Source organism: Homalodisca vitripennis, chromosome 4 (assembly GCF_021130785.1).
Source record: "Homalodisca vitripennis isolate AUS2020 chromosome 4, UT_GWSS_2.1, whole genome shotgun sequence".
Classification (NCBI taxonomy): Eukaryota; Metazoa; Arthropoda; class Insecta; order Hemiptera; family Cicadellidae; genus Homalodisca; species Homalodisca vitripennis.
Genome location: NC_060210.1, coordinates 106,273,396 through 106,345,484, shown reverse-complemented (window position 1 = coordinate 106,345,484; position 72,089 = coordinate 106,273,396). Strand labels below are relative to the sequence as shown.

The window sequence follows — 72,089 nt, the reverse complement described above, 5'->3', positions numbered from 1 at the left end:
TCATGAAGTTATTCAAAAAGTAAAAGGGGGTTTTCAAGAGCCAGGCGATTAAGTTCTTATTAAATGCCTGGATGCTATACTTGTTAATTACATTACTCTTATTGCAAACTCTGACATCACCGTATGACTCATCAAAGTTTTGCTCAACCTTCAATACATAGACAGACAGATTATTTTTAAGTCTTGTGTTACCTTACAACAGTCTCTGCAAAGAGCTCATTCTCAAAGACATACAACATTTGCCGAATAAGCTATTTGGTGAACAAGCTCGTTTATAGCACTCATGGTGTCCCTACCTTTTCGAAAGCTAAACTGAAAATTGGACAAAACACAATTATATCGTTATATCTTTTCATAGTAACATATTTATAGTTACAATCCTAGCTTAAAATCGTCACAGATTCAACACTGATAAATATTTTCTCAAACCTTCTGACATTTGTTGTTAAATCGAGCAAATGTTGATATGCCAAGAAAAGTATGTTTTATTACTATTTATTATTGTTGTTGTTGTTGTTGTTGTTCTTGTTATTGTTCTAGTAGTAGTAGTAGTTGTTGTTATGCGCATTATCTATTCAATATTGATTATTGTTGGTTGTTTAGTTACGTATGTAAGTATATACATGTACATGTTGTATTCATTTATTATCTATATATCATGGGTATATCCATCTATATATTATTATTTTATATTTATATATTATTATTATCTATTATTATTATTATTTGGTTATATATATGTGTATGTAAGTATGGATACTGGAGCATTTATTATTTATTATCTGATATTGTTTTAGGCATGTAAACAGTATTGTAATACTATATAGTATTGTTGTGCACCACACTTTGTAAGCACTGTAAAAATGGCAATGCCGTTAAACAAATAAATAAAATAAAAGATCTCACTAACTGGGCTTTTCGGAGCATTAGTCGTTTATCATCAAAATATTGTATTAAAAATAAACTACTTCCCCAACATTTTTTCAAGATAGTAATAAACTGAAACCAGAACGAGATTATTGACATTAGGACAAACAGAGTAATAGAGATTATTGTATTTAAATGAAAAGTTCTTGTTTCCAGGCATGTTAACCTAAATACAGGGGATTCTTCTAGATTAGATTTGAACAAAATAAAATAGATCATTGGAGACGGCTTAGAAACAATGCACTCTCTCTTAGTAAAGTTGGTATCTTAGCTTTCCTATCCACTCAGTAAACAATAACATTATCTGGAATGACGTAAAGTGATACAAGATCATATGAGTTATATATGATTCAGAAGAGCTATATTTAGTACAGAACAAGAATGCTACAGCTATATCTGGACGAAAATATTTTGAAGGAACCAGAATTTCTCAGGACATTTTCCATCGTTCAGTTATACAATACAATCAATAACACTATGTTTCGAGATCTGTAATCTAATCACTTCTTCAGGTAAATGACTAAACTAATGCAATACAACTTAGGTTAAAGTAAACAAAACATACTTGACCGTAAGATATAGGTAAATATTTAAATTAATCTGGAAAACCAACCGTGTAGTCAAACAATCAGTAAAAAATTAGGCCGCTTTGGTTGCCAATTCTGAAAAAGGAGCTAGCAATAAAACCTAAAGCACAAAAAAGATTACAAAGTTCATCTAGCATTAACCAATAATAAAAACGTACCACTCTCGTCCCTCCTTTTTGCCGCCCTCTTGTTTCTGCCATTTACTATTGGCCTCTTATTAGTTCTGTTGGATTGGCCAGTGAGTGCGGACCTATTGTGACCTGTATTCTGTAATTCAGTTTTAATAATTAGTGTTTATTTTTTATTAAATGGATATTTTAGAGTTAGCGTGCATGGAATAGACACTCAGCATGGCTGTTGTGGTTCTTAACGTATGCGTTGCGTACACAACGCTCTGGTATGTTTTGTTTATTTTAACCTTAGTTTAGTCATTTACCTGAAGAAGAAATCAGATTCTATATTTTGAATCGTCATGTTACTGATTGTATTATATCACTGAGCAATGGCAAATGTCCGGAAAGATCATGTTTACTTCACAATCCTTTCCAACATCTAAAACAAACTTCAAACAAAGAAAGTATTTGATCTCTAAGTCACATACACTCTGGTTATGGACAGTAGTCTGTGAATATTTATTCATTTTATAGGTTCCTTCCAATTATTCTAACCACACTTTATCTTGTATAGCATACCTATGAACGAATGCATTAAATACTATCTGGCCAATCTTCTAATAATATCGCTATTAATACCATATTTAGCTACATGTGCATAGAGATAGTTGTAGATGCTATGTAACACTTTTAACCTCGTCACTTCAACAAGTGTCTCGCTAAATCCTTTGACAGTCTTATCTACAATCTCTTCTCTTTGTGAACAAAGCTTTTTCTTTTTTTACTGGAGTCTTTATTAGTACACTTACACTGACCGCTATGAAGGTATTTTCTGAAGTTGATGCTCTTTAGGCTGGTACTTTACCTAGAAGATCCGATAATATGGTTTAACGACAGAGGTAATTTAGAAAGTTCGCAACCTGATATATAAAAGAAAAGAGTTTAACCGCTGTATGTACACTTTTTAAAAGCAACGAACTTTCCAGAAATGTTTGACCTTGTATGATTTTTCTGATGGAGCCTTGACCAATGAACTGGTCAGCTGATAGTAGTAAAACTGGTTCATAACAAAAGTATTCTGAATGGTATTTTACTATCACTTAGCTTGTCTCTGTGTTGGTGTACTCGTGTATACCAATCTTAAAAAGTCCTTGTAAAAGGATTCGGTGATCTTGTATGCTTATTCTGGATGGCTGAAAGAAGCTCAGTTACCGTGGAATTACTTTTATAGTAGAGCCTATTGGCTAGATATTTCTACAGTTGTTTTAATCAGGTTATAACTGATTGACCTCGTTTCGTTCATAAATTAAAGAATGGTTTCGTTTGACATACTGAAGTCTTCTTGTTATACCTAGTATCATACACATATATCTATGCCACCTAGATTCAACAAACTAAAACAGCTGTTCTCTGCTATTACTATTTTCAGTTTGTTTTCTTTTAAATCCACAGCTGGTTCAGTTCAGAATCAGCAGGCAGAAATCAGCCACTAGGGACTAAGAGATAAAGTGAGGTTAGTACTCTTATAGAGTCCGTGCTATATAACAGAGTTAGTGCAGTGTGGTGGAGACTGGGTGACGAGAGAATTGATTCATATCCCCAGCGTAAGTACACACGCATATTTTAAACCGGCAAACTGTATATTCGTATTCCTTTCGTTGTTTCTGTAGACAGAACATTTGTCAGGTGTCTTCCACTATCAAGTTGTTACTCTTAATTCTCCTTTTAATTTTTAAATTTTAATTACAGTTTGTAGATCGGCTGAATAAATCATTTGAATACTTGCCTAAATTGCTCAATTCGGAACATAAAACTATAAGTTAATATTGATTTTAAAATAAGAAAACACGGCAGTGAATTTTTAAACGTAATTAATTGTTTTATTTTATTTCATAGTCTAGTGATTTTAATTTAGATCTACTACCTTGAAATATAAGTTGGTTAAATCATTCAGCACAAATTTATAACTTCAATTTTATAATTGAATAGTTTTAAAATATTTAATATTGGAATTCTTTTAAAAGTACATTTAAATGTTTTTTCCTCAGCATAAACTGTATTATTAGATGATTTATTTAGTCAAGTAAACTGTCATTTGGTACATGGTTGAATTTTAATTTCTAGTAATATCTGTGGGAATCTAGCTCTGGGCACTGTTGTTACCTAACATTTTAATTTTGCTTACTCTAGAACAGGCATCATTTGGATAAAGGATTCAAAGGTCATAGCCTATGACTCCAGAATCCAGAGTAATGTTAAATTTACTATTGTTTGATTCTATGTTATTATACTAAATAAGCTAGTTTTGCAATATATTAAGTAATTAAAATTATGGCTTCAGTTCATTTACACCTTAGGTTTGAAGTTTGTTTTTGAGGATAGAAGGATTGTGTAGGAAACAGGATTTTTTCCAGATATTTGCCATTGTTTAGTGATATGATAAATCAGTAACACTACAACACTACGTTTCAAGAGCTGCAAGAAGAGATCAGATTTCAGTTATTGTTGTGAATGTTATTGGTGACATGTATGGCAAATATCCGGATAAATCCTGGGTATTTATTTACAATAGCGTGACCATGAAAAATGGACTTTTTTTCATGGGTTGGGTATTTATAGCCAAGTATTATTATCACAGGTGCATATAAACTGGGGGGAAATTATATTATTGTATTATATTCATGCCTTTCAGGCATTATTGCGTTAAGGATGGAAAATAACCGACAAAATTTTGTCGAACAACACTTGGAGGGTTAAGGATCAGGGGCATCACGTGATCTGGGATTCGACTTTTGCAAGCTCGAGTTAATTTTTTTTTCTAAAAGAGCAAGCAGTGCGCAGCGGGCAGGCATCGTTGACAGGATTAATGTACTAGTCAGCATCATTTCAGTAAAATTGCCAGAGGTACTGTCAAAAACAGAGTTTTCAGAGGATTTAAAAAAATCTTAACTCCTTTGATTTTCGTTGCCGACGAATTTTTTTCTTCACTATTGTTTTCAGGAAAAATTGTACTTTTCAGTAAAAAAAAAATGAACATACCTTTCCATGGTCACGTTATTGTAAATTGATACCAAATCCTGTTTCCTATACACGTCAAGTGAAATGAAAAAATATATAACATTTTAGTTAATTGAAAAAAATCTGATTAAAAATTTTGTGATCAGGATGATAAATAAATAAATAAAATCTTACAATTTCTACCAGTGTTTACAAACGTAATGTATTGTATAATAAATTATATTTTGATCAATAAATAAAAAAAGCCGGTATTAACTTAATTTTAACATGGGGTCTAAGCCTAATTGTTCTCTGAAAGTGGGGAGAGGGATTTTGTTACCCTGGGTTACTGTATTTTCGGTAATGAATTTTTAAACCAATGATAATAATAGCTATATAAATTTACTACTTTAAACTATTTTTGTATACGTTTCAGAACAATTGAAATTTGAATCAGATAATTGTAAAAAATGTTATAATACGTGTAACCTGTAAGTTCAAAGACCCTGACTAGAATGTCATCAGCCATATTTACTGGGATGATAAATAACCCTCCTCACTTCTGCTAATGTTAATAAGTTTATTTTATTTTTATTTTCTATAAAATATTTATTAAAATTACATCTCTTATTTTATATGATACAATTATTATCTAATGAAATTATAAAATAAACTAGATGTTTCTAGTGCTGTGCACATAATACAAGGCATTTTATGTTATAAATGCTCAAGACTAAATTATATCTTAAAAGGATTATTTTTTGGTCTTTGTATGAATTATAAATTTGTAATATAGTGAATCAACGTACGCTATGGAGATGTTACTTATATAGTTATTTCCATGTATTTTTATTGGTACATAAATGTATTGTTTTAATCAATAAATGGTTGTAGAAGAAATATATTGTATACTCAATTTCTATGCAGTCAAACAAAAAATCGTAATAGAAACATTAAAAAATGTATTATGTGGAACATTTTAACAGGTTTATGGCTTCTTATAAGGGTTTTTAGAAAAAAACTAGGCAAATTCTAGATTTAAGTAAAAATGATATTAATTTTTATGTAAAACACTGCCAAATGTCTAAAACTAAAACTTGGCTGGTTGTTTAAGACCTGCGTCCAGTAAGAGGCTGGAGAGCATACGTGTAATATGTCTTTATGTGTATTAATACAATTTAAAAAATGAGACCTACCATGATTAAAATACAAAAAATGATTTTGTACTATAGTTAGCTCTGAAATTGGTACACAACTTGAACTGTTTACGTTTAAAAAATTGAAATCCCGATTCCTCACTTCTCCTTCAATTGCAAACATATGTTGACAAACATATCCTGTTTTTCTATTATACATCCTTTTATCACTTAGGTCAAGAATCTGAGGAAACTTGTCAATGATCTAAGTCCTTAAAGGACTTTTGCAATGTTTTCGTAGTAAAATTTCTGGGTGGGTAATGAGCCAGTCCAAGTCAAATCAACCATGGTCTGGACCATGCCCTCTCAGGTGTTGATGATTTTTTCGTATGGAGTTGAACTTACTAAAACAATTTTACATTTGTTTACTTTTTGGTTTTTGTGTGAACCGAAATTTTAAAAAAATCCACAGAAAGGCTGTTTTTGGTTGTCTTAGTATATTCTAAACATTTTAGCAAAACATTATTGAAGCTAAAGAGCTCTATATGTGGTATTCTTTTTCCATTTGAAATGCTCCATAATTTGATATATTTAATGACTTTATACTTTATACATTTTGAGTTTTTTACCTTCCAAAATCAATATTATTTTTGAAAAAAAATTATGGTATTTACACTACAACTGACTAGTTACATACTAAAATTTAGAATGGGATGAAAATTGGTTCTTATTAAAAAAAAATTGCTACTTGAGTACAAACTTTTTAGGTATGACTTGCCATTGCTATGTACATACATTACTGTAGGTAATATGCTGTGTTGCATTTGAATTTATGCTTGTATGCAACAAAATTCTTAAGTTGAAGCTAGTTCTTTGCAACATCTCATTCCAAGAGTGCTTGCCACTGTCTTGGCGGTAATATTAAGCTGGTTTGAAAAGGCCAAATGATCAATAAATCCATCCAAAACAATAATTTATCCTCTGAGAATATTAGTAAAACTGATTTCGAGTTATGTATAATTAGGTTATGAAGAGGTTAAAAATGCTTGCTTTTGCTTGCTCGCTTTGTCAATCAAAAGAAATTTTAGGAAAAATAACTTAGAAAAATATACATTTTTGCTAAATGAAATTATGTATGTAATTGTTATTAGTGTAAAGAGTTCAGTAATTTTAATTTTATAGTTTTCCATAACAGTAACAATATATTGCAATAAAAGCTTAGGGTTAGTACTTTTATTTTTAAAATATAGTGTTAAGATAGCCAAAAATGTTTTCCTACGTAAATTTAAAAGTATTAACCAAATTAGATGCTATACACTAACTTGCTAAAGGAGATAATCACCTAACTAATTGCAAAACAAGTACCTTACTTAATATAGCAATGGCAACTCACACCTAATCAGTGTGTAATCCAGTAGTAAATATTTTTTTAATAAGAACCCATTCTGGAATTTTATATATATGTAGTCATTATATCTTAGTGTAACTAACATAGATTGTTTTCTAAATATATATATGGGATATATTTTGTGGTATGCAAAATAGTTTCTGGGACGATTATAAACATTCAAAATGTAAGGAGCATAGGTATGTGGCATATCAAATTAAAGAACATTTCAAATAGAAAAGAATACCATAAATGCCATTGAACTATTTAGCTTTAAAACCTTTTTGTGACTTAATTTAAGAAATACTTAGACGTGACCAAAAAGGCCTTGTTTTTGGATTTTTAAAAGCTTCTCACTCATTATCCAGAATGCAGAAAAATGTAAAGGTTGCATTTTAGCTAGTCTTGGTCAATGTCTAAAATCATTTATTCATTAGTTGATTTGAAATGTAATAATCCTAATATTAATGACACGGGCCATTTCCTGGTAGGACCCCATGTTACATACATCATTTGGAGGGATAGTGGGCACTATATAAATCATATTACCTTGGAAGAAGGGAGTTTAGCTCTGTTCCAGCCTTTACTAGCCAAATTTAGCAGGAGGTAGTTCTTCCTTATTAAAATATTCATTCTCAAAAGGGATATCGAGATAATGTATGGACAGATATACAGTCACGATTTTTCAAATGTCCTAAACTAGTTTATAAAGTAGAATTATTAACATTTATAAAGTTGCCAAATTAGTATATTACAAAAGTATTGTGAGTATTAGAAAGTAAAGTAACAAATAAATATTATGCTTAAATTTAATTTTTTGAAGTAAACGTTTTCCATGAAGTAAGTATTGATATGCGAATGGATGGTAGGTGATCTATAATTTATAACTGATTTATTACTTCGTTGAGTCTCATATTGGTAATGTTATTTTGTCCTTATTAAAAGCTTAATTGAGTGTTGACGCTCCAAATATTAAAAATAATGGTTGATGTTGTATTACTATATATTATACATTTCAAACATATAACGAACATTTTTATAACATAATTAGCTTCGTAAAACTTGTTTTGATGCACTAAATCATATTTCACACACCTCACCATGAATTAAGCTTAATGAACGACCACTTCAAGATCGTGTTTGGTTTTTGATCTAATACAGAGAGCTGTGTTGTCAGCATATTGAATGAATGAAGAATTCAACATGTTGACATGAATGAGGAAAAGTACTGGCCCCAGTATTGATCTCTGAGGGACATCATAGGGTATTTTCACTGTGCCTGACAGTGCATTCTCAATCTACACGCATTGCTCTCTATCTGTAAGGTAGGATGAGAGCCAATCATGCAGCAAACCCCGAATACCACAACTGGTGTAACAATGTCGCATGATGCACACACTCAGATGCTTTAGAAAGGTTGAGAAATATGATTAGCACATGTTCTCTCCTTTCCAGGACATCGAAAACATTGTGAATGAGATCTGATATAGTTTATTTGTTTTTCCTGAACCCCAAACTGTTCAGGACATAGAATTTTGAAATGATCAAGACTTTTTAAAAATTGTGCGATGAAAGTATTTTCAATTTTACTGAAAATGGGAAGAATAGAAAATCGGATGTTAGTTGCGTGAGATGCAAGGATAGTTTTTTTTAATTGCTGCAACTTTGACAGTCTCAATACAGACCGGAAGACTCCTTGTCCAAACAAAGGATTAATTAATTTTGTGATTGGTGTCAAAATATGTTTAAAGCACTTTTTGATTAGCCACACAGATATGCAAAGTCCATAAGAATGTTAATGTCATAGGACTTTTTGGTTTAAGATCTTGTATGATATGGTCCATCTCCATCTCACTAACAGGAAGAAGGACCATTGATGAGATCGGTCTTGTGGTGGATTGATAACCGCTCAACATTGTCTTGATTAATCATCTGTGCATGAAGTCTCCCAACCAAGTTTTGGTTAAATGCTTTTCAAATATTTTTCAACTTTTTCTTTAAAACTTTCTTTGAATTTTACAATTTTTCTGATTGTTCCGGTTTTATTGTCAACATTTCCAACCTCTTTTGAGAACTCTTCTTTATTTCTTCATGGTTTTCAGCTTCTTTATTATTACTGTTAGTGTTACTCCTTGGAGAAATCTGTTTGATTATGACCATTGTTAATTATGTAGCATATAATTTTCTTTACCATCATTAGCATTTGATGGAGTGTTATTAATTCAGGAAATGATTAAGATCTTTTTAAAACTTAGTTCTTGGACCTTCAATTTGTCTTGTCAGCCTTCACAATTATTTAAAACTATTTGTTATGTCCAAATAAATTTAAAAGTATATCAATTTTAAATATAATTTTCCTCTGAAATGAGTTTTTAAGTTTAGAATTTTTTTCTTTTCAATGTTAACATTTATTTTATTTGTAATAGGTTTGGCTTTTCTAGCTTATTTTCTAAAATGTCAAGTACATTTACTACATTTTTTTACATCAATTACATAAAGAATTGTAGGAATTTGAAGTAGTATTTAGGCTATCTTTTTGTCAGACTCACAAAAACGTATTAAGAAACATGACTGGAGAGAGTAGTATGTTTTTTTTACATAAAAATAGTTAATTTCCTTAACTGATATTTTATTTAAAAACATGTACTTTTAATAAAAAAATATTTCATCAAAAATTAATTTTCTGTAATCATAAATCATTTCAAAATAGTTGTTCTCTAAAGTCATAATTTATATTGAATAATAAAAACGTTTTTAGGTTTATCTGTTTTTATTAGGGCCTGTATAAAAAACTGTGTTATATTCCTACTTTATATGTCTGTAATTACTCATGGAGTGATAAAATTGTTTATCTAATTGATATCTTAAAGGATGTCACCTTAAAGAGCTATAATTCTGACAAAAAAATAGGATTAATCATATTAAATGTTATCTAGGTTTTATAAAGTTTATGCTCTAAATGTGAAGAAGGATGCCATACAGCTTGGGTTTCACTTTAGCAGACTTCTAAGAAGGATTAGGCAGTGATCGTAACATAATTCCTACCTTTTGTAAATAGTATTTTTATCTTCTTTGTATCATGTGTGATGATTTTAATTTTATATCTCATGTTCTCCTTCACATGTACCTGATTACTTGCTATTATTCATCATAGTCGATCATAGTAATTTTTAATTACTACAGGTACACTGTAGTTGATATTATTTTGGAAATCTTTGAACTGTGTTATTTTTGTCTTAAAGAGTCATTTTGCTTAGTGTAATTTTCTACAAGTATGAAAAAATATTTTACTACTTAAAAAAATATAAATTTCCTTCATAAAAATACACCAACCGAATTTTGTTTAACCCTTTGACTGATACGCAACGATATATCGTTGTGAGTGAATTTACCGAAAAGTGATACACAACGATATATCGTTGTTGATGTTTCGGGTGAAAATTGATATGCAATGATATATCGTTGTTGCATCATAAATTTATTATAGTAAGTTTATAACTTATTATTAATAACTATAATATACTATAACTAACTTAATAACTTATTATTATAATATTTATAATAATAAGTTAAATACAACACAAGGCCAACTGAAGAGGGCTGAAAGTTCATGAAAGTGATAGGAGATCTTTCTTCGGAATGGCTTGCAAGTAAGCAAATCCTGCAAAATCTCCGGGGTGGTGGTGATGGTCCATCAATTGGTTTCGGACTCAGGAATTACCTGAGAAGAAGGAAAAACTGTGGCGAACCTGTTCAGGTGACAATCATCCTGAAGGAAAGAAGCGGAGGTCTCGGACAGTGTGTGTAAGGTGTGGTCTTGGTGTACATGCTGAATGCCTCGGCAAGCATGTTTGCCACTGAAATTATAAAAACTAAAAAACTGTAAATATTGTAAATAATAACTTTTTTATTAGTGTTGTGTTTTGACAATAAAGTGTATTTTTAAGACAGGATTCACAAACAAATTTGATTAATATAGAACATTCAATGTGTTTGACTCCAGATTTCCAAACAGATTGCCTCAAATTCTTGTAAGTAAATTTTTATTATTTTACCAATAAGTCATGCATTTTTTAACTTATATGCTTCAAATTTTCTGGATTTGTTGACAATAATACGTACTTTTAGAATAAATTACTGTCAATAAGAAATTTCAAAAAATTATTTTAGTTTACTACTGACAAAGTAAGAAAAAAAAACGTTTTTTATAAATAAAAAAAAAAAAAAAAAAAATATTTTTAAGTAATTTTTTTTGGCTTTTTTATATTTTTTCCTAATAGGCCATTTAAATGTCTAAAGAACAAAACTACTTTCAAGTTTCTATTATATTACATAATAAAGCTACAAATTATCTAGTAAAACACTACAAAAAAGCTAATTTTAGCCTATCAATTAAGGGGATAACCCTGTTAAAAATCATATCAATTTTGGAAAAAAAAAATAAAAAATTGTTGATCAGTCAAAGGGTTAAAGGCTTTCATGTAACACTAACTTAGCGAACTTAGATAGAAGAAAAATGAAAAATGTGTATTCATTCCTAAAACGTGTTGACAAGATGCCTTTAATCCGGCAGGTAACTTGACACTACACAAGTAGCCTGCGGAGGCAACATTAGTGGTCGGAGGCATGATTAGTGGTCTTGTTCTTTTTTGTCCCGTCCATATGTAGGCTCTGGCTGTGGCAACCTTCACTTCTGTGTAGTTACTAACTCATGTAGATTGCTCTTAGAGTCTCCATCTTTAAATGGGATTCAAGCCAAAGAATCATGGCATCGGAACTTTCAAGTAGTGTTGTTTCCCGGGCTGATTTGTTTTTGTACAACTCATTTGACGGGGCACTCAGGTAAGGACGTTCTGTGTATATACCCTAGTGTATATACTATGTATATATACTATAGTGTATATACTATAGTGTAAACCCCATTCTTTTTCTTCCGTACACAGAACTATACATAAATAAATAACTGTACCTCGGTTCAGCGTAAACTAAACAACCTGATCTGCCAGTCTCCTTGAGACAGCGCGTCCAGACGACGCCATTACCGCTAGAAGAAGGCAGGCTAGTCCGTTTTGTAGGCAGTGTGTGGTGAGGGGGTGGGCAGATAGTCTGCTGCTTGAGCAGGTTGACCAACCAGCTGGATTTTCTGGCAACTTGATTTTATTTTAACAGGCAGTGCTGTCTACTCGATGTAGGTTATATACGTCAACTTACCTGTTTATCTACTGGCTTCTTGTCAACGCGGCTTTGGTGAGAAAGAATATTCATCCATGTACTATATAAAAAATCAACACAACTGTGATAGAAACATTATAATAATTAACCCTTTATAACGATAACGATTATTAACGATTTTTTCGATCTCTACATTTTTTCTATTATACCCAATGTAACTTGGTATAAAAATGTAATGACTTGAAAGGCATGTTGGTTGTCACGTTACTCAAAGGCTTAACCTCGTAGTTTTAGTGCTATTTATGCAGTCCGAATTATCATCAAGGTAATCTATTTCCGACAGATCTGAGGCAATATCAAATATATACAACTAATGCCGTGTTCTTCGGGTTTCCCTTTCAAACCTTACATTTTTTTTGTATTCCTGAAGCGCCTCATTTCGAGCTTCTGACTCTTTTAACTGTTGGATTACCCATTTCTCAGAATCGTTTTGAAAAAGTATTGTGCTCCTAGCTAGAATGAATTACATTACCTATTTGGCCACATTTTTCTCATCAATTTTATAGCATCAACCAAGCATATATTTGTCGTTGAGCTTTTAAACAATCATGTGTCTAAGATTCTGGAATGTCTGATCTAACCAGACTATTATGTGTCAAGGGCGTTATGTCATGTATATTACGTATGTTACAATGACGTAGACTTTCTCACAATATTTTAATTATTCTCTTTTATCTCAAATCTCTTAAAACATTCTAATACTTTTACTTAAATTCAAGATGAAGTAATGTACATAACTACAGTATCATCAAATAACCCAATGGGCTTCGCTGGTTTTAGTACTTATCAAGGTGCTAATATAATTCACTTAAATCTTTAATCTCTAGTCCTATATTATTATATTATACCAATATCTCAAGGCTTTGTATGGAAGGCTTAGTTTTTGAGTTTGTTTCCATAATACTGGCCTCCCATTGGGTTCATTTTGTTATTTCTCCAACTACGAATTATTTAAACCTCCTTTTGTCCCTAATTCTCTTTTATATTGAACATCCTTTACATAAGATGTCATTGTTTGTCGTTGAGGCAGATTTAGGAGTTTCTCAATGGTAATTCGTCTCTAGCAGGTTTGTCGTATGCACCATGGTGTACTTACTAGTGCGTAGTAAAGCAATTCGTCGTCGATTTGTTTTAGCCTCGTTTTGGATTTTGTTTGGTGGCTCGTCTTGATTTGGAATGTGAAAAATAAGAGAGAGCATGCCAATATTTGGCATTTTCACACGTATTCTCTCTAGATTTCCGAATAGAATTAGAATGTTTTGAAATTCTGTATCAGTTAGTAGGCGGCGGAATTATCATTTAGTCTAATTCTGTCTCAAGATGGCAGTATTGAAGCTAGTAATGTTCAGGATCACATTTCCCGTGGAATTCGATAAGACAATTCAATAACACTATTTAGAATTTATATATATATATATATATATATATATATATATATATATATATATTCTTATTTAAGAAGAGAATTAACTGGAGAAACGGGTTAACTTTCGATCTTATTTTCAGAACAGTTAAGACATGACTACTGTCATAATTTAAAGTGCAGTAGATTTTCGTGAAAGTAGTAAGTAAATTTGTCCTAAAAGAAAGCAATCATTATTTGCATTAGTTTTGGTGGGGGTTGAAATAAGAAGGTTATCAGGGTAATAATTATAAACGATGCATCTTTAATAGGTACTATTTTTTAGGTCAAGTAGCTGCCAGACGCTGTAATATCGTTATACCTTCGTCCGCCTACGAGACAAAGAGATTGATTGAAACTCGCTATTTTCAGTCAAGTAATGGCTCTTTATCTCATTGACCGGCGCTGATAAAATTTTTATTTACGTCTCTGACGATTGGTTTTAGGTGTATAAAGGTACAAAACAACCTGCGGACATGTATTGTTTAACAATCTGGACTCTTACCCGTAACCTCCTATTGCGATCTTTATCAAACCTATTGCAACGATAAAAATCTTTTTCTTTGGAGAAACTCCTTTATGAATTTCACGAAAAACTTAAGTTATATTCAGTACAATGCTATTTGGTCCTTGGTTCTCAAAACAGTTACATTTCTTGGTGCATTACCAATGTTCATTATCAGTAAATTTGTCACGTCTCAGTACATATAATTGACTCAGCATCACTACGGCAACGGGTCGAAAACTTTGCCGAGTCAGGACCGGAGCGACCGGCTTTGTGTATTCAAGGTTGAGGTATTACATAACCTCACATCTACAAGTGGGCATTTTTGTGTTTGTGTTCCACTCTACGGACGCGTATACTGAGTGATCTACGATCTCGTAACTTGCTACTGTGCACAAACGTAAAGATGCTTGTGTAAGGTTGGTTAGAAGAAGTGTTTCAGCACTGATAATTTTATCTGTGTTGTAGTGTCTTACGTAAGTACATTTTATTGAACTTTACGGCGGTGTATAAGTACAAGCATATAAGTATTCTTCTCGTTAATATAAAAATGTATTGATTGTTTAGAGTACTATAATGCAGTTAATATCCCCATTTTATTATGTAGACATCGAAACTCAATTTTTATACAACTTACTTGGGGAAATCAATTAAATGGTTTTCAAATGTAAAAGAACAAAAGTTACGTCGGGGTGTACAGGTTTGTAGAGATCGAGGTTCTGGCGGTAATTATGTGGGCAGGACGTGGCCGAGAGAAGTCGAGTCAGTGACCCCTCTTATCTTCGTTCTGGCCTCACTTAAAATATTTGCAAAAGAAGCTCGTACTAAATGAAACAACCTCGATTTTGGATTTCTTTCTGTTCCATTAATACGTTTTATTTTTACGATTTTTTATGGTACTGTTAAATTTTATCTTTTTTGCTTTATTTATTTATTTAACCCGTACTTTGCCTTTGCTTAACTAGCTATTGATTTAAATATATAATAAACGTTTGATTTACAATAATTGCTATTGAGTTTAATGTAATTTAACAGTGACCAATATAAGCTCCATCTACAGCTATTGAGTTTATTTGTCACATACAGGGTTTCGTGGATTATACTGCCATGGGCACATAAAAAAAATTATATCCAACATAGGAAAAATTGAGGTACATGTTAAATTTGAATTTATACAAAAATAGGTTTAAATTTTGAAAAATTTGGAATCATAAATTGGGTAGATCTTACTTGAGTTTAAATCCAGTTTTACTTTGTATGTTCCATTGACACTTATTCATCTTCTAATCATCCTTGTCGGCTTAGTGTAGATTTAATACTGGTAGTAGTAATCCTTGCAGATCTGAGAGTTCTGGTTGTCATCCAATATTCAAGTTTTCATCATCTAGTAAATGTCTTTTCTGTTCTTGGATTCAAAAATCGAGCTTCACCAATTTAATACAAATAATAAAAGTAGACTATTACTGTATTTAATAACTCAAATGTTTATTAACTTTGATGAGAAATGCTTCTTCTCAGTCTCCTATTAAGCCATCCTTCAAAAGAATAAAAATTCCATTATTGTAAAGTCACCAGCTGATCTAAATTCACTTTATAACTCCAGGTGTTGTAAACTTACTTTGCAAAACAATCTCCTTGATATTAAGATTTAATGTATTCTGTGGTATTTGGTCTAAAGAAATTATTTTTTTAAATCTGATGATTCAATTTTACATTAGTTTTGTATTTCTATCTTATATGTATAATAATTTGTTTTATGTTAATTTTAACTCTAAAATAGGTCGCTAGTTTTTCTTAATTTTTAAAATCTATTGATTTATACAGGGTGTCCAGCAACCATTCGAACAAACTTTGCCACATTGTTCAGCAGGCCAAAACTAACAAATAATGCAATATAACAGGTGCCCTATTTCGCTTCGTTTAGCGTTCTGTCTGTCTGTATGTGTTTTTTGGGGGAAAAATTACTACTCAAAAACCACTTAAGATACAGAATTCAAACTTAAACAGTTATGTTAACCTAGTGTTGGTCCTTTTCAATGAAAAAAATAAAAACAAATATCTCATTGTATTTCAAAATGGCGGCCGTTCAAAATTTTCAAATTGTATTAGCTTTGAAACGGCTACTTTGACAACAAATTCACTAATATAACTTTTTTTAGCGTATTTTATTACCAATTCAACAATTTTTGTTTCAAAAACATTGAATAACAAATAACTGAGTTAAAGCACAAACGTAAAAACAGGTTAAATCCATGCATTGCAAGTACATACAACAATGTAGTGGATTTTTACAAATAAACTTTTTAAGGTTCTTTATTAAAATAGTGAACATATTTATAACCTGAAATTTAATATAATGTTAAATTTAATAAATTTAATTGAATGTTCTGTTCTTATTTGTAATTCCTGTTAGTTTTTCCTGTTAATTAAAATTTCTTTTATTACTTTGTTTCTTGTACGATATGAACCGTTATACTTTTGAAGAGTATGCTGATATTCACTTTGTGTACGGACTTACTGGAGGCAATGCCAGATTAGCTAGCAGATTGTACAGAGAGTGCTTTCCAGATAGGCTGCACCCAGTTCATAGCGTCTTCAGTGCCGTTCATATTCGTCTTAGGGAAACTGGACATTTGAAAAATAATTGTTGTAGAACGGGTAAAATCCGCACGGACTGTTGATTTTGAAGAAGAGGTTTTTATTATTCGTAGAAGAAGAAAACCCTCCACCAGCGTTCGCGCTATTGCTCATAATTTGGATGTATGCAAAAAGTTCTGTGTGGAAAGTGTTAAATGAAGAACGTTTGTGCCCTTAGAGACATCAGAAAGTACAAGCCTTAGAACCTGCAGATTTTCCTCTCAGGGTAGACTGCTCTCGTTCGTTCCTTCACAAATTAGTTGATGAACCCGATTTTTTAAGGTATGTTCTCTTTACTGACGAAGCGTCATTTACTCGAGATGGCATATTTAATAGCCGAAACAGCCATTTATGGGCTGAAGAGAACCCTCATGAAATTGTGCAACGTAAGTTTCAGCACGAATTTTCTGTCAATAACTGGGCTGGAATAGTAGACGGATATTTGATTGGGCCACACATGTTCAGTCCAAACAGACTGAACGGATCTACTTATGAAGTTTTTTTTGAGGGAAATCTTACCTGAGCTGTTGGAACATGTTCCTATTGAAACTAGACAAAGAATGTGATTCCAACACGATGGAGCACAGGCCCACTTTTCCTGATTGCTAGACAACATTTGAATGAAGTGTATGGAGATCGTTGGATTGGACGTGGAAGGTCCCGTCCCTTGGCCTCCACGGTCACCTGACCTCACACCCATTGATTTTTACTTGTGGGGGACACATGAAGCAATTAGTGTATACCACTCCCATGCAGAATGAAATGGATCTAGTAGCTAGAGTTGTTGAGGCTGCTGCAGTTATTCAAGACAGTAATCCTTTTGAAGGGGTGAGAGAATCGTGCTTACGACGCTTCAGAATCTGCAAAACGAGTTACAAGGACGCCACTTTGAGCAACGATTATGAAAGTTTTACAGTAACGTAATCATTGATTTCTTAATAAAAAATATCATGTTCAATAAAATTTTTTCAAACACATTGAATTAATTACGCTGTTACACACAATTGCCATGTAAGAAAAACCCTATACCCAACCATAACGTAGCCCTATTAACATTTTTTTTTAAGATTTAAAAACCAGGATTCACAATTGTTTAAGAACTTTTTTTAAATTTACCTTATAAAAAAATTAAAAAATAAGTATTAAATTTCAGGTTATAATATTGTTCACTATTTTAATAAAGAACCTTAAAAAGTTTATTCGTAAAAATCCACTACATTGTTGTATGTACTTGCAATGCATGGATTTAACCTGTTTTTACGTTTGGTGCTGTAAACTCAGTTATTGTTATTCAATGTTTTTGAAACAAAAAACTGTTGAATTGGTAATAAAATAAGCTAAAAAAAAAAAGTTATATTAGTGAATTTGTTGTCAAAGTAGCCGTTTCAAAGCTAATACAATTTGAAAATTTTGAACGGCCGCCATTTTGAAATACAATGAGATATTTGTTTTATTTTTTTCATTGAAAAGGACCAACACTAGGTTAACATAACTGTTAAGTTTGAATTCTGTATCTTAAGTGGTTTTTGAGTAGTAACTTTTTCCCCAAAAAAAACACATACAGACAGACGGACGCTAAACGAAGTGAAATAGGGCACCTGTTATATTGCATTATTTGTTAGTTTTGGCCTGCTGAACAATGTGGCAAAGTTTGTTCGAATGGTTGCTGGACACCCTGTATATGTTTACCTGTATATTGTAAGTTATCAAAATTGCATGGGTGTATGTTCTTCTTCTTGTATGGATTCCTGTGTGTGTGTGTGTGTACTTATGTGGTATAAACTCCTAAGTTATTTATTAATCTTTTATAAACAAACATAGAATAATATGAACTATTAACTTTTCAAAACAAAACTGTAACAGTACTTTCAGTGAAAATTTAAGGAACATTAGTTTGGACTCGGCAAGAAAATCATAAGATAGAGGTAAATATATCTGTGTAAAGAATCGAAATACGAATAAAGGTCAAAGAAATGCAAGACAAGCATATTTTGTTTTGTCCTTTGTGGGAGGACAACTAACTAATATCAATAGTTACCCTGGCTGGATACGATCCCTCGCTTATCTCTCGTAGTGAGGGTAATAAACCGGCCTGATGTTCCCTTGAGGTAACATTACTGTTGTCAGGGCAAACCGCCTTGTTGACTCTCCGTTTGATGTTCTGTGTCGTCCTTCTTCCCAGTTGGTAGTCTACAGTCAGTCGCCTCATCGCTCATTTGTTTCCTTCTGTGGGTCGTCGTCACCAGTGAACAAGAGTCCACATAAAACACAGCTTGCGCTTCAAAAATACTCATCGTGGTGTATTCAAACAATTTCGTCTGGGCATAAAATTGAGTCAAACTGGAAGACAAAAGTTCCGTACTTGCAACATGAAAGTTATCGATGTTATTTTGTGTGGAAATGTCATAAAAACAGTAACAGTAAGTGAAAATTTAATTTGGCGATAAAATGTTGCCAATCAACTTAGTCTAGGGAACTCGTTTAGTAATTACAGTATTTCTTTTTCCGTGACCGCAGACGACGATTCGTCCGCCCGCGACCAGTGCCGTAAAACCGGTGTCGTCCAGTGCCCTGGTCCTTGTTATGTAACTGTATATCAGTTGGCACGTGTTGTGCGTAGCATATTACTTAATTCGAATAATCAATTATCAATCGAAACAGTGTATCTATGTCTTCGATCTAACGTTACCTTGGCCACATGTTGACTCGACTTACGAGGTAAGTGACTTTTTTTAAAGGAAAATTTCCATTTATTTTTAAAAGACAAACTCATGTCTGTTTTCCAAATATGCATTTTTGATTGAAGTGCAACCACAGTCCAAGTTCATTATTGTCTGTGATAAGCTGATTAACTAAACATTCAAATCATTTGCATATTTGATACTCTCGATCTTGTGGAAGCTGTTTTCGATAAATTGGAGAATTGTGATATATTGGTTAGCATATTTGTTCAAGGGTATAGCACTATAATTATGAGGATCATTAACTGATTGCCTTTGCAATATTAATCGTGACGTGGCTTTTCCTGAAATATAGCTTATACCACAGATGTCACATAACCTCAAAGAGTGCTTTGTGTGCAGATTTCAAATGTCATCAGATAAAGTGAATCCATAGTACTAATTCTTGGCCAAGCATCGATCGGTTCGTATTTGCATTCAGTAACTGAATCCATCGGTCTCTCATGGTAAGGCGATATAGTACATTGTGTTGGAACCAAAACAGATCGAAACAATTAGGAAATAGTTTTTTTCTCCTTTAGAATGTGCATTCAAAAACGTTTTGTGAGAAATTTAAAATCAAAGCGGTTAAAATCCAGTTGTGTAAATTTGTGTCTCGGAGAGGAAGGACTTGAAAATTAAGCTACTGAATGAATTAAACAGTGCGTTTATTACAAGAATCCTAATTATGTACATAAAGTGGTTTTACGCAAGAACCCGCGACAAACACACTTTACAGCAATTTCTAATTTAAATGTTGCAGGAAATAATACAACATAAAAAAAAAACTTTCCCCTACAATCAAACAGAACTAATCTTAAGTAACGCGTTATTTTATACATCAAAAACGAAAATCCAGTATCTTCTGAGTTTAAAACAAGGTTAACTCACTTAGTTACGAAAGGCACCAGACTAATCTAAATATATCACACTAGTTACATGTTACTTTCCTCAGAAACTGAAATAATAACTCTTATACGCTATAACAGTGCTTACATTACTACAATTGCAATTATTAATACAACTGCTTCACGCCCAATGGAGGATGGCCTACAAGGAGTGTTACCGTAAGCTTAGCTCAAGGTGTACATCATTATAAAGAGGTTGTTTAGCAGAGATGAATGATAAAGGGAAAAACCTGTTATCAGTTATTATAATAGAAAATTCTTAATTTTAGGTTGGGCTTTGGACTTTAATTGATGTACATCTTACATTAAACTTTAAACAATGTACATCTTGAGCTGTGCTTACGTTAAATGTTTTTGCCGAACTCCTTGTGTAGAACTAAAAGTCCAAAGTATTCGAACACTTTTACTGTACACTCTGTATACTCTTATTTGGGACAATAAGGCCAACTGTACTAAGGTACTAGAAATACCATCCATCTTCCATAATATTATATTATAAGTGCTTTTACCAAATAGTATAAGGACGTCAATTTTAATGTATTAAAATTAATTTAAAATTGCGTGCGAAGTTGCAGGAAACAGCTGGTACAAGATAATTTCCTTTCTTTAGGGATGTTATTTTACTAACAAAGGTCCAAGTATAGGTGCCAAGTTATTAGCACTAACTAATTATATGTTACTAGCATTAACTAATTATATATTAAGTGTAGTTTATTAATAAATGACGATCAATCAGTGTGTTAAAACACTCATTCATTACAATATTGCAATATAACATCACAACACAGGCCGTGTTATAAAACGTATTGTGCATGGAACTGTGCTATATCAGCTACACGTTTACCACAGCAAGGTAACATCGTGATGGTATCACATTGAGTAACTACAGCTGTACGGCTCGGCCAACGAGTGCCAACGATTCAGAGATTTTGCCAGTCGTCTCGTTTATTTTTAACCAGCCTTCATTATGATCGATTCTGTAGACCAAGCGTCTTTGACGTACATTTGCTTACATCATTTAAACTCTTTCCGTTCGCTGTATCATACCAGTCGTTTGGCAACATTTCAGTAGTACAAATTGTTATCCTTTATCGTATCTTTACACACGGTTCGGCTTTGTGATTAGCATTACCTTATGACTTTCCAGAGAATGAACCTTTCGTCCATTTTGGGATGATTGTTTGGTGGAACTTTTGTCCGGTAAAGCTAGTTCTGTTCTTTAAAATTTAGCGCTAATATACAATATCTCCTGATATTAATTACCTAAATTTTTATGAATTAAATGTAAATTTGTTATTATTTTCATTATTGTCAGATTTTATTCAAAATAACGTGTGTCCTCCTCCGTAGACTAATGGTTATAGTCTCGGCTCTCTAACCGAGAGATCACGGGTTCAAATCCCGGGGAGGTCCAATCATGTACTTTGTACTTTTAAATAAAAAAGAACAGTACACTTCGAAGCCGGCATAGCTGACGCTGAGGCTTAAACAAAAAATAAATATCGGGTGTTAGTTTCTTTAAAATATATTTGTAATCGCTATTTCGTTACGTAACAGCTAGATGGCGCACTACCACAAAGTTCCAAGTGGAAACAAGTTTTAGCATTGGATGCAATATCTTAATATATATATTAAGTCGTATATATTTAGTGTATATATATATATATACACTGATATATAATCAAAGCTATTACTGCCATAGTTAATGCCTTCATATAAGCGAGTGCCAAGAAATACTTTGTATTAAGTTGTTTACTACAATGTTGTAACCTGTCAGCTGATATTAGGGTCTTTGTGGTTTGAGAATAACTCATCAAACGCGTTGTGTTTGTAATATGCTGTAACAGTAAACAAGTACTCTCTTAAGATTGCCGTTGGAACTTTGGAAGCATGTGGAGTAGAACCTTGTGGTCGGCAGGTTTATTTCGAATCCATAACATGCACATCAGTGAGTCCTTCCATTCAAACCAAATATGTGTATAAAATAATAGTTTCAGATACCTAAAATCGCTGTAAAAATTAAGAAATTATTTTAATACTATTACTGTAAAGAAATGTTTGTGTGTTACTTTTTGTAACAGTTTAGGAGCATAAAAAATGATCAAATAATTGATATTAAATGTATTACATCAAAACTGGACAACCTGTACCGTTTCCCGATTGTCAAAGCGGAAAGTTATATTGTAAATTTCATATTATTAGTGTCTCAAAAAGCTTTGTGACTTTTATGTTTTGTAAATTTACAACTGTATATTACCTATGCTAATAATTTTTACTTAACTACAGTAAATTGTCTTTTACACAGATCTTAGCTTACAAATTTAAGATGCCAATCTGTTTTTAACACAAAGTACATTTTTAAATTGTTGCTTTACCAACATTATTAAGATTCTTTTAGGCACTTAAAACGTTTGTTTCTATTTTGGTTTTTAATAGTTCTTTTTGTTATATTCATAGCAGTAAATGATTACCAGCAAATGACTTGTGTTGTTGTCCAACAAATGGACAAATCACATGGTTGATGTGTAACATTCACTCACTGTTCAATAGATCTGAGTGTGCGTAATGTCTTACTGCTGCTAAATCGCAGTTTGAATGTAAAATAAGCAAAATTGGAGTTGAGACAAGTACGATTCTAAATACAAAGGAAATTGTATAAGCGTTCCGATGAGTTTGTATATTATGTAGGTTTATTACTAAGATAAAAAAGTAATGTTAAAGTAAAAATGTTTGAACACATTTGTTTCATACAGTTATTAAAAACGGTATACTAACTTGAATAAACTTATCGTTTGGAAACATCTAATGGCTTGGATGTGTTTTGCTTCCAAATTGTGGTCAATCCAACTTGTAAACAATCTCACGCTCAACACTCTAGTCCAGCCTCAATTAAAATTTTTCCCAAAACAAAAATATGCATGTAAATAAAAGTATGTATAATTATTTATATAAATGTACTTATAAATGTATAGTTTTAGCTTTTCAATTAGAAAATTAATTTTGATCGGTGGAATAGTTTTTTGGTTTTTCAATACTTTAAAATTAAATTTTAAAACACAATTCTTTCTAATTTATAACCCTGAAATTCGTTTATAGAAATTTGTAAAAGCACTAAAGATCCTAAGAGATTAAAGTTAAGAGAAAATAGTTCATGCAGCAATATTCAAATTGCGCGGTTTTATACTTGCGCTAAATATAGATCCTCTGATGACATGCGTTTCCTTTGCGGTCCTTCAATTTCCTTTTCCCGGTACATTGGTATTTCAGAGTTTTTATTATGTTCGGGTAAAGTACGATAAACGGACCCGGATTTTTATATCGATATTGACAAATAATATTACTAAATTATAACCGTCGATATAACTAACCGATACTAATTGATTGATTTGAAAAAATAATTAACTTATACAATGTGTAACAACGGTAAACACTTTTCAAGGTATTGCAAAAGTAATATTTTGCTTTCCATTCAGTGACTGTCTAATTCAAAATAATAGTCAAGTGTAGAAAACATAATGAAATTGATTTTAGACATGATAAAACGTGTTTTCTTGGCTTCAACGTGTTGGTATGATGTCGAAATACTCGAAATTATGTAGGTAACCTTAGTCAGAGACACGTTGAAGGAATATTTTGGATTGAGTGAGTGTGGTATTGTACATTTTACCGTCTACCAGAGTGACAACTTTTTAGACCAGGCAACTGGCGCTATAGTCCACTCAGACAGTCGAAAGTGGAGAGGGCCGTGAAACGAGTTTAAAAAGTGGCATACCAACCGACTGCTTGTAGATAGATGATCTCTGTGAGTATTTCTACAGAAGAGATGTATGGTTTTGCTGGAGAGGATGCTTTCAACCATGTCTTAAAACGGTTAACCATTGCTACTAAAAAAAAACTTATAAATATTTCCGTAACTTTCATATGTTCTGTTCTAAATATTTATTATGTCGTGTCATCATTTTGTTATTATTTATTAGTGTTTCTTATTTCATGTTCTGATTTTTAATATTTATGGTTCATTTACTATGACAATGAATTTCCCTAGAAATCTTTGTAGCTGTGAAACGGTAACTGGAGGTAAAATCATCCATCCAAGATAAATCAAAATTTTAAATATTTTAGTTTAAGAAAGCTATTGGTGGTTGTAATGAAAGTGATGCCTTACTATTTTAATTTTGTTTAGGTTCTACGAGTTGGAAATATCCTAAATTTGAACTATTTAAAAAAATTGGAAATGTGCTGAAAAGGGACGACTTTAAGATATTTTTAGAAAGACTACTTAATTGGTAACATTGGATAAAAATATGGATTTGTTAAAATTTTCAACAAGGTAAAACAGTAAAGAAACTGAAACCGTACAATTTGTACATTTTGGATCACCCTGTATATACAAAGCGTAATAAATCAAAACTATTTTTACATTAATCAGTAATAGAGACCTTTAAAATTAGGTACGCCTCAACCTACCTCGACATTTGAAAATCATCCAAAAATGATCCCTACCTCCCCAAAAGTGCTATTTTGGAGTATATTTAGGTGTTAAAAATTATGATCCCGAATTCTTTGGGATCCTGAATATGGGGGTTTTCGTTAAAACGAATATACGTTTCTCGATTCAGATGCTATACATCGTGGACGGGTGGTCTGAGGTATCTAGTGTGACGTATTAGTGAGAATACCACATGATGTCACTTTTGGAGTATAAATTAGTATCTAGTGTAAAATAATGAAACTGCTTGAGCCAACGCTCACTACGATTGGCCAAGGATTTGGATTTTTACAGTGAGAACTGTACAATTGTCGTGTTGATGAGAGGTTTAGGTGGCTTGAGAGTCACCCCTCCGTCGCGTCGTGTTGATGATAAGAGGTTTAGGTGGCTTGATAGTCACTACTACTCCGTCGCGTGGTGTTGATGAGAGGTTTAGGTGGCTTGAGAGTCCTCTCCGTCGCGTCGTTTTGGTGATGAGAGGTTAGGTGGCTTGAGAAGTCACCCCCTCCGTCGCGTCGTTTTGGTGATGAGAGGTTAGGTGGCTTGAGAGTCACCCCTCCGTCGCGTCGTTTTGGTCATGAGAGGTTAGGTGGCTTGAGAAGTCACCCCCTCCGTCGCGTCGTTTTGGTGATGAGAGGTTAGGTGGCTTGAGAGTCACCCCTCCGTCGCGTCGTTTTGGTGATGAGAGGTTAGGTGGCTTGTGAGTCACCCCTCCGTCGCGTCGTTTTGGTGATGAGAGGTTAGGTGGCTTGAGAGTCACCCCTCCGTCGCGTCGTTTTGATGATGAGGGGTTAGGTGGCTCGAGAGTCCTCTCCGTCGTGTCGTATTGATGATGAGAGGTTAGGTGGCTCGAGAGTCCTCTCCGTCGCGTCGTTTTGATGATGAGAGGTTATAGGTGGTTTGAGAGTCACCCCTCCGTCGTGTCGTGTTGATGATTAGAGTTTTAGGTGGCTCGAGAGTCTCCGTCGCGTCGTGTTGATGATTAGAGGCGCGTCGTGTTGATGATTAGAGTTTTAGGTGGCTCGAGAGTCCTCTCCGTTGCGTGGTGCTGATGAGAGGCTTAGGTGGCTTGAGAGTCACCTCTCCGTCGTGTCGTGTTCATGATGAGATATTAGGTGGTTTGAGAGTCGCCCCTTCGTCGTGTCGCGTCTGTTGTGTACAAGCACATATTTCTTGTTTGAAATGTTGTCTTGTTTCCTACCAGTTTTTTCTGACAATTCAGGTTTTTATCACAACCGGGTTTTTGCACCGTCTCAAGTTAATTAATCACTAACTATAAATTTTACAAGGATGAAGTTTGCTATATCTCGTGTCGTAACGGGCTTCGCCGAGGTTGCATGGAAAATTTTAAAGTTATAGCTCATTTAATTTTTGAGATTTTCTGCGAGCATATAGACAAACAATCACACTAAAAAGAAGTTAACACACAGTGATGCATCATACAACTTATTCTCATAGTCATGAAGTTTCTTGCAAAATTCTACATATGAAAAATTTTTCGCACATGATACATTAAGTTTTTGATAATTAAATTAGTTTTGATAGTTTCATATCAGTGTTTGAATAATAAGTTTACTCACCAAGTGACTATAAAATGATGTATGTGTTGGGATAGTATGGCTACGTGTGTTTATGTCTCATTTATAATTCTGTGGGTAATGTTGGGTTTGTTTTCAAATTTATTTATTCGGCTCTTTTCTTGTTGCCACCATGGTTACCCTTAAGACCAATGTAAACATATTCGCTGACGCTCAGCCACATTCTATGAAATGATACGTACCATCATTGATCTCATGTAGAAATGAAGATTCATACACAATTTCAAGTCTATGGGTCAGCTCGTTTTTGAGAAATTTGCGGATAGACAGACAGAAATGAAATATTTCCAGCCCTATAAGTGGTAGGTTTCGCTAAAGCTCAGCCAATAATTCAATATTAGTATAGAAAATAGTGTATTACTATTTTATTCATGTCATAGGCTAGACACAACTTTACAAGATACAAGTACGCCACACCACGTGTTGTAACAGATTTAGCTGAGGATGCATGCAAAATTTCTAATCTTTAACTTTTTATTTAATTCTCGAAATATCCTGTAGACAGACAATAATACGTAATAGAACTTATTCTTTTAGACATAAAGTTTCAGGCAAAATTAACTCGTTAACCCTTTGGATACAACGCATGTAGCTATTTAGATACATCATTCAGACTGCGTCTAATATCATTTTTAAATATAATTAACAATATATACACTCGGTATATATTGTTAAATAAAGAGTTAAACCGATGTTTTACTTGACAGATCATTTCAACTTGATCAACAATATTACGTCACTCATTGTTTGACAAGTTTGATAAGTAAAATACATCGAGTTCCATAATATATATTTTTAGTCAAATCTCTGAATTTAATTACAACAGATTAATACTATTTTAATAGTGCTAATTGAAAGTAATCAATTATAAAAAAATAACAGGTATGATTGTAATAACTAAATATTACTGAGCAAACTGCCATTTCCTCGCTGAGCTGCTCCCGATTAAATGTAAAAGCATTACACATTCTGCTTTCAAAGTTTTATATAAAATACACTCATCTTCCAGTAAACCTTGTATCCGTGTTGATTTCCAAAGGATTCTCCAACACCGAGAACACCGTAATACTATCAAACAGTTTGTGTGTTTTAGTCTTACGAATGTAATCAGCCCGTTTGTTTACTACGTTAACAGAACAAAGTTCCGCTAGTAACGCAGAACATTTTGCTATCGATTGCAATCTGTTATGTTTCTGGGTCATCTGGGCTTTGATAAGTAGTACTTTCTTCCATTATTCGCTACGGCTTAATTAGAATATCTTTGATGTGACATTTGCCATTTTAATATTTAGTTCATAGCAATAAGTAGAGTATTCAGACCGACTCAATGACATCAACAAATTAACTAAAACGTTTTGTTTCTGATATTGTTGACACTTTATTCAAGATTTATATCACCATTTCGTTTGAACTGAATGAGGTAAACTATGTTGTAAATTGATTTTATGACATTTTAAATACTGGAATACACGTTCGAAACCTCGGCGACCTCGACGGGTTAACCTGAAGGCCAACGTGTGAATAGCTCAGTGTTGACGAGGTAGAAATAGTTCTAACCGGCTCTTCTCTGCGCCATTACATTATTTCTATAAACTGTAGTTTTCACTTTGAATACCACTTCGGAATAAATTTTCTCACACATTTCCTTTTATCCTTCGGATTTGTAGTTTTGTTGCACGCTTCAATTTAAAAAAATTGAAAATTCTACGATTATAGTATTGTAGACAAACTATTCATTAATTGAGAACGGTTGTGGAAAATACTAGCTAGCGTTATTTTGAGGGAAAACCCTCGGAATTTTGATTCTACAGTTCTTAATTTCATACATCTATGTGTATTCCTTTTTTTCGAATATATAGCCAACTTGTTTTTTTTTTTTTTTTTTTTTTTTTTTTTTTTTTTTTTTTTTTTTTGAAAAATTATAAATACGGTTTCCTTTGGTCGTGAATAAGTTGTAAAAAGTTAATAAGGAATAAATTTAGTATTGTGCGGGGCATCTCATCAGAATTGTTACAAGAAGTAAACAAATATGTAGCAAAAATAAAATTATGTTTTTAATTCTCTTCTCAGTGCTAGTATTAGTGTTTTATGTGTGTGTGTGTGTGTGTGTTGTTTTTTTATCAACTTCAATTAAAGTTAAATTTTACAGGATTTTACTTTTACTCTATTGTATTTAAACATTTTACACACCCCTTTTCATGGACCGATCTCGAAGTTTATAGACTTTTTGTGTCCAATAAATTCCTTTCCTTTCTTTTTATTTTAATAAAACGAGCTATGAATTGGTCTCATATATAATACGTGATGCGCGTAGAGCCAATTTGTATTGTTTAAGCATTCAACCAGGATTTTATTTCCACCATTTTTGTAAAACCTCTAAATGGAGTTCGATATGTCACGAAACTGTTGAATTATTTTGCATACTTTGCGCTCATTCGCTATTTTGTTTTGATTTAAAATTTAAAAGTATATGATCTTTTGATATTTTAAAAACCAAAAAAAAGGTAGATATACTTAGAAGTTACAAACACATTACCAGATTGTATAATTATTGCATATGAAACTGAAAGTGAAAAAGCAATCTTCCATTCCAAGCTTTCATACGAAAGTGCGGGTTAAGTGTAATGCGCTGACGAACTGTTATTTACGACAAAATTGTTCTATTCCGCCCAGAAACAGAAAGGAAGGTGAAACTGGATTTTGGCTTAAGACTTTCGATAAAGTTGTCGACTTTAAACAGCGTTATTAAAGAAAATGTGATTAGTAAATTAATGACTTTTGTGTCGAAATATGGTTTTTGGTAATGTTTATTTCTAAGATATCTTCTATGAATATTGAGTCGAGCTCCAGTTCACCTTCCCCTTAGTGCGAGGTTGTGGAATCTGACGCTGTTAACTACTTGACTCGTGGAAACTGGAGCATGTTTCGTCTGAAGAGAAGTGATAAAAAAAATGTGCCCTTGATGAGACAGTGAGAATACCTTTTCACCAAAATTACACTATATTTTGTAGTCTAGGTGTCTCTAATATCAAAACGATGTAATGAGTTTTTTTGTAGCTTCTTCGTCGCCGACTTTTTTGGATATCTTCAAACGAATATGACTCCAGATTCCAGGATTCAAGTAAGTGACAGCATCAAGATTCCAGACTGCACTAAGAGAAAGATGAACTGGAGCTAAATTCAATACTTACTGTGAATCGACAAAGCTACGTTATATATATATATATTTATTGTATATTTTCAATTTAAGTGTCTCCATTCAATTTAAATTAAATACGTGATAAAATAATTAATTCATTTCAAATTTAACTAATTTTTGCTACTGGAAATGCACACACATTAGCATCAGAAAAGTGCGAACTTTTTACTCTGGTCGTTTCAGATAAATCAAATCTAAACATTACTAAACCACTTACTTACATTAAAACATAAAACCAATATTTAATACTTATATTTTTTGTGGTGTGTTTGAAGAAGATATCCATGATATCGAAAGGCCTCACAAAAAATATAAGTATTAAATATTGGTTTTATGTTTTAATGTAAGTAAGTTATCAGTAACCTATATAAGCTCCATCTACAACATTACTAACCACTTTACAACTTAAAAAAGCAAGAAAAAACCTAAAGACTATTTGATATATTAAATAATATATTTAAATAAAATAGATTTATTGAGTTTCGAATTATTTAGCAATCATATAAAGGACATTAAATATAAAATCCTATAGTAATAGTTTTAGGATCTGCGTTTATTTAATTCATTTAATAAATTGTGTGAGTTTTGATGATTAGTAATTAACTATTTTCAACTAGCGAAACAAAAGCCTTTGAAATAGTGTGACAATTCTCAGCTGCATTAACTATTTTCCACTAAAGAAAGATTAGAGTGACCTTAACCGAGTCTCGTGGCTGATTAACGTTGCTTGAACAATAAATCTAAACACAAGGCGTTACATTAATTACGAAGTGTCATAAATGAGAGTACTCTAGATATAGTTAACTAATGATGAGTGTAAAAATAATGAGGGATTTACCAAGCAATCTATTACATGAAAATTAAAGAATTGCACTTTTCTTACGTAGGTGTTGTTTTCAAACAAACCTTTTCCTCATGTTTTGGAACTCTTTCTAACTCTTTTTTTAACATAAATCGTGTATAGTCAGTCATTTGTTATTGTTGGTTTAACCAGTGACATTGAGAAAAGATAATTTAATTATGTAATACAGTAATTCAATAAATATCTCTATTCCTTCTCAGTCCAAAACATTTACCGTCATATAATTACAATCATTAGTAATAAATATGAGACATTTAAATTTTCTACTTGGTTTAATAAATATCGCCCACATACTCTCAGAGCTTTTCTTCATTCACCTTATTGAATAGGCATATATATATATATATATATATATATATATATATATATATATATATATATATATATATCCATTTTTTGTTCAACAAGTAAAATCTTCTGAACTAATCAGAACTGGCAAGATAGGTTTAATCACACTGAAATCATTACATAACTTGTCCAGCGAGACTTTTTTGTCAATTGCCATGGATCAGCGGTTTATACGACATTGTCGAAAGGAATGTCATGTTTTAGGGACAGAAGGGGGGGGGGTTTCCTCTAGTGTATTTTGATTGCTGTAGTCAAATTGACTCTCGACATATAAAATAGCATTGTCTTAAATGTATTAAAATCTGTCACCGCTTCATAGAAAACGAGGACATCTTTAAGAGGCGATTGTGAGATCCATAAAACCCTTTCTACTTTCCGGGAGCAAAATTGTCTCCTTAAGTGTTCTGTTATGTTCATCAATTCAGTGGCTATAGTCCTGGATCTTTGTAGAGTCATGTTAGGATAAAAAAAAAACCAGCAAACATGTAAACGTAGTGTTGGTTTTTAATATTCTAAACGATCAACGTCTGTTTAATTTTTATTGTCATTTAAAGAGATCGGTGTTTTCAGTGATTTAGAGCAATCCAATGAAAATATTTCACTGGAAAAACAGGAAAGTCCTTTTATCATTTTATCGATAGCTGGACCAAAAAACAAACACCTGGTACCCATACAGTCGATTCTCGCCAATGTAGCTCTGATTATTCAACAAACTCTTTCAAGTCATCTCAAAGGTGCTAAAGATGTAAAGAAGTCAGTTTAGAGACGAACACTGAAAATAACTTGTACACTTGATTGAAAACCAAGTATCAGTAAGGTATATTTGAAAGTATTGTTCAGTGCCTAAGCAAGTTATCTGGCTTTTATGATATTTGGATATATCCCTTGAACAGCCTACTGTACTGATATGCCTTTTTTAAATTTACATTCGTATTGTCAACATTGAGAGCTAAAAAATATTTATACCTAAACAAAATTTTTGGAGAGCGTTTAAAATATTCTCACTTATTGCATTAGATGTGTCCGACGAACACTAACAAATCTAGTTTATTCTGACAACAGTTTTCAAAAAAATACTGCTTACAAATTGGATACATTTGTTTGTTGGCTTTGTCAGAAGTTTCAGTCATGATACTAATATATATATATATATATATTAGTTCTTTTGTCTTGAGACGAAGGTTTTAGAGACCGAATGGCAACTTCTTCAATAAGGGGTTCAACAAGAACTTCCTTGACTATGTCTTCGGACGATTACAGAAAAGCAGGTCCTAGGATACAGGACAAATACAGAAATATATATTATAGAATTACATACTTGAATGGTTTTCCAACGTTATAAAAATTAAATCCAGTGTTATTGTTGAAGAAATGGAAATCGAACAACGAGTGTCCCTACCCACTTTGTGTTGGGACAAGGGACTTACAGGTAGAAACGTAAAGGGACTTGTGACAGAATCGGAACAGGTGGCAAACTAGATTATTGTAAAAAATTATCTTGAAATTGGTCTTTCACCAGCACTAAGATTTGCTCTTGGTATATTTATAGTCGTTACGTTAGGCACTTGAGCACAGATAACACATTAAGAGATTGCTCGATCGATTGGAGAAATATAGTAATAAATCAAGGTCATAAGTATTGCGGTGCGGAGTTATGTGTTTTTAAATAGTAAGATAACGTGGGCTGCTGTGCTCACAAGACGTATTAACAAATATTTACAACGGTGCTGAAAAGTTTTGAAGCGGTATAATATCTTCTCTACTCATAAACAAACAAAACTTTGTACATTGACTGAGGGCATAACATTGAACTTTTTGATATAATAAATAGTTCTTCACCACCTCTTCACACGTGATTATACAAACCTCGTACACAAACATCTACTTTTAAGATGTATTCAATATCCTGCTATTATTCTATGGGAAACGGTCTACGAGGAGTCAGTAGAAAAAGCATGATTGATATGCACATCATTGTAAAGTGCTTGTCAAGCAAAGAAGTATGCAGCAAACTGCACTTCAAAAATTAAATCTGTTTAAAATGGTGGCGGTTCAAAGATTTTAAAAGTACACTGTAAATTCAGCAGAACATTCAGGAAGTTGCTGTGAAGTTTTAATGCGGTGTAACCATGAGTGATGTTTTATAGCTTCATCTGATATCGTTACAATAAAGTTAACCATTCTTGAACTTGCACATTAGATTGAAACCTTCGAGTGCCGCCATTTTGTTTATGATTAATCTTTTGATGTCTAATTTACAACATGACGTTCTACTAAATAAGACCTTGAAGTGGTATGCGCATCGACCCATGCTTGTGTTTAAGATTTTTCACCGACTCCTTACGGACCACCCCCCTGAGGTGGTGAAGAGCTACTGATTGCATCAAAAAGTACAATTTAGCCCACTATACAAAGTTTTATGTGTGTACTTTTAGGAGTACAGAAGATATTAGACAGTTTCAAGTCTTTTCAGCACACCTGTATATGTGCAAAAAATGTATTTTTAATTTTTTTTGTACTAATAGCTAATAATGCTATGGCGCCTTTTGACGCTGTCGTTATAGTTGTAGTTGTGTGGCCGACAGAAATTGGCCGCTGCGACGCACTTCTGTCCAATTGAGAATATTATTGTGACAATGAATTAGTCACAGAGCGGCCCGCATAGTAATAATTGGCCACGTGCTTTCTATCAACAACTCCTCCCAGCGACATCTGGCAGCATCAGACCTATGTCAACTGGGATTGTTTTGGGTGAAAGTGGCGTTTTAAGATATAATATGTCCTTAGGTAAAATATCGGTTGTAACTGTGGTAATAAACTTTGGCGTTGTTTTTATTGTGGAATTTATTACAACTTAATTTTTATTATTTGTTTATCAAAATAGAGGGATTGTTATACACTCTCGAGGAGCAAAATAACCTTTCTGATGACAGTACGGTATGTGTTATTCCTTACATATTATACAAGGAAAGTAAGTATTTCTCACATATTATACAGGGAAATAGAAGAGGAAAGTAAGTATCAGGTGGGAGTTAAAGTGCTTTACAGTACTTACCTCATTTCTTCTTTCAGTTGTCACACACGTGCAGTATTTCTGCTAGCTCTGGTTATCAAAATGTCCGTTTACTAACGTTCATATCGTTGCTTTGGAAAATGCAAGTTGTAATTCCCCCGACTAATACAAAAGGGGTCCAAACTGTGACATTTGAGACAGACCCAGCCTCATTGACCACTTATAACGTGTTCGTGATACTTGGCCTTGGTCACTCTCCGACTGATTGTCAATTCCCATATCGAGTCTTTAGTATCTCATCAGACAACTGACATGTTCTGCAACCTTGTCGTCTAGTCTTGACGCTGTACGACCACAATTTCTTATGTGGCAACTTTAGATCACGTGACCAGGTCTAATTATATTCTGCAGTATATAATGTAAATCTTGGAAAGAAATTTATTTCCAACTGAGCATGACTTTGATGATGAGGCAGGTACATTATGGCTAACCCTGAATTAAATCACGTCCGTAGAGCTGTGGGGTATTCAGGCCCACAAATTCCCTCGCAGGTACTTCCTCAATAAAGAAATTCAATCTATTTCAATTCAAAAAGTAATTTGCATAGTTAGGTATGTAAACCGCATGCAACCACACCTATATGCTTAACTGCTAAACCAGTTTTGATCGATCGCTTTTACGTCTACTTTGAGTACATTTTAAAATATATTTTCTTAATGTGAATGCGATGTCCTAGTAGTACAAACATATTACCTGAATAATAGCCCAATAGAATTGATCACAGTCCACAGAATGTTAGCCACTAGACGTAAAGTACACATTGGACCTACACAAAGCTTATTGGCTGAGCATTATTGAAGCCTGTCACTCGAGGGGCTGGAAAACTTTCATTTCTGTCTATCTGTCCGCATGGGATTTTAAAAATGAACAGACCTGTATACACGAAATTGTGTGTGGAGCTTAATTCTTTACATGGAACATAGAGTTCAATGATTATATACGTTATTTCAAGGGATTTGGCTCAGCTTCAGAATAAACAAATTTTTAAGAAGACCGAGCCCAGCATGATATTTTGGTAATTGGTAAACTTTCATAAACTTGAAAGTTTGTATGTTTTACCAGGCGGATCCGTTTGAATGATTTCGCTTTAGCGCTTTGACAAAATTACGTTAAAGCAGAGTTAAGTAATCATGCAGAATTCCCTAAAAAAATAAATATATCAAATCAACTATTAGAGTGTGTATTCTGTTTAGCCGACATAATGATTGGTTATTCATATGTTGAGAAGTCTATACATGCCTGTAATGAATTCATTGAAATATATTCTAATGTTAGTGGTGGCATTGAATGCACTAAAATGTGTCATAAGGGAAATTATTGGCATCTTTTATAACCATTCCTTTGACAACTTTAAAAGTAATGTAAAGATGTATTATTTTACCAGGCGAAGTTAGGGCTAAGAAGCCCTCTCTAACATTTAACCTGGGGACCAGGCTTAAAGGTGACTTCCGAACCACCACCAATGGCCGGGCAGGCGGTCTGCTTGCAAGGGCAGGCCGCTCAGCAGTCAGTCACCCATCCAAGCTCGACGTTGATTGAATTTTATTTGCCAAGTTTTAAATGCTCGATAAGATCCGTATGAGGATAGAGTTGAGATCTGTGCATATTGTTTTGATGTGTGGGGGGGGTGGGGGGGGGGGGGGGTGGGGGGGGGGGGGGGTGGGGGGGGGGGGGGGTGGGGGGGGGGGGGGGTGGGGGGGGGGGGGGGTGGGGGGGGGGATACAAACAACACACCTTCTCCTTTTTTTCTGCCTTTGATGGGAAATGCCGCCCACTTAGCCGCTCGTGAAGGGGCCCAGCTGGCGCGCGCCGTCGTCTCTTCTCTCTCCGTAGACTTGCCTTCTCTGCCACAAGATCTTCAACAAGGCTCTCCCTGAATTCCTCATGTGACATTGGTCTTCGGCCGTGTGTAGTTTGTATTACTCTTATACAACAAATAAGAGTTTACAATTGCTACTTCTAGTAGCCAGAAAAATATTTTCCTATACCACTTCTTTGTTTTGCGCATGAATTGGGTAATTGGATATGAAGTGGTCACTTCTATCAACAGCACCCATGTGCTTTGTATAATCTAGGGACGACATTAGGTTTTGGTATTGGAGGTTGATTGGGCCATTTACTTGGAACAATTGTCCATATCGTGTTTGCTCCCTTTGCTCTTAGTGCTGAGCATGGTAACAACTCTCTTGTCCCTCCAACTCACAACTAAGGTGTCTCCTTTTCGGTACGAAAATAAATCACCTTTTTTTTCATTTTTTTATATTTTTCTTTTGAGTCCACGTGGCATTCCAACCCTATGCGTCATTACAGTGCCCGTGAGATGGCAATGAGTTTTCAATAGCTCTGCGGCTAATTCCAGACTTGTATAGTAGCGGTCCGGTATATACATGAAGACCGCGTTTGGGAATTAGTTACATCTTTATAGATTACAGAATCACTGAGAACTTTCACAATTTGAGTGGTTTTCAATAGATTTGAACCAGAAATCAAGGTTTCTTTTCCAAAATATGGAATGAAATTATAAAACATAACCGTTATCACAGTCTGAGACAACAAAAAGTTTCATTCCAAATTTTACAGGTTTCTGAGGGTTATAAACCTTGAAACTAATATTTCCCTTGAAGGAAACTGTGCTTTCATCAATAGCTAACGGAAATTAGTTGGATTATAAAACAATTGACACACATTTTCTTTATATGATCAATAATAGGTCTCACAAGAAACCCTTTATCTCTTGGTAGTTGCGTTTCGTTGTGGTTAAAATGGATTGTTCCAAAATATATTGAGAAAACTCGTCCTTAGAAAACACATCGCTGAAAAATGGCAATCCTCCGCTTAACCCACTTAGTAGAGAAATAATTATTTATATTAGACATAGTTAAAAGGCCCATGTTGATGATAACTCCTAAGAAAGCTTTCAAAATCTACTTCAGATATGTCTGTCCATTTTTGTAGGCGAGAATTTGGTGACAACAAACGTGTTTTTTTTGTATTAGCAAAATAGTTAGTCTCATCACAAATGTATTTTAACAAGTCATCATTAAAAAATAAAGCAAACTAGTCCATTGGTTTTGTCTTATGATCAAAGCTGGTGGGCAAGTTAGGTCCAGTATTTACACTATAAATCGGAATAGTAGTAGAAGGTCCTTGATCGAAATTGGTTTACATCTATCCATTCATTATCATTTGTGGGAATAGGCCTATAGTTCCTCATGAAAGTTGACATACCTGGTAATCCGTCATTATTTTGATTACCGCCACTAGTACTTGGTAATCCTTCATTTGGAACACCACTTTCACTGTCTGTGTCACTGTTAGTTATATTGTGCAAAATCACATCGTCCATATCGAAATCTACTGGTTCATTTGGATAAAAAGCACTCGAAAAGGATCAGAATCAGAATCAGAATCATTTTTATTGCCATTTTTCTTTACAGAATTGACAAAGTCAGTCATAAAAACAATACATATTACAATAATGTACAGTTAAAAAACAAAAAAACAACACAGTAAAATATACTGGCCTACAAAAGTATGGACATTTATATGATGGGATAAACGCTAAGCATTAATAGCTACCTCTGAATTCAGAAACTCGTTTACAGAGTAGAAGGCCTGAGTGATGAGCCATTTGGAAATTTTTGATTTAAAAGTTTGTAAATCTAACACCCTCAACATTTCGGGAAGCTTGTTAAAGAGCTTGATTTGCAAATATTTATGACTCTTGCTGTATTTGGTTAATCTCATTGTAGGCAAAACTAAGTCATTAGCATGTCGTGTGTGATAATTATGTATATTGTTAAAACTTGTAAAATCTTCTACGTTTTCTCGTATCATGAATTAAATTTTGAAAAATAAAAATGCATGGAAGAGTCATTATATTATTGTTAATAAAATATGATTTACAGCTATCCCTATAACCTAGACAAAACATAATTCTTATAGCTCTTTTCTGCCACAGGAAAACTCTTTCTGCACCTACACTATTACCCCATAAAATGTTAGCATACAAACAAATGAGAATGAAAAAAACTAAAGTAAGCAATTTTAAGTAACTTATTACTAACACAGCTCTTTAGTTTACGTAGTAAAAAACAAACTCTTGACAACTTTGAAATTACATTATTTGTATGCTCATGCCAGATAAGCTTAGAATCTAAAGTTATCCCTAAGAGCTTCACCGGTTTCAATATAGAGTCTTGCATTTCAATACTTCTTAGAGAGAATAGTATGTTTTCAGTTTTATTATCATTCATTTTTAAGAGATTAGACTCAAACCACATAGAAGCTGTATTGATTACTCTATTAGTGTTACTAAGAACATAATGTACACAGTTGCCCTTTACTATTATAGATGTATCATCCGCGTACAATACGGTATTACAGTTCAAATTGATTGGTAAGTCATTGACATACAAAATAAATAAGAGGGGGCCAAGGACAGAGCCCTGAGGGACCCCAGCAAGGACTTCTTTTACAGACGAATCTTGACCACCAACACTGACCATATGTAGTCTACCACACAAATAAGTTCTGAAGAACTGTAAGGTATCATTACATATTCCATAATACTGCAATTTATTTAATAAAATATCATGAGAGATACTGTCGAAAGCCTTGCTGAGGTCCAACAGGGTCAATCCCAAGTACTCATGATCCTCAAAACTTGTCAATATCTGAGACACAACATTGTCTAATGCCTTAACTGTTGAGTAGCCCGGCCTAAACCCAAATTGGCTATTTGATAAGATTTGATTTACATCTAGGAAATCCATGAGCTGATTTTTAACACAAGTCTCTAATATTTTAGAAAAAAACCGAAACAATCGTTATTGTTCTATAATTATCTACACAGGATCTATCGCCCTTTTTAAACAAGGGGATACTTTTTGAAAAGTTTTAAACAATTTGGAAAACGTGAGGAAGACAAACTAAGATTAATTACATAAGTCAAGGGCTTGATTATAAGAGGAGCAATGAATTTCACTATTTTATTGGATAAGCCATATATATCCTCACACTTAGATGGCTTTAAAAGATTTAACTATGGCACATATTTGTTTCTCGTCTATTTTCTTTAAAAAATAAAACTGACCTGTGAACTTTTAGCATTAGCAAGGTAAACACTGTGTCCTTAAACTATTATTATTGTTGGTCTGATACTTACTAAGTATTTCCTTACCAATATTAATGTAGTGGGTCGTTAAATTTATCTGGAGCTATCTGTGGCAGATTATCATCAGTACTAAAATGATTTCCTGCTTCCAATTTTATAACCTTCCAGGCAGCTAAGCACTTATTATTGGCTTCATTGATAAATGTATCATTACACCTTATTTTGGCTTCTTTAATTCTTTCTCTGTACATTTTCTTTTGCAAGTTATAGCAGTTCCTTAAAGCTACATTGTCCCTATAAGCTGGTATTTTCAACATATCCCCCAAGGTATTAACAATATTTCTCATGTTATGGAGAGACTCATCAAACCATTTGGAGTTACCAGTTTTCTTTTTATTTTGTAAATTAACAGACTTTTGAATCATTGGACAAAAGTAATTGTATAAACACATAAGATTATTTATAAAGTATTCAAAAGCAGCATTAGTGTCTGTAATTTCAAACAGACTATACCAATCAAACTGAGATAATTGTTCAGCAAATGAGTTTACATTATTTTCCTTTACTCTTCGAAAGGAGATCTGTTTCACCATAGGGGTTACAGATGGGACACAGAAATTAAACAGAATCATCTCATGGTCCGAAATCTGGTAATTCCACAGACAGCACCTAAAACAGTTTTTATCTAGATTTGTAACAATATTATCAATAATATTATTATACCTAGTTGGAGTGTCATTGACATGATATAAATTAAAAGATTTAAGTAAGTTAATGAGCATAACTGTATTAACATCATTAACTTTTGAAAAATCTATATTAAAATCTGCTCCCAGAACAATCTTACTCTTGGGTTTCCTATTACAAATAAAATGTAGTAAATATTCAAGATAAGTAAAAAATATGTTACTATTACTATCTGGTGTTTCTATACAAGGAGATAAATATTACATTAAAAGTATTTACATATATACAAGCAGCTTCCAGAAGTCTGGGGCAGGTTAGATGTGAGACGTCAATTATTTCAAATTTAATATAATCTTTAATTAAAATAGAGGCCCCTCCATAGGGCTCGCTTCTACAATACGCTGAAGCTAATTGGAAACCACTGGGCACATATAACTTTACTTCATCCTCAAGGAGCCAATGTTTATTAATTAGAACAACATCACAAGTGGCTTCATCCAAGACCACTGCTAATTCGTTTACTTTATTTCTTATGGATTGAACATTAAGATGTAGCACATTCACCCACATATCCTTACCAGACCTCTGGAAACCAAGATCTAAATCACCTCTACAAAATTTAACACTATTTGAATAGAGGCTCGTCTCTATGGTGGTGCAGCCAGATCTGATAGTGGACAGTTTTCCAAAGAGGCCCGCTCTTCCATTACCCCATCTATGAGAAGCTCAGAAGTCGAAGTGAAGGCTGTAGCACACGTATCACCATCAGCGTTGGAGTTAGTCATATCCTGTGGTGCTCTCTCACCAGTGTTGTTAGAACATGCTTCCTGTGATGAAGGCAACTGTGAAACAGTCCCCCGGATGCCGACTGTACCATAGATCTTAGACACTTCTATCTCCTTGGTCTCCTCCAGTGCCTCACAAATTAGTTTAGCAAGCCAGTACTTGCCTCTTGCATTTAAGTGCATGCCGTGGCGAGTATGTAAATATCTATCTGCTCCACTAGCCCTAACCAGAGAAACATTAGGAAACTCTTGACTAATAGTTTCTAGGTTTTTATTGAATTTTCTAATCTCTTTATTAACACATGACCAATTTTTTAAGTCATGCCTAGTGGGCAAATCTACTAAAACTATTCTAAAACCGCTGTATTTGTCCAATGTTTCACTAATTGCATCGATTGCCCTTTGAGCTTCATTGCGGAAAACGTCATTAGATCCACATGCAATGGCAAGCACATCATTAGGACCCAGTTCTTCACCATCAATGTTATCAAAATTCAAAATCTGCTCAGCCAAACCACCAGGCCTAACAAAACCAACAGCATCCAACGATTTAGAGTGTTTATTTAGGTGAAATGTTAAATCACGGCCATGGCTGTCAGCACATAATAGCAGTTTTTGTTTTGTTTGGCTACTTCTTCTTGTATTAATGTGGCATCTTTCCCCTTTTTGAGCAGACGAGTCTTTTCTATGGGTTTTTCTCCAGGTGTGAGTCTGTGAACCTACGTTTGAAGTATTGACAGTGTTAGGTATGATGATACAATCACTTACATCAGACTTGTCACCTTCGAAATCACTTTGGAGCACTTCAAAGGAATTTTTTGAAGTGAAATCTGGACTTGACAATGCCTGAATTGCTTTAAATGCTCGCTGTTGCCTCCGACCAGAGATTGTGTAAACTTCCTGCCATTCAGTATCAACAGAAGGTGGTTTTTGATTGTTATTATAGGTAAGAGGGGGAAAGCAATTAAAGCAGGCAAATTTTTTTGGACTTGAAGGATTCTGCTGTTTTTGTTGACTTGAACTTTTTTCTTGTAGGGTTTTAATTATACTCTCTAGGGTGCGTATTGTGTCAAGCATTTTTGTTGTTTCTTCCTTATAGATCACACAACGTCTACAATTCCCAGACTGAAAACAGCCCTCCTTTAAATTGCCCCTGGCCTCCTCTTCAGCATATATAATAAAGTTTTCATTTGCTTCTTTTTCGCTTTTTAGTTTCTGCTCCAAAGATTTTATTTCATTTAATAGTTGCTTTTCTCTCTCATGAAACAGATTTTTCATTGATTCAATGTTCTCTTCATAATCTTTTAACTTGTCTTCAAGTTCTAGTACATAAATAGAAGTTTTATTTTTTTCTTGATGGAGTTCTTGTTTTAATTCTTCATTCTCCTGTAAAATTGACTTATTTATCTCTTCGGCTAGTGAGGAACCATTTAACTGTTCAAAGTTTTCTTGGCTATTTTCAGAAGATAGTATATTTCTGCCTTCAGTAGAGTTCAAATTACATCTTGAACATGTCCACTGTCCCAACAAGTCTTCCTTTTCCATAATCTTTATATCAGGTAGAGTTAGCTCAGCACATTTAAAATGGACCCATTTATGGCAAGATCCTGTACATAAAATTCCAGCTGACCTTACATTGTTCTCGCATATTCCACAAGGATATTTGGCCATAGTATTATTTGTAACAATTTCCACAACTGATTACCAATTTTACAATGACTTAATTCATAAATAATAAAACAGGTAACCAATTAATTAAGTACACAAATTACAAATGAGGGGATGTGTCCATTATCCCCTCAACAAAACTATCAAACTCCGGATCGTCTGGATTCGCCATATTTTCACAAAAGAAACACTAATACTAATAAAAACTAACTGATACTAAATAACCATTATTATAACACATAAACTACATCACACTACAAATAAACACTACTATAAAAATGTCTTTGTACACTAAAATAATATTGTAACTGAATAAAAATAGAAAACGAGTAAGCAACGATCCGTAGTTGAAAGCGAGATACAAGTGACTGACGGCTGGCAGTACACGCACGCAGACCCTGAGTCAACCGCGCTGCCTGGAGTGTCGCCGTGAAGCTCCAGACACAAAAACAATAAATAATATTTTGTCTGTCGACAAGGAACGGTCCGTGTCCACGTGTTGGGTTGCCCAGGCCATAAATCAACCTTCCCCTTCGTTCTAGCACGTTTGTTGTAAACAACACGTCATTTGTAGCCAATAAACTGAATGCACTCAGCATCTGAGTTCACAGCGTTTCAGTAACATGTGAACCTCACTCAGCGTTTGAGTGCATCGCGCGGTAAGGGTTAAAATATGTAACACTTTCAAACCTTAGTTTATTTTATTAATATAATTATCTGTATCATAGTGTGTAGAACTTGATTTTTGCCTACCACAACGTGGGTCAGGTCTGTGTTTTTTATAACATGTCTTAAATTAACCAGTCTGTTTTATATACTTTTAGGGCAACTGCCAATTCTAATATTATCTATGTAATAATACTTGTTTCAGTTAGCAAGTAAAAACGATGAAATAAAGAAAAATCATAATATTTTAGAATCAACCCTAGCTTCCTCACTAAGTGACTTGAAAATACAGTCTATGGAATTAAAAGACAAAAAAATTGCAAAAAACCAGTCACCGTTTCAGAGACGGAAAGCATTTGTATCTCAAAAAAGCAAAACTATTCAAGATTCAGTCGAGGCACAACAGGATGAGAATTTGGTGGAAATTTTACAACCTGACGTGGACAGTGATATTGAAATTGTTTCTCTCAAGGCACAGAGTAATGACACAGATAAAAGTGTTTCAAATGAGCGAAGCAGTAAGCAAATATTTGAAGTTGATCAAGACAAAGACAAACTCCCAGAGAAATTGAGTAAGAGTAAAAATACAGAAATGATCGTGAAAAAACTGTTGGAAGAAGAGAAGCAGAGAACATTTGGTAAAACATCTGAAATTATTCAGTATTCAATAGAAGAAGATGAATCGAGTATTACAGAAACATCTACAGATTCTGAAAGTGAGATAGAAACCTCAGAGGATAAGCAAAATCAGGAACTACAGAAGAGTGGATCAGCTGACCGACAGCTGTTTACACGCTGAATCGCAGTTGGCCCAGCAATCTTTACAGAGGTAAATTGATACCTCAGTCTATTACATGGTATTCTCTGGAAGATTGGCTGATTTGTGAATGAGTATAATATAACTGGATAGTTGTCAGTTTAATATAACTCTCATTGCGATGCTCTAGGGTTAGTCAAGGCATTAGCACTCCACAAGTAGCTAGTCTGCACTATCTTGCGTTATCACTGTATTATATTACTGAGTATAACATAATTGGATGGTTGTCAATTCAATGTCACTATCATTACCATGCTGTAGGGATAGGCACAGCAGTGGCACTCCATAATTAGCTAGTCAGCACTATCTTGCGTTATCACTGTATTATATTACTGAGTATAACATAATTGGATGGTTGTCAATTCAATGTCACTATCATTACCATGCTGTAGGGATAGGCACAGCAGTGGCACTCCATAAGTAGCTAGTCAGCACTATCTTGCGTTATCACTGTATTATATTACTGAGTATAACATAATTGGATGGTTGTCAGTTCAATGTCACTATCATTACCATGCTGTAGGGATAGGCACAGCAGTGGCATTCCATAAGTAGCTAGACAGCACTCTATCTTGCATTATCACTGTATTATATTACTGAGTATAACATAGTTGGATGGTTGTCAGTTCAATGTCACTATCATTACCATGCTGTAGGGATAGGCACATCAGTGGCACTCTATAAGTAGCTAGTCAGCACTATCTTGCGTTATCACTGTACTATATTACTGAGTATAACATAGTTGGATGGTTGTCAGTTCAATGTCACTTTCATCACCATGCTCTAGGGATAGGCACAGCAGTGGCACTCCATAAGTAGCTAGTCAGCACTATCTTGCATTATCACTGTATTATATTACTGAGTATAACATAATTGGATGGTTGTCAGTTCAATGTCACTATCATTACCATGCTGTAGGGATAGGCACAGCAGTGGCATTCCATAAGTAGCTAGACAGCACTCTATCTTGCATTATCACTGTATTATATTACTGAGTATAACATAGTTGGATGGTTGTCAGTTCAATGTCACTATCATTACCATGCTGTAGGGATAGGCACATCAGTGGCACTCCATAAGTAGCTAGTCAGCACTATCTTGCGTTATCACTGTATTATATTACTGAGTATAACATAGTTGGATGGTTGTCAGTTCAATGTCACTATCATTACAATGTTTGTAGGGATAGGCACAGCAGTGGCACTCCATAAGTAGCTAGTCAGCACTATCTTGCGTTATCACTGTATTACATTACTGAGTATAATATAACTGAATGGTTGTCAATTTAATATCACTCTCATTGTGATGCTCTAGGGTTAGTCAAGGCAGTAGCACTCCACAAGTAGCTAGTCAGCACTCTATCTTGCATTATCACTGTATTATATTACTGAGTATAACATAATTGGATGGTTGTCAGTTCAATGTCACTATCATTGCCATGCTGTAGGGATAGGCACAGCAGTGGCACTCCATAAGTAGCTAGACAGCACTCTATCTTGCATTATCACTGTATTATATTACTGAGTATAACATAATTGGATGGTTGTCAGTTCAATGTCACTATCATTACCATGCTGTAGGGATAGGCACAGCAGTGGCATTCCATAAGTAGCTAGACAGCACTCTATCTTGCATTATCACTGTATTATATTACTGAGTATAACATAGTTGGATGGTTGTCAGTTCAATGTCACTTTCATCACCATGCTCTAGGGATAGGCACAGCAGTGGCATTTCATAAGTAGCTAGACAGCACTCTATCTTACATTATCACTGTATTATATTACTGAGCCATAATTGGATGGTTGTCAGTTCAATGTCACTTTCATCACCATGCTGTAGGGATAGGCACAGCATTGGCTCTCCATAAGTAGCTAGTCAGCATTATCTTGCGTTATCACTGTACTATGTTACTGAGTATAATATAACTGGATGGTTGTCAGTTCAGTGTCATTTTCATCACCATGCTGCAGGGATAGGCACAGCAGTGGCATTCCATAAGTACCTAGACAGCACTCTATCTTGCATTATCACTGTATTATATTACTCAGTATAACATAATTGGATGGTTGTCAGTTCAATGTCACTTTCATCACCATGCTCTAGGGATGCACACAGCAGTGGCATTCCATAAGTACCTAGACAGCACTCTATCTTGTATTATCACTGTATTATATTACTGAGTATAACATAGTTGGATGGTTGTCAGTTCAATGTCACTTTCACCACGATGCTCTAGGGATAGACACAGCAGTAGCTAGACAGCACTCTATCTTGCGTTATCACTGTACTATATTACTGAGTATAATATAACTGGATGGTTGTCAGTTCAGTGTCATTTTCATTACCATGCTGTAGGGATAGCCATGGCAGTGACACTCCATACAACATATTCAGTAGCTATAGATGTATCATAGTTTAACAAATTGACTATGATAGACACACGTTAGAACTATTTTGGCTGTCCATGGAGCGGTACATGACTAGCGTCACAGTGAAGGTTTAAACCAGTTTCGATTAATTCCATAGCATCATTATAGACTATTGGGTTTAGTTATATTTTTTAAATTTAATTAATATTAGTTGCTGTCTTCATTGCCTTAGTTTACATGGTACTTTATTGCAATATTAGCAGTTGTATTAATAATAGCTTAATTTGATTATTTCAATTGATTATCACTTATTCCATAAAAAGATTTGAACACAATTTAGAAATGAATGTAGGGATTATGTTTTCCATTAATTTGAGGATAATTAATTCTTAATTAGAAATATTCCAATGTTATTTTTTTTCTTCTGCCAATTTTGATGTTATATTTATTGCATTGTTTTTAACTACTTACATTTAACACAGTTTCTGAATAATTTTATTTTTCCACAAGAGTATTTTTTTTAACTTTATGATATCATTTAAGTTTTAGTTCCTACTCCCCTTGTGTAATAAAATAATACGTCCTCTCATTTGCTGTAATGTTTGCAGATCTGTTATTTAAGAGGCATTTCTTGTTGATGAGTATTCTGTCATGCCTAATATCCAATTTTCCTTTAATTTCAAGCTGCTCTAACTTATTGGAAAGATCAAAAGAATGTAAAAATTATATCAGAACTATAAAATCAAAGTTTTTTACTCACTAATATTTTAATTTTGCATCTAGTAAATATTTTGTACCAGCATTTTTGTCATGTATATTGTAATAAAAATACTCTTTAATAATAATTAGTAAAATCAAAAATAATTATATACAAAATTCTAGTGAAAAAGTCCTAGTCTTAGCAAGCTGTTGATGCACAAGCTAAGCTGCTGGTGTGGCATTAGTGAAAATAACACCTTGAGAATTTTGAAATTGAATGAAAAGTGAAATGAGCATAAACTAAGAACATTCCTTTTTACGTAAGTGAAATAGGACTTACAACTAACATGGTCTTATATTGCATTTAACTTGATAAAATACTTGCAGAAACTTTTAAAAGATTTTAACTGTAATTAATTTTTTAAAGGTTTTTGACATCCTATAATATTGAAACTATAAGAATTCATTTTAAAATTTATCGATGGTCAATGTATTGTGACAGCATGGAGAATCTGCTAGCAGCAAACCCCAGGATCCTCCAGCAGTTAAGGGAAGAGCTACAACAGCTGTTGAGACGTCGGTTGCAGGGACTAGGGGTGGATCCAAGCTGGGGTGCATTGCCTCCCTCCACCTTCTCTTCCAAGATGGCTACTCTCTCCCATCAGCGTCAGATCACTGCCAAGGTTACCCTATCACCAATCAAATAGATGTCAATAGCTAATTTAAACTTACATCAAATTGTCTGATTTAAATTTAAATGAAATATTTTAATCTTGTACATACCAGCCAATTACACAAGTATAAAATAGATCTTTGGTGAGTAACATTTTATTTTTATAAATAGCTTTATCCCAGTCATTGAATAGTATATACTCCAAAAGTTCTCACTTCATTGCGATCGCCCATGTTGAACCAAACTTCTTGCTTTACATGCACTAGCAGAAGCCAACTGACGGTGAATATTCATTTTAAGTTTCTTATGTTTTACTGATTACAAACACTAATTACAGCTACTTACAATCAAAGCTTTCTCAGAAGAATAAAGCAATAGGTATAATACAAACTGTTAGAATTATATTGATTTAGAATTGTAGTTGTAGATTAGATAATGAAAATAAAACAGAACAAGGACAGTTTTCATTATTAATAGCATGTTATTTTTCTTAGGAAGATGCTTCTTGGTGGTAAACCATTATAGCCACTTGGTATTGTTTTTCAATTTATAAGCTTGTAAGTAATTTGTAGTATAAGTAATAAACCCTCTCCCCCTTACTGTAATTGTTAATTTCCCTCTGAATTTCTGTAGTCTTTTGAGAATGGGCAGGTTAAGGCTAAAAAATGGGTATTTCTTTAAAAAAGTGTTTATTCAACAAATACAACATTTAATGCAATATAAATTCTTGTGGAGAGATGATGAACACTGTCAATTTTGAACATGTGTTGTATGAGATGTTGTCTGTAGAATCACAAGATCTACTATACTCTGAGGGACAAGTTGAGCCATGATGCTGACACAGCTGCAGCTGCTCGCAGAATGTCTGCAGACCAGCAGACTGCAGAGGACAGTCTATTGTCTCGCTTGCGGAGGAAGGCAGCTTTGGTCATAAACGCAACCAAGTTCACTTACCACATGGGTAAGTTATGTTATAAAATGCAAACATTATGAGTGTTATTAAGATTTTTATACACTCTCAAACCATAAGAATGGGTCTTTATAATAAAATATATTTAATATTAATGTATTAAAATATAGCATATTTCCCGTTGTAAAATTTAGTTCCTGTATTGAATCAAGTGTAATTTGACCATTTTGAATAGATTTGCATTTAAGTGTTGTTAAGTTTTTGTTAATTGTATTTCATTGCTTTAAACTTAAATGTGTATTAGTAGATACTTGTGTTTTTCTGACTTATTTATTCATTATACTCTTATTTTTGTAACTATTTTATTATTCTCATGTGCATTTGAAAGTGTATGAAGTGAACAAACACCACCATCCACTATTCCATTGCACTCTTCTCTAATATAGTAAAACTATTTAATATAGCACTTTACTGTCTGTTGCGATATCTTAGTTTTTAGTTTGCATAGGAATACAGTCAACATATAAATGGTAATTTTATTTAGATTGTTGTATCCAAAGAATAAATTACAAAATTCGGTATGAGAAGATTATCTTTGTTATCTTTGAAAATTCTTTCCATTTCTCATCAATATCTACTTAGAAATATAACCATATTACAATTAGTTTTTACTATACAAAAAAAGTCCATTGTATAGAAAAATACAATTTTAAACGGATTGACCAAAAGTTAGGTAGTACATTTTTTTACATAGTTATTTGAAACTTTTTAAATACAATAAAACAAATTCAAAAATATAATGTAAAACACGTCATACAAATGCAGTACTAATGCATGCTAGCGAACATTAGAGACATAGACTATGGACTGGGACTTAAAATGGCATGGTAATCTACTCTTGGACTTGGTCATTAAACTTCATGAGCTCTTGGAGAGATAATGAACAACAGATGTATCCTTCGCAAGTCTGTGTTCTAGTTATTTATCACACCCTTATTTATAATTCTGTGAATATTTTATGCATCTACAAGATTTTAGAGGAGAATACAAAAATATGAGTTGCTACTTCTTGTCTATCGAGGTTATTGGTTCTTAGTACTACATCTTGCATGAATTTATTGATATCCTTGGCCCAGTACGGATCATTAAAAATTATATAATTATATATATATATATATATATATATATATATATATATATATATATATATATATATATATATATATATATATATTCTGATATGAAATTATATACATATCAGTAACATCAACTTTTTCCAAAATAATAGAAAAGACTATCCTGCAGAGACTTATGAATTATTTGAACCTCAACAACCTCTTAACAGACAACCAGCATGGATTTTTAAAGAAAAAATCTACTGTAACTGCCATAATCCAATTAGTTGAATATATTATTGACCAAATTGAAAGTTGTAATACAGTTACCAGTTTGTTCCTCGATTTCAGTAAAGCGTTTGACTGCATTGACCACGATCTACTGCTTAATAAACTACAACACCTTGGAATAAATGGGATACCAGGAAACTGGTTTAGGAGCTACCTCAGTGGGAGAAAAACAACTAGTGGAACTGAAACACATTTTAAATGGAATAACTAGCAAATTTCAGTCTGAAACACTCCCCATGAACCGAGGAGTGCCACAAGGATCGGTCCTTGGGCCAGTTCTTTTCCTCTTGCTTACAAACGATTTACCTAAGTGCATGGACAGGTTCTGCCAAACAGTCATGTATGCAGATGATACTGTACTTACACTAGCTAACACACATAAAGACCACCTTAAAGAAAAAACACACATGGCTTTCAACTTAGTTAAACAGTACTGCAATTCAAACAACCTTGTTCTAAATGAAAATAAAACAGTACAAATGACATACAGCACAAGAGGAAGGGAAATTGATGGCCTACCCACTGTAAAAGTGGATAAAAACACAAAATACCTTGGTATTACCCTTGACATGAACCTTAAATGGGATGCCCACATTAACATTTTATGTAAAAAACTCGCATCAGGCATTTATGTCATAAAAAGAATTAAAAAAATATCTGGAACACCTGCAGCAAAAACTGCTTATTTTTCACTCTTCGAGGCCCACGTAAGATATGGCATTGCAGCATGGGGTGGAACAAGTAATCAAAACATGGATAGAGTATTTCTGCAGCAGAAAAAGGCAATGAGGAGTCTAGCAGGCATAGGATACAGACACAGTTGTCGACATGTCTTTCAAGAACAAAAAATACTCACAATACCAGCACTGTATATTGGTGAGGTGATTCTACTGGTGGTATCGTCAAACAAACCAAAACTTGGAGACTATCACCAGTATAACACCAGAAATGCCTCAAACTTCTCACTCCCGTCACACCACCTCAGTCTATCAGAGAAGAAGCAAACTTACAAAGGAGCAGTCTACTTCAACAAGCTACCTGATCACCTTAAGCAAGTTACTGGAAGAGGCTTCAAAAAACAACTCCAAAAATGGCTTGAAGACCACCCGTTTTATTCAGAAAAGGAATTCCTGGAATGGAGAAATTAACTGGACAGTGTCTTAAGCACATACTCTTCTTTATAGTCTAGTCTTTAAAAACATAACTTTAGTAATATGCTTTTACTTTTTGACGCCAACACCATTCTCTATGATTGTGTGAATAAAGAACTTTTTGATTTTATATATATATATATATACATATATATTATTTCATTATATATAAAAACTGCAATTTCTTCAATCAAATTTGTCTTTCATTGCTACCTTTCCAACTGGTAATATGGTGTTATTTATTCTTAACTGTAAGGTATTGGTCTGCCACAGCTTTCAAGGGTGAGTTTTTCTTGAGTGTTCCCATCTTTAAAATTTGTTAATATAATTATGGATAAAACTGTTACTTTTCCATACACAATAGTAGACAGGAAAAAGTTTCAATTATTAGAAGAAACACTGATTGAATTCAGTGACATTCTAAAAATTAGTTAAGGCTGAAGAGTAACTGCCTTAAAGCCCCAGTTGGCATTGTATTCAATCATTTTGGTTTGGATTGTAGCTCAGTAGTGAGCATATGTGTCTGATAACACTACTGCTGGGCCTTCACACAGACACTTTCTTCTAAATTGTCCAGAATTTAGCTGGTGGTGTTGGAATAAGCAAGGTGGACGTTAAAAGATAAATTAAATAAAAATACTCTATTTATTCATCTTTGAATCAATTACATTGAAAGAGTTTGATTACGCTGATTATGTTTACCTTGTTGATAGTGTTACATTGAAAAAGTTCCAGTCAATGTTGGATGATGTATCCCTAGTTTATTAAATGTATGTATAGAAATAATAACTGTAAACATTTCTGTGGAAGAACTTTTCTTTGTCCTGTAAGGAATTTATTGATTTTGAGATGTTAATATGTCTATGGTTTACAGAATCACTGAAAAAGAAAGATGGTGTAACCAAATCAAGCGCAACACAATTCACCAAGTCTCAGCCTTTGGCTTCTTCTAGTCCTAAGATGTCTTCTAGTCCACTGATAGCTTCTAATTCCCCTCAACAAGCAGCAAGCAACACAAGTTATGATAGTGCAAATTTGGTGTAAGTATTCAATTTTTGCAGTCTTTTTTCTTGTTTGTAGAGAATCACTCAAGTTACTTGAAGTTACTATTTTTTAATATTATTCTGGATTTTATGTAATCATCAGTTATCCTTTAGTTTTTACCAAATATACACTGCAATATAAATGTTTTAATTAATTTTAAATGCAATTTTTCAACCAACATTCACATATTAAAATTGTCAGAGATTTTATGCCAAAGTCCTCCCCAAACTCTCTTCATCTTCTATGTCAACAAACTCCTCAGTCCTCACCTTTGCCTCTCTGTTGGCAGGCTTTCCTTTCTAACCTTATCCTTGTCCTTCACTCTGCTTCAGATTCTAATTCTGATTAGAATTTTTGAATTGGAAAATATCCTGTACTATAAATATAAATAAACCTTTTTAATGTATATTATTAAAATAAAATATGTTCTTTGACTTCATGAATTGTCATAAGAAATTGTAAGTATTGAGAAACAATATCAAATTCTATTGAGCTATACAATCTTTTATCTAGTTTGCAGAATTATATCTGTTTTTAACTGAGTAAGAATCTGGGAGATATTTATATTTTTTAGGAATTAGTTGTAAAAATAATCAAATCCTCAACAAACAGCTGATTTCATTTTATATTTTAGAGGCAGAGTGATCTTGGATTAATTGGATTATTTGTGTCAGTCTTCATGGTAATATCTTTATTCAGCAATTTTTCTGCACTTCTGGATGAGTGAAGTGATGAATGTGATAGTTGAGTATATTAATCAAATTTAACCATGCAACTATCACATTTGATACCCATAACACACGAGGTTGAAGTGAGTTATGGTGTGAACCTTAGCAAATTCTGTAAACTTCAATTAGGCATTCAGTAATAATGAATTATAATCAATGTATATTATGTTATGTTGGGCTACTCAGAAAACTATTTGTAATATTTTAAGAATTATATTATTTTCCCTGTTGTAGTTAAAAATAGATGAAGGAAATTAAATAACTTTTTTCATTGAGCATCATAACCATACTGCTTTTATCAATTTTTAAATCGAGCGCTTATATTAATGTTTGTTTGTTCAGTTGTTCGCTTATACACAATATTATAATAACAAATTGTTCTTGATTAGATTAATATACTTATCAGTTTAGCATAAAGGCTGACACAGATACTTTATTCCAGAGTTAGACAGCATTCTCCAGACTAGACAATAGACAATATACAATTTCTTTATTTTACATATTCATAGAGAATAGTACATGCGTCATAAAACAAAAGTTGTGGTTAGTAAAATTTATACAATGGAAATAGTTTTTTGTGTCATAGTTATATAATGCAAAGTTGATACAAAGTTTTGATGTCCAGAGGGAGCTTGTCTTCCGCTGCACTGAGTCAGGTGCTCAAGAATTCGGACTCTGAATAGTAGGGCCTTTCTTGCAGCCATTTTTTTTAGTTGGTTCGTGAAACACTGAGGTGGCTGGTTTTCTTAGATGATCGGGCAGGTGGTTGAAAAACAGCGCTCCTTGGTATGAGGGTTTCTTCTCAGAGAGGCTTAAGTGGTGTAAGGGCAGGGTGAAGTTTGTGGCATTTCTTGTGTTATATGGATGTAGTTCCTGATGTCTTAACTGCTGTGAAGTGACTGCATGCAGAATGGTTTCCCGGATGTAGAGTGAGATTGTTGTGAGAAATTTTTAGTTGTTTAAAAGATTCCCGGCAACTTTCCTGGTGATGTAGTCCTGCTAGCATCTAATTGCTCTTTTTTGTAGAGTAAGAATCTTTCCCATGTTGGACGCTGTTGTTCCTCCCCATGATACTATTCCGTATCTTAGGTGCGTTTCGAAAAGAGCAAAGTAGGCAACTTTGGCTACCTCCATGCTACATACTTGTTTAATTCTGCGCGAATTACATACAGGGTGATTCATGAAGTTCTCCCCCCACTTCCTACAGCACATTGTACTAGTAAAAATAATGAAAAAAATGTTATATAAACATAGGTCCGAAAACGCTTCGTTAGCGAGTTACAGCTAGCGAAAGATTTCGCCTGAATTACTGGTAAAGAGTAAAATAAAGCCATACTGAACTTTTGGAAAGGTTAATTAAGTAAGAAAATATCGTGGATTCTTATGTATTTTTACCTGATAAAGCTAATAAAATAGGTGTTTCAGAACTGTACCTGTAGTAGTTTTTTTGAGGGATTCAGGGTTAAATGCAAAAAATTGGGGCACGAAACAATCTTTTTTTAAGTTTGATGTACAATAACTTTGTTAAATTGGTAATAAATACATAAAATCAACAAACATTAATTGTAGAGAATTTAATTCTGAGAAAATTGATATAATCAAAGTCTAAAAATAAAACAGAAATAAGTACCAAAAAATTGATTTTATTCAGTATAATACATTACTAGTTTTAAGCAAAATTAATCAGGTTGGGCCAACCGTACGCACCTTTTTTATAATAGATGTTCGAAAATGAGGCCATCATTATCACAATACATTTTGCAGCACGTTTGTGTATTGCTTTTGTTGCGTTTCTTAATTTTTTCAGGACTTCCCTGTATCTGCACAGCCGAATCCATAATACGGGCAATTAATTCATCACGAGAATTCACTTTTTTCTTGTATACAATGTCTTTCATCCATCCCCAGATGCAATAATCCAATGGAGATAGATCTGGTGATCTTGGTGGCCAAGGGTGAGGCCCTCCACGACCAATCCAGTGTCCAGGAAATTGATGATTTAAGTAAGCAGAAACGGCATGTGAAAAGTGGGGAGGTGCTCTCCGTCATGCTGGAAGTACAAATTTTGTCTGAGATGTAAAGGAACATTCTCTAACAGCTGCGGCAACTCTTCTTGAAGGAAATGCAAATAGAACCCAGCATTTAGGCGTCCAGGTAATATGAAAGGTCCAATCAGCCGATTGTGCAAAAGGCTACACCAGACATTGACACTAAATCGGTGTTTGAAAGTTTCTGTTCCACTACCTATGTGGATTTTCTTCTGCCCATGAGTGTTTCATTGTGCAAGTTATTGACACCATCCCGAGTGAATTGTGCCTCATCCGTAAACAAAATACGCTTGTAGAGTTGATTATTAATATTCAAAAAGTTGCAAAACTCCAAGCGAAGCGGACCATCCCCTAGCTGTAGATGTTGAAACCTTTTGTTTATGAAACGGATAAAATTTGTTTCGATTAAGTGACCTCCACAACCGTTTGACTGTGAAACTCCTATCCGCCTAGAAGTAACGTTCGTGTACTTACACCTGGACTGCGATGAACAGCATTAATAACAATATCATCATCAAGTTGGACAGCTCGTTCATAATTGGGTTCTAGTACTTGGTAGTGATCCTGTTTCCCGAAGAGTACGAAAAGTTCCTGAAATTGTTTTGGTATCTGGAATCCTCCTATTAGGTAACGTAGTTCATATTCTTCTACAGCAGCTCTAGCATTACCATTACAGTAACCCAAAATAAAAACCATATCAGCGTATTCCTCTGATGTAAATAAGTAAGGCATTTTTTTCGCTGAATAAACAATCGAATTATAACTCACAGAAAAATTGCATTTAATAACACGATTCACAGAACCCGATCTCCTGCTGTAGCTTGCAAAACACCACTAATACACAGTTCTAACATAACAGTACAGAATACCATTGTTTGATCAGCTGTTATTCGTGCGTTACCAACTTATAAATTAATAAAACAAAAAGCTGCATTTCGATGATTAGTAAACAATAATGGGAAAATGTTTGCTTCATTTATTTTCGAACATTTGATGTAAATTTTTATTAAAAAAAAAAATACAACGTAATAAAACAAAACATGATATTTTTATTTACAAACAAATTTATTTAACAGTTAATCTTGTTTTCCCTCAATTTATTTCATCATTAAGGAACAAACATTTTGTTTTTGTTTTATTTTAACTAAATACCGTACGGTATTTCTTTACAGCTAGTTTAATGTATTATACTGAATAAAATCGATTTTTTGGTACTTATTTCTGTTTTATTTTAGACTTTGATTATATCAATTTTTCTCAGAATTAAATTCTCTACAATTAATGATTTTATGTATTTATTACCAATTAACAAAGTTATTGTACATCAAACTTAAAAAAAAGATTGATTCGTGCCCCAATTTTTTGCATTTAACCCTGAATCCCTCAAAAACTACTACAGGTACAGTTCTGAAAACCTATTTTTATTAGCTTTATCAGGTAAAAATACATAAGAATCCACGATATTTCTTACTTAATTAACCTTTCCAAAAGTTCAGTATGGCTTTATTTACTCTTTTACCCAGTAATTCAGGCGAAATCTTTCGCTAGCTGTAACTCGCTAACGAAGCGTTTTCGGACCTATGTTTATATAACATTTTTTCATTATTTTTACTAGTACAATGTACTGTAGAAGTGGGGGGGAGAACTTCATGAATCACCCTGTAGATACTTGAGGAGAGTTTCTTACTTAGTTGGTCTATGTGGGGCTTCCATGACAATTTCGAGTCAATTGTGATGCCTAGATATTTGGTCACATTGCTTACTTCCAGGTCCAGGAGAGGTTGCTAGGTTTGTAATTTTGTTTTTTTGTGTTGAAAACTATTTGTACGGTTATTATTTTCATTTAATACAAGGTCATTATTTTGTGCAGTATTGTTTAGTTTGGTTGAAGCATGCAGTCGTGTTTATTGCGAGCATTTCATTGACTTTATTAGAGATGGTAAGCACAGTGTCATCTGCATACATTATAGTAGAACAGGCATCATCCAGGCAGTTTGGCATATCATTCGTGAGGAGGAGGAAGAGCACCGGCCCGAGCACGGATCCTTGAGGCACCCCTCTTCTCACTTCAGTTGTTGCTGATTGAATTTTATAGTTTGTATAATTTTGGGTGTAATTTATTTCTACCAGTTGTTTTTCTTCCCTTGAGTAGCATTTAAACCAATCTGCTTCTTTACCTCCTACGCCTAGGGCTCTTAGTTTTTGTAGTAGCTGGTCGTGATTTAGGCAGTCGAAAGCTTTACTAAAATTAGGTATTAGATTAGTATTGTAGTAATATGGTTAACTGGAGTTTGTTGCGTTCACAGGATTCCAAAGATCCAAGCTACATCTGCTGAAGACTCACTGTCACTGTTGTCGTCCTGTGAAGAGGAAGAGGAAGAGGAGGACAAGCAGATCACTGTCCAAGTCACAGCTCACCTCAAGCCTGTCACCAGCTCTGAGACTGGCTCATACAAGAGTGCCTTACGTAATGCTGTCTCCACAGGCAGTCTTGCTAAAAAGAAGGTTCTCTTTGTTGATGAAGCCATTAAAGGTTAGTACTATTGAATTTTCTATTTCACTTTAACGCTTTAAATGCCACAGTGATGACCATTTGTATATTCGAGAAATGCATATGTTCACCATTTATTTCAAGATTCTATATTTATAATTCTTGGTCTTTCGATGTTTCAATGTAACAGTGTGTATTCCCAATACTTTACCTTTAAAATTATGGGGTGTTTCAAAACAAACAATTCAGCAAAAAAGAACAAATGTAATGTATATATATATATATATATATATATACATACATATTCATATATATATATACTGTATATTTATATAAATTGTATATATGGCAATAGCCTTATTTAATTTCAATACACTGAATCGCAAAATAGTACTTATATATATACTGTATATATATATATATATACGGTGTGTTACAAAATCTCCAGTGATATTTTGGAATAAAAAATGTTTTTCAACATAATTTAAGGTAATATTCAAACCATTTTTAATAAATTAAAACAAAATGGTTAGTTTAAATAAATCTTCTATTTTAAATGTATATCATTACAATAAAAAATTAGTTGTATGGATTTATTGCTTTGAGTAAACTGACAATCTGTTTAATTACCTTGTTAGGTTGCAGTTGTATGAACAGCAGCTTTTAAAATAACTAATTATTACTATTCAAAATGAGATGTATAAACATGAATCAGGGGTATAACTAATTATTCTCAACTAGCAGTTACTCCCGGCTGTGCACACAATTTCGTAGGGTTTGCACATATATGAGCACTTCTGATTTGATTGATGCCAATTTTAAGTTTGCCTTATTTCCCCGATCAAGAAAAAATACATACACATGTTTGAGAAGCCTACTTTGGTCATAAAGAGTCTACTGTCAGCCATTGTAATTTACTTCCAGTCTAAGATATTTTTTGTTACCAAAATCAAGTGTGCATTGTTGTCCTAATCAAGAAGATACATAAGCAAGTCTGAGCAGCCTACTTCTGTAATAAAACAACTATAGTTGAATTGATTACAAAATAGGACTGGGACCGGTGGGGGGGGGCGCGGTCGACGGCTGAGAGCAGCCAATCAGCTTCGAGTAAACCGCACAGCGTTGCCGTTTTCATATCCGCACATCACTCCTCAGTCTCAGTCTCTGCCCAGTAACCGATTCGTGCGTTTCACTTTGTAGTCTCGTGTTCTGTGCAACTGTAGTGGTGTTACCGTTGTTTAACCGTCCTTTTCAGGACTTAGTTGTGACTTAGGCATACAGTAGTGTAACAAACTATTTTGTACTTTCATAACCTTCGTACTGGTAGTTAATGATTATATTTACATCATGAATGCAGAAAATCAAACTGTAAATCGTCGTGGGCGTCCGCGCATTCATCTTAACGAACTGCAGCGGCCCTGGGCATAAATAAAAATACCGTTGTAAAAATTTGTTCAGAGGAGAAGAAAAACATTGATGAGGGAGGAAGTGGAGAAGTACATACCCCAAACAAAAAGAAACTTCCACGTCAGAAACGAGTTACAAACCTGGATAATTTCCAAAAAGATGCAATCCGTCATGTGTATGCATACTATAGACGAAAACAATATCCAATTTAAAAAAAACTAATTCAATCATTGAAGGATGCCGATTTATTTAACGGCTGCAAATCTTCTCTTTCACTTGTTTTAAAACAACTTGGCTTCAAGTACAAGTCAGTTGGGAAACGAAAAGTACTTTTTGAAAGACCAGATGTAGTTGCATGGCGCTGTAGGTTTCTTCGTCAAATGAAGAACTTAAATTTAGATGAAGTAGTCTGGATTGACAAAGACATGGGTTAACACAAACCACTCCCAAACAAACGCTTGGACAGATAACTCTGTTCAAGGTACAATGTCCGTACCTCTCTCGGTAAAAGGGGAAGAATGATATTGCTTCACGCTTGTAGTTCTAAAGGGTTTATTCCAAACAGCCTTCTACTTTTATCTTCGAAACAAAACGAGTGATTACCATGAAGAAATGGACCACGAAAAGTTTTTAGGCTGGTTTGTAAACAATCTTCTTCCAAATTTGGAAAATCCTCAAACATAGTATTGGAATGGCTACAGAAATTCAACATCCCATTTGAAGCATACATGAAGAAAGCATAAATAAACCGAATATATTTTGAATTCTATTTCCGCATGCAAATACGACAAAACTATACACTTAAAAACCATATTCTAAATCATTTTTATGAATACTGGTTTAAAATTACATCACAATTATTATCTACCCAATTTTAATGATATTTAAAATAAAATTTGCAACCAAATATTTATGTCATTATTTAAATAAATATTTACGTGAGTTTGTTTCATTTATGAACACCAAAACAAAAAGTATGAGCACAAGTTTCATACAAGGTCATGAGTGAACTTGATCATAATTTTGTGTAAATAACCAAAAGTCACTCAAAAATATTAACCATAATGAAGAAATTAATAGAATAATAATATAATCAATTGAAGACTGAATAAACGGTCAGTGAAACGCGCGTTGCTAGCAGATCTGCTGTACCCTGTAACGCCAAGTGACGTCGACGTGGCAACGCCGCTCCCTCTCCTATGCCGAGCACCAGTCCTATTTTGTAATCAATTCAACTATAAGATGGGTTTTATAACAGCCTTTAAACATATAGTAAAAATTAGATAGTAACTTAATTTTTGATATCTGCATTACAATAATAATCAAGCACTACATACTTAATTTGTACTAAAACTTATAATTAAAAATGTGTTTTTACTTAAACTTTTAATTTTTATATCTTAATAAACTCTCATTATTATAAACACGCAAAATTAAATTTTAATATTTTTATTTTTTAATAGTTTTTGGAAAGTGATATTTGTTTAATATGTTTTGCATAAAAACGTTTTGGGGGGAAATTTTGAATTATAAAAATTTTTTAATATTTTTTATAAGGTTTTGCTTTGGAATTTGTTGTCTTTACTTTTCCTTTTTTCATCAGTAATACCGAAAACGTCCTAAATTGAAATACAAAAGTAGATGCATCTGCATATAAATATTCCTTGCAATGTACTGAAAAATAAAATATATAATAGTATATATTTTACTTCAATAAAAACATTCTGCATAGGTTTTAATGATAATGTGCACAACTAGCAAAATAATGTCTGAAATTACAGAAATTTCAACAGCCAGATCCAGAGTTAATAAACAAGCTTTTCAAGGAGCTAAGAAATGTTTGGAAACTATTTCTACAAATGATTAAAAAATCTTAGGAAATAAATGTATACAGATACAGAATTAATAATCCATAGAACTGTTATCGTTATTGCCTCAATTTCAGTGGTACTATGTAAAAAAAAGTGAATTAGAGACTTTTAACACAGTTAAGTAGTAAAACTATCGTTTTTGTCATTAAACATTACTCTAAATTGCAACTGAATACACTTTAAACATTAACTTAATTTTCTTGATGCTTAATATTAATATTCAAATTACATAACTGGAGTTAAGGTTGGCTAGAGTCACTACAAGGAGCTGTTAAATAGCTATGTGGCCTTTTGTTTTGGAGATTACTGACAACTACAAACTTTCATTTCTAGACACTACAAGTTTTATCCAAAATTATCTTACGAGACTTACTAAATTATCTAGAAGGTAGTCTTGTTTAGAGTACTGACAACTTCCATGTTTCACAGATGACAAGAGGTCCTTGAGTGAGAGTTCAGTGATAGCATCTCACAGTGTAGGTGCTACTCGCAGTCAGTCTGTAGCTAGTCTCGTACAGGAGATCCAACAGCAGGTAAACTATTGTAATTTGAGTGGTTCTTACTGCATTAATAATACTATCTTCTTGGAATAATCTGATTTCTAACGTTCATACACATAATGAGTGTTGAACTTAACTACTTTCGTTCAACACGGTTTATCATCATGTGTTTTTACACACCAAATGTAGGTGCTCAATATGCCCCCTTTTGAATGCATTCCACAAACTTGTCCAAAACTAGGGTGAATTGTGGCTAGGTAGTTCCAACCGTTGTAACTGGAATGCGAGGTGTATGCAATCTACACTTATACTGCCAGTGTCTAGTTTTACGGATGTTTGCAAAACTAGTTTCAAATTATTCAATGTCACATAATTTATTGTTTAATGTATGTATCGTGTTTATAATTAAATTCTTTATATGAAGATAATTATTTCATTGAAAGAATTCACACATATATGTGTAAGAATACAGAAAGAGAGTACACACTAAGTGCTGCTCTCACCGGTCCTGCTGAATGTTTGGAATTCTGACTTGTAAAAACGGTAGTAATTTGAAATAAACTGTAATTTTTTAGTTTTATATAGTTGCATTTTAACTCAAAATTTTCAAAGACTGTATTATTTTTTATATTTGTCAGTTTTGTATTTTTGCTTATAAAGGTCTGACTTGTAACACTGTTTATATTATAAATAAACTTTGATTACAACATTTTAAGTTTGATAAATGCATTTTTCATAAATACTTAGGGTTGAATTATATATTTAAAATTTATATTTTACATGTATATGAGTTGCGTATTTGTATTTATGAATTTATAAAGATCGCCCACACAAGTAATGTTAATTATAAATTATCTCCATGATCTATTTATTATTGGTTCAGGAATATATTGTGTACCAAGTAATAATTGTAGAATAAATATTGAGTTGGATCTTCAGGATTGCTTTAAAAGTCAAACTCAAAAAATAAATTTTTTTAATTCTGAACAAAAATTTTAAAGGTCCTCTTTTATTTCAAGTTATAATATAGAACATTGTAATTCTATAAACATTTCTAATACTATCTGGCAGTGAAAGAGTTAGCATAGTGAGATATGTCTCCATGTCTTATTTCCCTCTGCGTAATATTATGTATCATGTGTCTACTCCTGTACATTTACTAAAAGGGTTAAATAAAGAGCAGCTCTGACATGAAATATTAACTATTTAAAAATAATTGTAATCTTATACCCCCTTTCTGGGAATGAATTCTAAATATCCCCACACATTTTTTGTAACCTCTGCAGTTATTCCATCTAGTACGATTTCATAACTGGATGGAACGGTATAACGTATGAGACAGATATTGTAGAAATGTCCAGTTTACCTCTGGTACATATGAAACTCTGACAAATGTTTTATTTTATGTTTGAACTGAGTATTATATATGTTAGTTCCGATAAGGAGGTTCATCATGTCACAAGATAAGTGATTATCACAGACGTACACTTTGTGAAACTTATAACAATAGGTCATAACAAATAAGTAGATGATATTCACAGTGTGTACCAGAATCTATTCTGTCACAGTTGGGACAGAGAAGTGGGAAGCCTGCCAATTCGGTGGATCTTCTGAGTCTACCCGAGGCAGCATCGAAGGATACTATGGAATTACCTCTCAGTCAGATCCTGCCCCTTTCACGCTCAGGACGGGAACTGCTGCAAGGTTCACTCGGACCTGAGCCGGCAGCTGCTGCCAGGAAGAGACAAGGGATGAATGTGCTACAGCTGCCGTCTGTGCTCTCTCCCCCTCACAGCATCAGCAGCCTGGCCAGTTCCCAGCTAGACTCTCCCACCAGCAACCTAGACTGGGCCCTACAGGATCTGGAGGATAATCTTAGAGAGTGATGTGCTGTCAGTCCGAGTACAGCATTCATAAGTGACATGAACCATTTTAAACAGCTAGTGAAGCGAGTAAAGAAATAGACGAAGAAAATCTTCCTACTTTTATTTATATAACCAAGTGAAATCTTTCTAAAAGCATACATGTAAATATAACTTACAGACAGTACATGAATTCACACGATTGTGGCAGACACAGTAGTGTGCGTGCTGTGGTGATGGACTATTTAAGATCGCTTAGTATAAAGCTGCAGTGAAGGTGTTGAATAAAATTTATCGTCATTATAATGTGAGACTGAATAAACATTGTCTTATTCTAAAAATCATTATTCAATAGTGATGAGTATAACACTAGCGTTGCATGTATTAATGACCCATTTTTCACATACAAACATCAATATTTTTATACCAGTATCACTTGCACAAATCACTTATTTATAAATAAACTAGTTAACTCTCTATAACATTTTTTGCACCAAAGTTAGTTTTAAGCTTAGTATATGTCATTTTCTGAGTAATTAGATGTTTCTGAAGTGCCTTATTGTTACAAACATTGTGTTTATTTATGGCACAGAGATAGAAAATTCCTAAGACAAAATGCACTACTGGAAATTGTATAACTAGTTAAGTAATAAATGTGTAGTCAATTTATAATATAAGGTAATTTAGGAATTAATAACATAAATAACTCCACCAAAGATGTTAAGTGATTATTTTATATTGTTATAATAGTTTGATTAAATGTTGAATGTGTTTTGAGTGTTCATTGTTATTTATCTATAATTAGCAGTTACCCGCAGATTTAAAAAATCGAAGGCAATCACTTTTTTTAGTAAAAGCATTTATGATGTAATATGATGGAGCCCTGTAATTTTTTTAAACATAAGTAGACATATCAGGTACATATTATTTCAGTATCCATGGTTGAGAGATTCTAACTGTAACAAAAGTTTTCTGTTTTATTTTTTCCTTTACCTCTTATAGCATATTTATAATAAAAATTAGCTTTAAAGTTAAAGAAAAATGTATTTTATAGATGTTGTTTCTGGAAAATTAAACTTGGCATTAAAGGAAAATTATGGAATTCATTAGCGGCATGTAAAGGATTAATTTACTTTCTGTCTAAGATTTTTCAAGTGCCATAGTGATTGTTTGCTTTTATGTCTTGTTAAAAAAATATATCTTATGTAGGACTGACAAGTTAACTGCGGAAAGTCAGATATGACTGTTTAAATTTACTTCCGCTCTAATTATGGTTCCATAGTTGAGTTTATTTTTTTATACTAACCCAGAAAATAAACAAATATGTAGGTTTTGGAATCTAAATTAGATTTAAAGCGTTTATTTGCAGTCTGCAATGTTTCTGGTGCTACAAATAATATTGAATTATGTACATAAGTAAGCTTAAAAAGACTACTACAGTCAAAATGCATTAACTTCTGTCGCTTGTATTCTGCTTCTGATATAAGAGGAAGCGTGTACCATCCCTTTATTTTTCCTTTAAAACAGTAAAATTGTTAAGGGAGACAACCAGTTTTGATAACCTTATGTGCAAAACATTCACAGCTTTGTTTATCAAGGTGGGGTTTTTTTAACACTGTTTAAATATTATTTTCAATGCATTAGTTGGTTTATTCGTCACTGGTGCAATCTAAAAAAAAGTTAGATTGTAACTTTGTCTTTGCAATTAGCATAACACTACTGATCAAACACTGTATAATATTCAATATTTTGTATTATTTAAACGTAAAAAAAAAACGTTTCTGCCACTTTGGTGAACTTCAGCTGATTGTGTCAGCAGCTGTTTAGGGTTAGTTAACTTTGGATTATGTGTTGTAAATATCATAATTATTTTCAAGAGTTATTAAATATTCTGAGAAACTTTTCCAATGTTTCTCACCTTTTATACCTTCTTTAGACTTCTACAAATATTTCAAAACTAAAATGAGCTAAATCGGTGCAGCCGTTCTCGTGTTTTAGGAAGACTAACAAAAGTCATTTTATTTTATAATATAGAGATTACTCTGTTAGCATAGGTGCAATCAGTGATGAGGGGAGGGGATGCATTAACAATCAAACAAGTTTGGTAATTATTTAAAAAAAAAATAGCTTTTATAGCACTAAAAAAATAGAAATTTAAGTACATTCAGATTTAAGCTTTGCTTATGTTTACTACTCATCCAGACAGCAAGAACAAATCTGACACACAATTTGTTATTGATATAAGGTGTAAAATAACATCCATTCTGAGCTGTCAAGTAATGTGATGTGGCATTTTACTTTAATCTCTCTTGATCCTTTATGCTACTTTACTTTATTTGAATTGTTTGATTATAGTAAAAAGCAGAGAGGTGAGAGTCAATAATTGAAAAAGTTAAAAAAAATGTAAATAGACATGAAATTTAGAAAAAAAAGATTCTTTTACTGTATCTTAGTTTTCCTACAAATTGTATAAAATGTACAATTATTTTATAGTAAATTCATGTATTTTCCATTTTTAATCCCTCAAATCACTAGAAAAAATTATACAAATTCGAACTTCATACTCATTACAGTGGAATACTCTCTTACAAGGGATGATTCATTACTTGTAAAGATAGGCAAAAATTATTTAAATTTTAGAAAATATCATAGAATACCTATGTTAAATGTTAGCCCAAAATATTAAGATTGTTCCACTGAAAAGTTTAAGATTTGTACTTCTTACTTACCCAATTAATTTAAAATAACTAAAATTACATTTTGAGGCTTATAATTGTACAAAAATCTCAAATCAGTAAAAATGATCCGTATTAATTCCTATGCCTAATCAGTTTGTCTCTGGGCAAGTCAGAAGTCAGAATATTCTTTATTACAATTTCTTTAAGAAATGCAATGGTGTCAAAAACAATACTGTATACAATATATGAGTAAATACATAAAATTGTAATACAATACATAACATCAAGTCCAGGTCGTTTGATAAAATTCATCCATGGAATAGATTGGATTGTCCAACAAGTTGGGGTTTCATTCAACCCATGCATACAGAAGTTGATGTAATTTGTCTTTTCATGATTAATTTTGAGATAATTTACCTGGAAATTTTGAATGCAGGGATTGAGGTTAATAAAGGTTTGAATCTCCAAAGGAGTCAATGATTCCGCCTGGAAACAGAGAGTCGTGTCATCTGCATATTGAACGATTTTCCCATATGAGGCTGACACATGGATGCTATTCACATAAATCAAGAAAAGGACAGGACCCAAGATAGATCCCTGTGGGACTCTGTGATATATTCTAATACTGTTTGATACTGTGTTCTGTTTCTGAACACATTGCATTGACTTCTGCTGCTCAAGTATGAGTGGAGCCACTGGTGAGCAATATACTATAAGTAACAGAATTAAATGCTTTTGAGAGATCAAGAAGACACTGAGTGTCCATTGATGAGTTTCAAAGCCTTCTGCAATAAAATCTACAAGTTGTGTGATTGTTCCAACATTCCAACAGTTGATTTTTCTGGTCTGAGACCAAATTGTTGATCAGAACAAATTTTGTGTTTTTCGAGAAAATTAAAGTCAGTCCAGGAACAGTTTTTCAAAAATTTTGCTAAAAACTGGTAATATAAAAATTGGTTGATAGTTACCAACTATTTTATGATCGCCTCTTTTGAAAATGGCAAGACTTTTGCCAGTTGGAGTATGGATGGGAAGGTGCCAGTTTCGAAAGAAAAATTTATGATTTTTGTCAATGGACTTAAAACGTGCTGATAACGTTGCTTAATAAGCCACACTGATATGTCATTAGAAATTTTAACTGAAAAATTTCGTTCAATACATCACACTTCATCCTCACACATAGAAGTCAGAACCAGCAGGGGTATGTGTGGTGATTGTATCCAGTTGCAATTTATAGTCAGCATTAAGAGAACCAGCTATTACTTTCTGTAAAATATTTTTGTAATTTCTATAGGAAGCTTTAAAATTGTAAACATTAATATTAATATTTCATTATAGAATTTTAATTTATTTATAGAAATCAGAATTCCAGGTGCTATCCTTTACTTTTTGTTTTTTTTCTTAAGGGGACAGCAAACATTTAAGTGAAAAATGAAACAGCTGTTGAAGCAGTTGAATATTGTGTTTGCAGATCTAAAGAGTCTAAAAGACTACAAGATTTTAGCAAATCTTTAAGCTGTTAAGTTGTTTTACCATTTATATTTAAAACATTAATATTGATATCACCCGCTATAAAAATATTTAAAATTATGAAAGAAATAGTTTAGAAGCTGCTCAAGTATCTTGAAAAAAAAACACCAAATTGGCCATTTGGTGATATATACACATAGATCATGTCAATTCTCCTAAGAGAACTCAAGCAGACTTTAACTCCAGCCATCTCAAAATCTAATTCAATTGCTACATTAAACCTCAGTGGCTCAAACTTATTATGTTTTTAATAAAAACAGCTACTCCACCAGGAGGGAGCTTTATAAAATTGACGCTAAAAGTATTGGGCCAGATAAAAATTATTAATTTTGAAAAAGTGTATTATTTCATTTGTAAATCCATGTACTAAGCTTTTCTCGTATAATAGCAAGTTCGTATAACTTATTTGATGCAGTTGGAACATATTAGTGGACTATGCTGAATTTGTTACTGAAGTTTTATGTCTGTGTTTTATTTTATGGAAGAGGTTTAAGTTTTATGTTGCAACTCTGGAGTAGAACCTGCGTTCCAAAAAGTCATCTGTACAATTATTTTTGTTAAGTCTTGTTATAATTGTGGTGGATACTGGCACTGATTCTCTGCTTTGACTGTCTCTTTCTTGATGTAACTGCAGCACTTCTGATGTAGTTGGGGTGAGATCTGCTTCTTCTTCCAGTGTATCAGTGATCCCTTTGACAGCATCTACATATGTTTCACATGGGGGAGTGTGATTCGTTCACTCTCAGTAGTTTGTAGAAGGACTTCTTGAGAGGGTAGTGTTGAAACGTAGTCTGTGCAGCCAAATCATACATTTTTGAATATCTGATTCTTAATTCCAAGACAGATTTTGTTCAAACGTTTAATTTTATCACTTGCATTAAAATCTAGGCCATGTTTGGTGTGATAATGCAAGGTATACTTAGTATTTGGTACAATAACAAGGTAGTAGTTATCAAGTTTTTAGGCTCTTATATCTTTAATCAGTTTGATATTGTATCTTTTAATAGCATCATTGACATTGAACCCAAACTTATCAAATCTATGTGGAATTCCAGATATAACTACATTGTTTTTATTGGCTAATTGTTTTATTACATCAAACCGAAAATCAAGATCTGATATTTCACTATTGAAATTGTTTGTTCCTGCTAGGACAATAACATGATCTTTATTATGGTAGAATTTTGTGATGTCTTCAATGTTCTCAATGACAAAATTAAAATTTGCAATGTGTTTGATTATTGAAGTAACCACAGACATACTTGCCAATCTGGTTCTTGATGTGTTCACCATAGCCTCTCCCATAACTATCTGCCAGAATGAGGATTTTATGTTTATTTTTGTTCCAGACTCCAATGAAGGTGGTGACACAAGTATATGTGTTTAAATAACCAAATTATTATATAATCGGAAGAACAAATACCTTTTAACAATCAATCAAATCATTTTTAACATTCAAACAATCAACTTTTAACATCCATTAAGTATGTATAAGCGGCAATAGCCTGAATTAATTCCTTTTCCTGATTCTGTTTCCTTCTTCCCAGTCTTCTCTGGTTCTTGTAACCTGAAGCCACTACCTCAACTTTGGTCAAGGGGTCTTCGACCTTCTTGTTTGTTTTCCTTAATTGTCTTTATCATTTATTCCTACATATATGTGTATATTAAAGCAACTTTATTCAAACAATTTATGTATTTACTTTATTTTCTTGACAAACATCAAAAGCTTTAAAATAATAATATGAAAGTGAAGCTGTTACGTTCAAATTGGTTACATCAAATCATTAAGAAATACAAAATTCTAATTTTCAATATCAACATTTAAATTTATATTAAGAAAATAGTAAAATGCTGTTATTGGCTCAGATTTAGTGCATGTATGTAATTTTTTATTAATTGTGAAGCCAATATATTTTAATTGTCGGTAAATGCTTTCATATTTCACATTTATTTCTGGTGTGGTGTGTATTTTGTTTGAACAATAAAAATAAGTGTTTTCTTTTTATGAGTATATATAACAGTTAACACAACAGTGTTATAACACACTGCTGTTAGTACGAGTTTAATTTTTTAAGTGGGCTTGTAAAGTGTTCTTGTATTCTTTTTTATAATTATTATTCTTAAAGCTCTCTTCTGCTATTTCAAAACCATGCCTGAATTTGCGGCCGCTAGCCTATAGTAAAATGCCATATTTTGTGTAAGAATGTAAATTACTGAAGTAAACCATTTTCAATCTTATAATATCAGTACTTTATTGAGGAACTGTTAGTTAATTAACTGGTAACAAATTTCAATTAGTAACTTTTCAACAACTAATTATTGAGAAAATGGTTCAATTCAAATTAAAGTGTGTAAAAGATAAAGGGTAGGAAACATTTAAAAAATAAAATTACTTTGAGGGACATTAATGTGAATGCTCTAATTCGAAAGAAGAATAGCTAGAGAGACATCAGAGCATAGGTTGGAGATAAACTATCTGCATCCTGCTGATGACAGGCCGTTGACCTACAATTCTCAGGACTGAGAACATCATGTCATGTTGTCGTAGTGGTACAATGCTTGCAGTTGTATCGACTCTGCTAGGGTTGGTGTCACTGACCTCAGCTCTCTACAGTGCCATCAGTAACCATATGTTTCCCTGTCCCACAGTCTTGGCCCAGCCTGATGCCGATATTGACAAGGTAATCTCTTTACTTTGTTGGTTATAAATGTACAAGTTTTGAAGTACAATAATATAAAAAATATTTTATACCATATTTAAAATTTATTTCAGCATTTCTACAATATAAATGGAGGTTAGTGATGAACATAAAAATACAGTGTCGTTGGGTGACTGTCCTTGTGACCAAAATAAAAATTTCACTAAACATTTGGACTTACCTCCTAGATATTTAAAATATATGCCTGTGTTATCTTGATAAATGGATTTGACAGCAACAAAAAACTTGTATTTAAGTATATTACTGTGGTCCATTACTGTATTGCTAATATTATATGAATTAAAGTATTGGTATTTTAGCAAAAGTTGGTTATGTCAGACAACAAATTTGAGCTGTCTTAGAAGATCTTATTTGTTCCTTAGAGTTCTTTTGTACTTGTTTTCCTATGAATAAATACTTGCCCCGAGCAATTCACATTCAAAGCCATTGTTTGGAATGAATAGATACCTCCATAGCTGTGTAGTTTTATAAAACTTAAAATGTGACTTTTTGCTCATATGATCAAATTTAAGTTGTACTTTAGTATCTAATAAAAAAATTTTACATGTCATATATTCTTTGGTTTATCAACCAATCAGCAATTTACATTTTATAATCCATGTGAGGGTTAGACAAAGCAAGATTTGCATTTGCATCAAATTGCTAATGTAGACACAAAAACATTTTTTCTGAGTTTTAGGTTTTTTATTCAATACTGGTGTCTAATATAACCTTTTAACAAATTCACTGTGGAAGCGTACGTTAAAGAGAAACCAAAAAAACTGAAAAATAAAAATTCATCAAAACTTACCGTAAGAGTTCTGAAGATCAGAATATGGCTCCATTTTGATGTTGAAGTGATATTTCTGTAGAAACGGGATATTTTGGTTTGTTAACCGCCACTTTGTAATCCGCATAGTCTATTTCCAGGTCACGTACCACTGCCGTGTCACTGTCACAATTTTGTTGATTCTTGTGACAAACCGTCTTTTTCAATGTTTAACATTTATTTTACATATTTACAATCCCCCTTAACCATCCATATCTCAGAAAAATGTACAAGTTGTCACAGTATGTTTGGAAACACTTCTCAACAACATACCGGATTGGTCAGGGCACACGGTCTCACAGTAGTACATGTATTTACCCTTTTCCCATCTTTCTAGCATATGTGACATATTTTATATTTAAGCTGGTTTCTATTGTCTCGATCAGTCTTTTTCTTGATCTTATGCGCAGTTTGACGTAATCTATTTTGTGCTGGTGATTCTACCAGTTCTACTTGCACTAGCACTAATTTTGATGACTTCTAATCAGAAATCATAAAATGTCTTCAGTCCAGTGCTTAATTTCTAAAATTTTAGGTGTGGGAACTCTTAAAGCTGGAAGCTCAGACCGGTGGGTATGGAATACACCCCAGGAAGGAGGGGGGCTCTCACCCAGGAAAACTTTTGAAAATTATAACTGTAAACCTTTGTTTTTAGGCCACCCAGACATAATAATACATTCATTTTTTATAAAATACCAAGTGATGTTTTAATGCTGTTTATTTTCTTTAAGGTGCTTGATTAGGGTGTGTAAGAAAATAAAAACATGAATTTAAATTATTGAGTTTACTCTCTACTCTACTCTACTCCATTAACACCTTGTTGCCTACTTTAAATTTCCCAGAAATATTTGGTTTGATTTCATTGACCATTTTGTTTGAATCAATGAAGCTCGCCAATATTAATTTTTTTAATGAATGGTAAAATAAAAACAAATTGAGCCTTATTCACAGTTTTATTTATACACATTACAGTACCTAGTAATAATAATACATAGGTATTAATATGTAAATGGATGTTTGTTTAATATAACAGCTTTTTTACAAGTTTGCATATTTTACAAAAAAAATTGCATACCTTATGGGTACAAAACAATATTAATACATTCAAAATAAAACCAACTTCTTGGAAAGGAAAAGGAAGCGTTTAATTACACACAAAATAAATGACACACAGAGTGGAGTAACACGGTTTCATTTTTTTAAATTTAGTGTAGTTTTAAAAAGTTAAGGTTGATTATTTTATTTGCTTATTAGTTATTACAACAATATGTACGGATTTGTAGTATAATATTGTAAGGCAATGCCAAGACTGTTGGTAAACTTAGTTTTAGT

General features: G+C 33.2%; 2 protein-coding genes across 2 annotated transcripts in view; both read left to right on the top strand.

The window, feature by feature from the left end:
- The first annotated feature begins 43,734 nt into the window (after nt 1-43,734).
- On the top strand, nt 43,735-63,800 carry LOC124359908. The gene is made up of 7 exons (XM_046813040.1): nt 43,735-43,871; nt 47,433-47,613; nt 48,393-48,564; nt 51,945-52,110; nt 57,197-57,423; nt 61,089-61,192; nt 62,728-63,800. The coding sequence occupies exons 2-7, from the start codon at nt 47,434-47,436 to the stop codon at nt 63,043-63,045; spliced, it is 1,167 nt and encodes a 388-aa protein (XP_046668996.1). The 5' UTR covers nt 43,735-43,871; nt 47,433; the 3' UTR covers nt 63,046-63,800.
- A 5,804-nt stretch (nt 63,801-69,604) lies between these two features.
- Nucleotides 69,605-72,089, top strand: part of LOC124359907 — an 18,837-nt gene continuing 16,352 nt past the window's right edge. The window contains exon 1 of the mRNA XM_046813038.1: nt 69,605-69,910. Within this exon, the coding sequence (XP_046668994.1) occupies nt 69,761-69,910 (150 nt within the window). The 5' untranslated portion in view covers nt 69,605-69,760. The remainder of the gene's footprint in view (nt 69,911-72,089) is intronic.

What these genes read in the sequence shown, in the direction of transcription:
- LOC124359908 (XM_046813040.1), top strand. Translation starts at nt 47,434, where the DNA reads ATGGAGAATCTGCTAGCAGCAAACCCCAGGATCCTCCAGCAGTTAAGG. An exon ending in AGCGTCAGATCACTGCCAAG is followed by an intron (nt 47,614 to 48,392) that starts GTTACCCTATCA and finishes TGTTGTCTGTAG; the next exon opens with AATCACAAGATCTACTATAC. An exon ending in CAAGTTCACTTACCACATGG is followed by an intron (nt 48,565 to 51,944) that starts GTAAGTTATGTT and finishes TATGGTTTACAG; the next exon opens with AATCACTGAAAAAGAAAGAT.